Source organism: Dendrobates tinctorius, unplaced genomic scaffold (assembly GCF_039654945.1).
Source record: "Dendrobates tinctorius isolate UK_male_01 unplaced genomic scaffold, ASM3965494v1 ptg000054l, whole genome shotgun sequence".
In the NCBI taxonomy this organism is placed as follows: domain Eukaryota; kingdom Metazoa; phylum Chordata; class Amphibia; order Anura; family Dendrobatidae; genus Dendrobates; species Dendrobates tinctorius.
The window spans coordinates 3046150-3117032 of record NW_027361722.1 but is presented as its reverse complement, the minus strand read 5'-3'; the positions used below and the strand labels follow the sequence as shown (position 1 = coordinate 3117032).

At 51.1% G+C, this 70883-nt stretch overlaps 3 protein-coding genes across 4 annotated transcripts; 2 read left to right on the top strand and 1 right to left on the bottom strand.

Moving 5' to 3' along the window:
* The first annotated feature begins 13438 nt into the window (after positions 1-13438).
* On the top strand, positions 13439-16228 carry LOC141091451 (cystatin-B-like). The gene is made up of 3 exons (XM_073577021.1): positions 13439-13596; positions 14248-14349; positions 15941-16228. The coding sequence occupies exons 1-3, from the start codon at positions 13465-13467 to the stop codon at positions 16070-16072; spliced, it is 366 nt and encodes a 121-aa protein (XP_073433122.1). The 5' UTR covers positions 13439-13464; the 3' UTR covers positions 16073-16228.
* Positions 16229-33364: 17136 nt separating this feature from the next.
* On the bottom strand, positions 33365-42685 carry MIX23 (mitochondrial matrix import factor 23). 2 transcript variants are annotated; one of them, XM_073577015.1, is made up of 5 exons: positions 42369-42685; positions 40042-40167; positions 39490-39636; positions 36446-36505; positions 33365-33642 (listed from the first exon to the last, which is right to left on the bottom strand). In XM_073577015.1, exons 1-5 carry the CDS (start codon positions 42417-42419, stop codon positions 33592-33594), a joined length of 435 nt encoding a protein of 144 aa, XP_073433116.1. In that variant the 5' UTR covers positions 42420-42685; the 3' UTR covers positions 33365-33591. The 2 variants fall into 2 exon arrangements, with proteins under 2 accessions (XP_073433116.1, XP_073433117.1); XM_073577016.1 differs by having other exon boundaries at positions 42399-42685.
* A 119-nt stretch (positions 42686-42804) lies between these two features.
* On the top strand, positions 42805-65047 carry LOC141091448 (protein FAM162A-like). The gene is made up of 5 exons (XM_073577017.1): positions 42805-42958; positions 47005-47091; positions 47607-47712; positions 47794-47902; positions 64518-65047. The coding sequence occupies exons 1-5, from the start codon at positions 42913-42915 to the stop codon at positions 64593-64595; spliced, it is 426 nt and encodes a 141-aa protein (XP_073433118.1). The 5' UTR covers positions 42805-42912; the 3' UTR covers positions 64596-65047.
* Positions 65048-70883: the final 5836 nt, after the last annotated feature.

Genomic DNA, 70883 nt, shown 5'->3' with positions numbered 1-70883 from the left:
TCTGTATACTGGTCCTTGGCTCCCTGTATACTGGTCCTTGGCTCTGTATACTGGTCCTTGGCTCTGTATACTGGTCCTTGGCTCTCTGTATACTGGTCCTTGGCTCTCTGTATACTGGTCCTAGGCTCTCTGTATATTGATCATCGGTTCTGTATACTGGTCCGTGACTCTCTGTATACTGGTCCTTGGCTCCCTGTATACTGCTCCTTGGTTCTGTATACTGGTCCTTGACTCTCTGTATACTGCTCCTTGGCTCCCTGTATACTGGTCCTTGGCTCTCTGTATACTGACCATCGGTTCTGTATACTGGTCCTTGGCTCTGTATACTAGTCCTTGGCTCTCTGTATACTGCTCCTTGGTTCTGTATACTGGTCCTTGGCTCTCTGTATACTGCTCCTTGGCTCGCTGTATACTGCTCCTTGGCTCCCTGTATACTGCTCCTTGGCTCCCTGTATACTGCTCCTTGGCTCCCTGTATACTGCTCCTTGGCTCTCTGTATACTGATCATCGGTTCTGTATACTGCTCCTTGGCTCTCTGTATACTGCTCCTTGGCTCCCTGTATACTGCTCCTTGGCTCTCTGTATACTGCTCCTTGGCTCCCTGTATACTGCTCCTTGGCTCCCTGTATACTGCTCCTTGGCTCCCTGTATACTGCTCCTTGGCTCCCTGTATACTGCTCCTTGGCTCCCTGTATACTGCTCCTTGGCTCCCTGTATACTGCTCCTTGGCTCTCTGTATACTGCTCCTTGGCTCCCTGTATACTGCTCCTTGGCTCTCTGTATACTGCTCCTTGGCTCTCTGTATACTGGTCCTTGGCTCCCTGTATACTGCTCCTTGGTTCTGTATACTGCTCCTTGGCTCCCTGTATACTGCTCCTTGGCTCTCTGTATACTGCTCCTTGGCTCCCTGTATACTGCTCCTTGGCTCCCTGTATACTGCTCCTTGGCTCTCTGTATACTGCTCCTTGGCTCCCTGTATACTGCTCCTTGGCTCCCTGTATACTGCTCCTTGGCTCTCTGTATACTGCTCCTTGGCTCCCTGTATACTGCTCCTTGGCTCTCTGTATACTGCTCCTTGGCTCCCTGTATACTGCTCCTTGGCTCCCTGTATACTGCTCCTTGGCTCCCTGTATACTGCTCCTTGGCTCCCTGTATACTGCTCCTTGGCTCTCTGTATACTGCTCCTTGGCTCCCTGTATACTGCTCCTTGGCTCTCTGTATACTGCTCCTTGGCTCTCTGTATACTGCTCCTTGGCTCCCTGTATACTGCTCCTTGGTTCTGTATACTGCTCCTTGGCTCCCTGTATACTGCTCCTTGGCTCCCTGTATACTGCTCCTTGGCTCCCTGTATACTGCTCCTTGGCTCCCTGTATACTGCTCCTTGGCTCTCTGTATACTGCTCCTTGGCTCCCTGTATACTGCTCCTTGGCTCTCTGTATACTGATCATCGGTTCTGTATACTGCTCCTTGGCTCCCTGTATACTGCTCCTTGGCTCTCTGTATACTGCTCCTTGGCTCCCTGTATACTGCTCCTTGGCTCCCTGTATACTGATCATTGGTTCTGTATACTGCTCCTTGGCTCTCTGTATACTGCTCCTTGGCTCCCTGTATACTGCTCCTTGGCTCTCTGTATACTGCTCCTTGGCTCTCTGTATACTGCTCCTTGGCTCTCTGTATACTGCTCCTTGGCTCCCTGTATACTGCTCCTTGACTCCCTGTATACTGCTCCTTGGCTCCCTGTATACTGCTCCTTGGCTCTCTGTATACTGATCATCGGTTCTGTATACTGCTCCTTGGCTCCCTGTATACTGCTCCTTGGCTCCCTGTATACTGCTCCTTGGCTCTCTGTATACTGATCATCGGTTCTGTATACTGCTCCTTGGCTCCCTGTATACTGCTCCTTGGCTCCCTGTATACTGCTCCTTGGCTCTCTGTATACTGGTCCTTGGCTCCCTGTATACTGCTCCTTGGCTCCCTGTATACTGCTCCTTGGCTCTCTGTATACTGGTCCTTGGCTCCCTGTATACTGGTCCTTGGCTCTCTGTATACTGCTCCTTGGCTCCCTGTATACTGCTCCTTGGCTCTCTGTATACTGCTCCTTGGCTCCCTGTATACTGCTCCTTGGCTCCCTGTATACTGCTCCTTGGCTCCCTGTATACTGCTCCTTGGCTCTTTGTATACTGATCATCGGTTCTGTATACTGCTCCTTGGCTCCCTGTATACTGCTCCTTGGCTCTCTGTATACTGCTCCTTGGCTCTCTGTATACTGCTCCTTGGCTCCCTGTATACTGCTCCTTGGCTCCCTGTATACTGCTCCTTGGCTCTCTGTATACTGCTCCTTGGCTCCCTGTATACTGCTCCTTGGCTCTCTGTATACTGCTCATTGGCTCCCTGTATACTGCTCCTTGGCTCTCTGTATACTGCTCCTTGGCTCTCTGTATACTGCTCCTTGGCTCCCTGTATACTGCTCCTTGGCTCCCTGTATATTGCTCCTTGGCTCCCTGTATACTGCTCCTTGGCTCCCTGTATACTGCTCCTTGGCTCCCTGTATATTGCTCCTTGGCTCCCTGTATACTGCTCCTTGGCTCCCTGTATACTGCTCCTTGGCTCTCTGTATACTGCTCCTTGGCTCTCTGTATACTGCTCCTTGGCTCCCTGTATACTGCTCCTTGGCTCCCTGTATACTGCTCCTTGGCTCTCTGTATACTGCTCCTTGGCTCTCTGTATACTGCTCCTTGGCTCCCTGTATACTGCTCCTTGGCTCCCTGTATACTGCTCCTTGGCTCTCTGTATACTGCTCCTTGGCTCTCTGTATACTGCTCCTTGGCTCCCTGTATACTGCTCCTTGGCTCTCTGTATACTGCTCCTTGGCTCTCTGTATATTGCTCCTTGGCTCTCTGTATACTGCTCCTTGGCTCCCTGTATACTGCTCCTTGGCTCCCTGTATACTGCACCTTGGCTCTCTGTATACTGCTCCTTGGCTCCCTGTATACTGCTCCTTGGCTCTCTGTATACTGCTCCTTGGCTCTCTGTATACTGCTCCTCGGCTCTGTATACTGCTCCTTGGCTCCCTGTATACTGCTCCTTGGCTCTCTGTATACTGCTCCTTGGCTCTCTGTATACTGCTCCTTGGCTCCCTGTATACTCCTCCTTGGCTCCCTGTATACTGCTCCTTGGCTCTCTGTATACTGCTCCTCGGCTCTGTATACTGCTCCTTGGCTCCCTGTATACTGCTCCTTGGCTCTCTGTATACTGCTCCTTGGCTCTCTGTATACTGCTCCTTGGCTCCCTGTACACTGCTCCTTGGCTCTCTGTATACTGCTCCTTGGCTCTCTGTATACTGCTCCTTGGCTCTCTGTATACTGCTCCTTGGCTCCCTGTATATTGCTCCTTGGCTCCCTGTATACTGCTCCTTGGCTCCCTGTATATTGCTCCTTGGCTCTCTGTATACTGCTCCTTGGCTCTCTGTATACTGCTCCTTGGCTCCCTGTATACTGCTCCTTGGCTCTCTGTATACTGCTCCTTGGCTCCCTGTATACTGCTCCTTGGCTCCCTGTATACTGCTCCTTGGCTCTCTGTATACTGCTCCTTGGCTCTCTGTATACTGCTCCTTGGCTCCCTGTATACTCCTCCTTGGCTCCCTGTATACTGCTCCTTGGCTCTCTGTATACTGCTCCTTGGCTCCCTGTATACTGCTCCTTGGCTCTCTGTATACTGCTCCTTGGCTCTCTGTATACTGCTCCTTGGCTCTCTGTATACTGCTCCTTGGCTCTCTGTATACTCCTCCTTGGCTCTCTGTATACTGCTCCTTGGCTCCCTGTATACTGATCCTTGGCTCCCTGTATACTGTTCCTTGGCTCCCTGTATACTGCTCCTTGGCTCCCTGTATACTGCTCCTTGGCTCCCTGTATACTGCTCCTTGGCTCTCTGTATACTGCTCCTTGGCTCCCTGTATACTCCTCCTTGGCTCCCTGTATACTGCTCCTTGGCTCCCTGTATACTGCTCCTTGGCTCTCTGTATACTGCTCCTTGGCTCCCTGTATACTCCTCCTTGGCTCCCTGTATACTGCTCCTTGGCTCCCTGTATACTGCTCCTTGGCTCCCTGTATACTGCTCCTTGGCTCCCTGTATACTCCTCCTTGGCTCCCTGTATACTGCTCCTTGGCTCCCTGTATACTGCTCCTTGGCTCCCTGTATACTCCTCCTTGGCTCCCTGTATACTGCTCCTTGGCTCTCTGTATACTGCTCCTTGGCTCCCTGTATACTCCTCCTTGGCTCCCTGTATACTGCTCCTTGGCTCCCTGTATACTGCTCCTTGGCTCTCTGTATACTGCTCCTTGGCTCCCTGTATACTGCTCCTTGGCTCTCTGTATACTGCTCCTTGGCTCTCTGTATACTGTTCCTTGGCTCCCTGTATACTGCTCCTTGGCTCCCTGTATACTGCTCCTTGGCTCTCTGTATATTTGCCCTGGTCATTATTTGACTTTTTCACAATCCTTTAATATTTTGCAAACAGAAGATAATCCAGATCAGAGGTGGAGAGACATCGGCCGAAGTCCGCACCCTGTAGGATGCTGCTTCTTTTGAGTTTCATTTAATTAACTCCTATGGGAGAGGCGGAGGCAACCTACTGACAAATAGCGCAGAAGCCCCCGGTGAATCGCCGGACCACCGTATAAGTCAGCGCGGACACTGGTTTCTGCCATGTGACAGATCCGGATCTTGCATAAATGTCCTATAAGTCTGGATGTGACCTGAGCGCTCGGAACTTTCATCACTAAGGGGAAAATGGACCAAACTTGGGGGAAAGTAGCAAAATCCCACCTGGCCGCTGCCGAGACGGCGTTGTGACGCACAAGGGCCCGATCTCACAGGCTGCGGAGGAACTCGCAGAAAATCCGCTGCTTTCTGACAGAGATTTAAAGGGGTTTCTGGTTCCAGGAGACCCCCTTCCCGGCTGCAGCGCACTCCCCTCCTCCGGTCCACCGCTCAGTCTCCATTACTCTGGTGTCAATTATTGTCTACAGCGTTGATCTCACATCCAGAGCGCTGCAGCCAATCCGAGAGCTCGGTATCTTGTGCCGTCTGCTGTCACAGAGCCGCCGAGCTCAATGATTGGCTGCAGCGCTATCGACTTAACAGCGCTGCTATTGCTCAATGATTGGCTGCAGCTCTATAGGCAAACAGTGCTGCCGACAATAGCAGAGACTAGGAACAGCGGCAGGACAAAAAAAACCCTGCAGCTGAGGGCACGGGGATCCAAAAACCGTGCGCCAATGTTCAAGCAGCCAGAAACCAAGAAAAAGTGGTGCGCAAAAAACGTCGCGATCAACCACACAATAAAGGCAAAGAAAAAAAAAATAACAAATGTTTATTGACACAAGACACAGAAAAGAGACAAAATGTAAAAACAATTAAAAAAGCCAAAGAACTGACCCCATAGAAACCCCCCCACGGTCCACGTGAGGACGTAAACCTCCAATGTGCCGGGCAATAGGAAAGATGAACTCATCACCGACTTTACTGCTTTGTCGTCTCGTGTCTTCTGATTCTTTGCATTTCGGCACTTTTTCTGCTCATCCTTTGTCCTTTTAGGATCTTTATCACATGAATGTTGTGATCTCATTATTTTGCCGGCCGGAGCCATTCGCTATGTAGCTGTGACTATTTGTCGTCTGGATGCATTTTTGCATTTTTTGGTCGTATTTTTCATCTGGTTTTTTTCTTCATGGGTCGGTATTTTTGTGTGTACATTATAATCCCCATTATATGTAGAGTTCACAGAGCGGAGGTGTTCATTCATGATCCTTTCCTATGGCACATTGGAGCTTCAGCTCCTCACATGGCCCTCGGGGGGTTTTCTCTATGGGGCCAATTCTTTGGCTTTTTTGTTTTTACTTTTTGTCTCTTTTGTGTGTCTTGTATCAATAAAACATTGTTATTTCTCCTCATCGTTGCCTTCATCTTATGGTTGATCGTGGCCTCTTTCGCACACTACTTTTCCTTGGTTTCCAGTTTCTATGCCTCTCTGTGTGGTCTGTGATCCCTCTTAATATTTAGTGGTCGCTGCTAAGTTTCCATTTGTCCAATGTTCCGGCAGTCGTTGCGCTGGTGACCGCGGCGACCAGGAATCTGCCGGATGGCAAATGACGGAAAAACAAAACCCAAAAACCCACAGCAGAGCCGCGAGCGGAGATTTCTACCATTACCTGCACATTATGTGGTGAAATAACCTGTGACAGTCAGTGCCACAGTATACGACCCCCAAACATGGCGCTGGATAACCTGCGAAGTCAGCGGCACAGTATACGACCCCGGACATGGCGCTGGATAACCTGCGAAGTCAGCGCCACAGTATATGACCCCGGACATGGCGCTGGATAACCTGCAAAGTCAGCGCCACAGTATACGACCCCGGACACGGCGGTGGATAACCTGCGAAGTCAGCGCCACAGTATACGACCCCCAGACATGGCGCTGGATAACCTGCGAAGTCAGCGCCACAGTATACGACCCCGGACATGGCGCTGGATAACCTGCGAAGTCAGCGCCACAGTAGACGACCCCGGACATGGAGCTGGATAACCTGCGAAGTCAGCGCCACAGTATACGACCCCGGACATGGCGCTGGATAACCTGCGAAGTCAGCGCCACAGTATACGACCCCGGACATGGCGCTGGATAACCTGCGAAGTCAGCGCCACAGTATACGACCCCGGACACGGTGGTGGATAACCTGCGAAGTCAGCGCCACAGTACACGACCCCTAACACGGTGGTGGATAACCTGCGACAGTCAGCGCCACAGTATACGACCCCGGACACGGCGGTGGATAACCTGCGAAGTCAGCGCCACAGTATACGACCCCGGACATGGCGCTGGATAACCTGCGAACTCAGCGCCACAGTATACGACCCCGGACACGGCGCTGGGTAACCTGCGACAGTCAGCGACACAGTATACGACCCCGGACACGGCGGTGGATAACCTGCGAAGTCAGCGCCACAGTATACGACCCCGGACATGGCGCTGGATAACCTGCGAAGTCAGCGCCACAGTATACGACCCCGGACACGGCGGTGGATAACCTGCGAAGTCAGCGCCACAGTATACGACCCCGGACACGGCGGTGGATAACCTGCGACAGTCAGCGACACAGTATACGACCCCGGACACGGCGGTGGATAACCTGCGACAGTCAGCGACACAGTATACGACCCCGGACACGGCGGTGGATAACCTGCGAAGTCAGCGACACAGTATACGACCCCGGACACGGCGGTGGATAACCTGCGACAGTCAGTGCCACAGTATACGACCCCAGGACACGGCGGTGGATAACCTGCGACAGTCAGTGCCACAGTATACGACCCCGGACACGGCGGTGGATAACCTGCGACAGTCAGCGCCACAGTATACGACCCCGGACACGGCGGTGGATAACCTGCGACAGTCAGTGCCACAATATACGACCCCGGACACGGCGGTGGATAACCTGCGACAGTCAGCGATACAGTATACGACCCCGGACACGGCGGTGGATAACCTGCGACAGTCAGCGCCACAGTATACGACCCCGGACACGGCGGTGGATAACCTGCGACAGTCAGTGCCACAATATACGACCCCGGACACGGCGGTGGATAACCTGCGACAGTCAGCGATACAGTATACGACCCCGGACACGGCGGTGGATAACCTGCGACAGTCAGCGACACAGTATACGACCCCGGACACGGCGGTGGATAACCTGTGACAGTCAGCGACACAGTACACCACCCACGGACACGGCGGTGGATAACCTGCGACAGTCAGTGCCACAGTATACGACCCCGGACACGGCGGTGGATAACCTGCGACAGTCAGTGCCACAGTATACGACCCCCGGACACGGCGGTGGATAACCTGCGACAGTCAGTGCCACAGTATACGACCCCCGGACACGGCGGTGGATAACCTGCGACAGTCAGTGCCACAGTATACGACCCCCGGACACGGCGGTGGATAACCTGCGACAGTCAGCGCCACAGTATACGACCCCGGACACGGCGGTGGATAACCTGCGACAGTCAGCGCCACAGAATACGACCCCGGACACGGCGGTGGATAACCTGCGACAGTCAGTGCCACAATATACGACCCCGGACACGGCGGTGGATAACCTGCGACAGTCAGCGATACAGTATACGACCCCGGACACGGCGGTGGATAACCTGCGACAGTCAGTGCCACAATATACGACCCCGGACACGGCGGTGGATAACCTGTGACAGTCAGCACCACAGTACACGACCCCGGACACGGCGGTGGATAACCTGCGACAGTCAGTGCCACAGTATACGACCCCGGACACGGTGGTGGATAACCTGCGACAGTCAGTGCCACAGTATACGACCCCCGGACACGGCGGTGGATAACCTGCGACAGTCAGCGCCACAGTATACGACCCCCGGACACGGCGGTGGATAACCTGCGACAGTCAGCGACACAGTATACGACCCCCGGACACGGCGGTGGATAACCTGCGACAGTCAGCGCCACAGTATACGACCCCCGGACACGGCGGTGGATAACCTGCGACAGTCAGCGACACAGTATACGACCCCCGGACACGGCGGTGGATAACCTGCGACAGTCAGCGACACAATATACGACCCCGGACACGGCGGTGGATAACCTGCGACAGTCAGCGATACAGTATACGACCCCGGACACGGCGGTGGATAACCTGCGACAGTCAGCGCCACAGTATACGACCCCGGACACGGCGGTGGATAACCTGCGACAGTCAGCGCCACAGTATACGACCCCGGACACGGCGCTGGATAACCTGCGACAGTCAGCGACACAGTATACGACCCCGGACACGGCGGTGGATAACCTGCGACAGTCAGCGCCACAGTATACGACCCCGGACACGGCGGTGGATAACCTGCGACAGTCAGCGCCACAGTATACGACCCCGGACACGGCGGTGGATAACCTGCGACAGTCAGCGCCACAGTATACGACCCCGGACACGGCGGTGGATAACCTGCGACAGTCAGCGACACAGTATACGACTCCGGACACGGCGGTGGATAACCTGCGACAGTCAGCGCCACAGTATACGACCCCGGACACGGCGGTGGATAACCTGCGACAGTCAGCGACACAGTATACGACCCCCGGACACGGCGGTGGATAACCTGCGACAGTCAGCGACACAGTATATGACCCCGGACACGGCGGTGGATAACCTGCGACAGTCAGCGACACAGTATACGACTCCGGACACGGCGGTGGATAACCTGCGACAGTCAGCGCCACAGTATACGACCCCGGACACGGCGGTGGATAACCTGCGACAGTCAGTGCCACAATATACGACCCCGGACACGGCGGTGGATAACCTGCGACAGTCAGCGATACAGTATACGACCCCGGACACGGCGGTGGATAACCTGCGACAGTCAGTGCCACAATATACGACCCCGGACACGGCGGTGGATAACCTGTGACAGTCAGCGCCACAGTACACGACCCCGGACACGGCGGTGGATAACCTGTGACAGTCAGTGCCACAATACAAGACCCCGGACACGGCAGTGGATAACCTGCGACAGTCAGCGACACAGTATACGACCCCCGGACACGGCGGTGGATAACCTGCGACAGTCAGCGATACAGTATACGACCCCGGACACGGCGGTGGATAACCTGCGACAGTCAGTGCCACAATATACGACGCCGGACACGGCGGTGGATAACCTGTGACAGTCAGCGCCACAGTACACGACCCCGGACACGGCGGTGGATAACCTGCGACAGTCAGCGACACAGTATACGACCCCCGGACACGGCGGTGGATAACCTGCGACAGTCAGCGATACAGTATACGACCCCGGACACGGCGGTGGATAACCTGTGACAGTCAGCGCCATAGTACACGACCCCGGACACGGCGGTGGATAACCTGTGACAGTCAGTGCCACAATACACGACCCCGGACACGGCGGTGGATAACCTGCGACAGTCAGCGACACAGTATACGACCCCCGGACACGGCGGTGGATAACCTGCGACAGTCAGCGATACAGTATACGACCCCGGACACGGCGGTGGATAACCTGCGACAGTCAGTGCCACAATATACGACCCCGGACACGGCGGTGGATAACCTGCGACAGTCAGTGCCACAATATACGACCCCGGACACGGCGGTGGATAACCTGCGACAGTCAGCGCCACAGTATACGACCCCCGGACACGGCGGTGGATAACCTGCGACAGTCAGTGCCACAATATACGACCCCGGACACGGCGGTGGATAACCTGCGACAGTCAGCGATACAGTATACGACCCCCGGACACGGCGGTGGATAACCTGCGACAGTCAGTGCCACAGTATACGACCCCCGGACACGGCGGTGGATAACCTGCGACAGTCAGCGATACAGTATACGACCCCGGACACGGCGGTGGATAACCTGCGACAGTCAGTGCCACAATATACGACCCCGGACACGGCGGTGGATAACCTGCGAAGTCAGCGACACAGTATACGACCCCCGGACACGGCGGTGGATAACCTGCGACAGTCAGCGACACAGTATACAACCCCGGACACGGCGGTGGATAACCTGCGACAGTCAGCGACACAGTATACGACCCCGGACACGGCGGTGGATAACCTGCGACAGTCAGCGACACAGTATACGACCCCCGGACACGGCGGTGGATAACCAGCGACAGTCAGCGCCACAGTATACGACCCCGGACACGGCGGTGGATAACCTGCGACAGTCAGCGACACAATATACGACCCCCGGACACGGCGGTGGATAACCTGCGACAGTCAGCGCCACAGTATACGACCCCCGGACACGGCGGTGGATAACCTGCGACAGTCAGCGCCACAGTATACGACCCCCGGACACGGCGGTGGATAACCTGCGACAGTCAGCGACACAGTATACGACCCCCGGACACGGCGGTGGATAACCTGCGACAGTCAGCGCCACAGTATACGACCCCCGGACACGGCGGTGGATAACCTGCGACAGTCAGCGACACAGTATACGACCCCCGGACACGGCGGTGGATAACCTGCGACAGTCAGCGACACAATATACGACCCCGGACACGGCGGTGGATAACCTGCGACAGTCAGCGATACAGTATACGACCCCGGACACGGCGGTGGATAACCTGCGACAGTCAGCGCCACAGTATACGACCCCGGACACGGCGGTGGATAACCTGCGACAGTCAGCGCCACAGTATACGACCCCGGACACGGCGCTGGATAACCTGCGACAGTCAGCGACACAGTATACGACCCCGGACACGGCGGTGGATAACCTGCGACAGTCAGCGCCACAGTATACGACCCCGGACACGGCGGTGGATAACCTGCGACAGTCAGCGCCACAGTATACGACCCCGGACACGGCGGTGGATAACCTGCGACAGTCAGCGCCACAGTATACGACCCCGGACACGGCGGTGGATAACCTGCGACAGTCAGCGACACAGTATACGACTCCGGACACGGCGGTGGATAACCTGCGACAGTCAGCGCCACAGTATACGACCCCGGACACGGCGGTGGATAACCTGCGACAGTCAGCGACACAGTATACGACCCCCGGACACGGCGGTGGATAACCTGCGACAGTCAGCGACACAGTATATGACCCCGGACACGGCGGTGGATAACCTGCGACAGTCAGCGACACAGTATACGACTCCGGACACGGCGGTGGATAACCTGCGACAGTCAGCGCCACAGTATACGACCCCGGACACGGCGGTGGATAACCTGCGACAGTCAGCGACACAGTATACGACCCCCGGACACGGCGGTGGATAACCTGCGACAGTCAGCGCCACAGTATACGACCCCCGGACACGGCGGTGGATAACCTGCGACAGTCAGCGACACAGTATACGACCCCCGGACACGGCGGTGGATAACCTGCGACAGTCAGCGCCACAGTATACGACCCCCGGACACGGCGGTGGATAACCTGCGACAGTCAGCGACACAGTATACGACCCCCGGACACGGCGGTGGATAACCTGCGACAGTCAGCGACACAATATACGACCCCGGACACGGCGGTGGATAACCTGCGACAGTCAGCGACACAGTATACGACCCCCGGACACGGCGGTGGATAACCTGCGACAGTCAGCGACACAGTATATGACCCCGGACACGGCGGTGGATAACCTGCGACAGTCAGCGACACAGTATACGACTCCGGACACGGCGGTGGATAACCTGCGACAGTCAGCGCCACAGTATACGACCCCGGACACGGCGGTGGATAACCTGCGACAGTCAGCGACACAGTATACGACTCCGGACACGGCGGTGGATAACCTGCGACAGTCAGCGCCACAGTATACGACCCCGGACACGGCGGTGGATAACCTGCGACAGTCAGCGACACAGTATACGACCCCCGGACACGGCGGTGGATAACCTGCGACAGTCAGCGACACAGTATATGACCCCGGACACGGCGGTGGATAACCTGCGACAGTCAGCGACACAGTATACGACTCCGGACACGGCGGTGGATAACCTGCGACAGTCAGCGCCACAGTATACGACCCCGGACACGGCGGTGGATAACCTGCGACAGTCAGCGCCACAGTATACGACCCCGGACACGGCGCTGGATAACCTGCGACAGTCAGCGACACAGTATACGACCCCGGACACGGCGGTGGATAACCTGCGACAGTCAGCGACACAGTATACGACCCCGGACACGGCGCTGGATAACCTGCGACAGTCAGCGACACAGTATACGACCCCGGACACGGCGGTGGATAACCTGCGACAGTCAGCGACACAGTATACGACTCCGGACACGGCGGTGGATAACCTGCGACAGTCAGCGCCACAGTATACGACCCCGGACACGGCGGTGGATAACCTGCGACAGTCAGCGCCACAGTATACGACCCCGGACACGGCGCTGGATAACCTGCGACAGTCAGCGACACAGTATACGACCCCGGACACGGCGGTGGATAACCTGCGACAGTCAGCGACACAGTATACGACCCCGGACACGGCGCTGGATAACCTGCGACAGTCAGCGACACAGTATACGACCCCGGACACGGCAAATAAGGCTCAGGGAGGAAGAGAGAGGGGAAAAAAATAAAAAGGATCTCAGTCAACAAGGGGTTAAAAATACACAGGGAAAAAAAATGAATTTCCCGTTGACCTGTGAGCAGGAATCCGCGGATCTACCGGGAGATGTACTGATGAGTGACGTCACTAAAGCGAGGAAGCCAGGGCACGAGGAGTCTGAATCACCACGGATCACGTGACCGCGTCCGACACCACGTGATGAGGCTAGAGCGCCGCATGTTAGGGCGCAGGAGAGAGGGGGAGTGCAGCTGGCTGTCACGTGTGGTCGCTGCAGGCGCTGGGCGTCTCACCCCTCTCTCCACATCCGGATGGTTTCTTCCGCGCTCTATAAATTGCGGCGCCCGCTGCAGTCAGCTGACAGCCGCATCAGGATGGCGCTGTGTGGGGGACTCGGGAGCGCGAAGAAGGCGACGGAGGAGGTGCAGGCGCTGTGCGACCAGGTAACCGCGGCTCTGACCGGCCTGGGGGCTGAGGTCATGTGGCATTAACGCTTGCCTGCACTTACGGCTGCATGGGGTGACGGCCCTGTAGAATGTCCTCCTTAGTGGGGGGGTGTACTTACTTTTCCCGGGACCCCTCTTGTCTGATAGTGTGGGGTCCGGCCGTGCGCTCGCCTGTGGCCGCTCCGCTGTGAATGGAGACCGGCCGGTGTCACTGGCCCTGGTCGCTCTCACAGCTGAGGGTTTGTCACAGTTGTACCCGGCCTGTAGTCTGGGCTCCGGGCTGATACAATGGTGCATAGATGACTGTTACACTGCAGCAAGCCTCCAGCTGTGTGCAGTATTGGGTTAATCTTGTCCCTGCTGGGATTGTGGTGGTGTAGACCCATCACCCTGGGGCTGGGCAGGAACTGGTTAAGTTCACTAGTCTGTAGCTTGTGCCCCCCCGTGACTCACCCCACCCATGATGCTTTGTCTGAGTCATGGCCCCAGGTTCCCCTTCCCCCCCCCCCCCCCCTCCCAGCTTTGTCAGCAGAATCCTGGGGTGTGGGGGTGACGCCTGTAGCTGTGAGGATTGCAGAAATCTGTGCACCCGCTGCAGAAAACGACGTACGGGGGGACGAGCTGACCGCAGCATCTTCTCTCCTCCAGGTGAGGGCCGAGGTGGAAGAAAAACACGGCAAGAAATACCCCAAGTTTGTGGCCGTCGAGTACAAGACACAGATGGTTGCTGGGACTAACTTCTTCGTTAAGGTAAGCTGGTGCATGCTGGGAGTTGTAGTTCGCAGCCACTTGGACACTTTGTCCCTTCATCTACATTTAAGTGACTTTTTTTTCTTAAAATGTGGAAATCCTCACATTCCCTTAAAGTCACTTACAGAACTTGACACCTGTGTGAATTTCTGATGTATGAAAAACCTCTATGGGGAGGGGCAGGGTGTAAATTTGAGCTGAGAATCTTTTTAAAGACTCAGTTGATGGATCAGCTGCAAACATCTGAGACCTAAAACCGCACCCACAATGGTGAACATGAAAGGTAGTCACTGGTCCTCAGAACTAGAAAAATGTGACCAGCTGTATCCACCACCAGCTTCCGGGATAGCTATTCGATCTGGTTGAATGAGATTGTTGGATCATCCACAGCTTCCCTATTTAATACTTATTACTGTGATTTAGCGGAAATCAGTGTTGGTTACCATAGTAACTACTAACACGTTGTAATGAGTCCTTATTGCCTGTTCATAATGGATGTTTTCAGTACCTTTGTGGTTGCATATATAAAGGTAAAAGATCACACATTCCACTACCTGGGTAGTTGGGGGTGAGATTTGACCCCATTGCAGTCCCTCACGAATGATAAAATATGCTAATATAACCTGGTGATGGCTTTCCCTAAAGGATAGGTGCCACATCCTTTGAAGATGGCTTCAAAGGAACTAACAGCCTATACCAGGGGAGGACAATTAATTTTCCCGCAGGGCCACAGGAGAGACCATGACTGTTGTGTAGGTCTGAACCAATAGCTAGAAATTAATTCTGCTCAATATTAATATTGAGCTGAGAGAAGTATGCTGACACCCCCTATATATCTTTGAACCCAAGTACAGCCCCTTCTGTATATCGTATAAACCCTCACACGGCCTCCGCCATGTATGGCGTGAGCATCACACTGCTTCCTTCATGTTCATACACATGGAAAATAAACACCACATACTCGCCACGGTCCCGTTCCCCAGTGCTCTGCTTCTGTTGCGGTCTCTGGTGCACTGACCCTTCACAGTACACAGCTGATGCAATGAAGTGACCTCATCGCCTCAGCTGTCTCACACGCTGATTGGTGGAGGAAATGGCAAAGGCTCCTCCTCCCTCAATGCTGACTGCGCCTAGGGACACAGCGGCCATGGTGCCGACCTGACTTCCAGCCTCACGGCTGTCTCGGTCCACGGGCCAGATGGAGAGAGCCAGAGGATCGGATGTGGCCTGCGGGCTGCACTTTGCCTAGGTCTGCCCTATACAGTTCAGACCAGATATTGAGCTCATGTAGGAACTGCACACCATAAGAGGCTTAATTAGGATTTATTATAAATGTCTCCCTGTTAACAGCAGTTTGGGTAGAAATGCATACTGTAACTGCTCTTCATCAGATGTGAGCAGTGATTGCAGATTGGATGTACAGGGTGGGCTCCCCCAAACCTCACCCCCCCAAAAAAAAGCAAACTAGCAATTTTAAATGTGTGGTAAGGGGTCTAGTCATGTTGTGGGTATATTCCTTATGACTCGGTGCCCATAGATGCATGAGGGTAGATATTCATCTAATGACAACCTGATGTGAATCTGTCTGCAGGTCCTTACCGGAGATGAGGAATACATCCACCTGCGCCTTTACAAGACCCTGCCCCACGCCGGGGAGGAGCTGAGCCTTTCTGCCACCCAGGTCGGGAAGACTAAGGCGGATGAGATTGTCCACTTCCAATAAGCCTGTCCCTCCGCTCACTGCTGCTGTTACCACACTCTGGTCACATTTATCTTGGTTCTTCTTTTTGTTACTTTGTTACTAATGTTCTATAAATGTCTTTATAGTCAATGCCTTCTGCTCCTGAAGTAGGGAACAAAATAAACTTTTTCTACTAAATGTTTTTTTTTTTTTTTCTTGTGATGTCATAGTAAGATGTGTGCACCCCCAAAAAAACACTTAATGCACTGATCTGATGAAGAGTGTGTGGGGGGGGGGGGGGGGTCTCATATTATGGAAGAAAAGCAGGTGCTCTAATCCACTAGGTGAAACCTCATGGATTGGGGCTTGCTCCACTGAACGCCTGCTCTAACTGTTCCTGTGGGCTAAATAGTGTGTGGACAACACAGGGTGAGGATAAACAGTGGGGCAATACTTTATTGAACCAAAAAACATACAAATACCACATTGAGCAGTGTTGGCACAAATACACAAGATGGTGCACATTAGTCTCACCCTTCCACTGACTTGCTGGGACAAGAGCAGGTGTGATGGTCAATAGAGCAGATCTGCTCTATCAGCTGTGGCTGAGGTCCCCTATCCTGAAAATGTCAAATTTGTGTCCCTCATGATGGAGCCATGATGTCTTGGCTGCTGTATTGTAGAGTGTTCTGGACTGTGGTTTTGTAAAGTCTGGTTCTTTGATGTATGATAGAGGTGCATCCCCTTTGTATAGTTCACACCTGTTCTTGCTATTACCAGGGAAGGGGTGATGATATTTACTTGAGTCTGTTTATTTAGTTTATCCTTCAATGTTTGCAAGTTAAACTGCATGGCCTGGTATAATGTGTAATCAACATATCAGCAAATGTCATTGTTCAGTGACCCTGCATTGCTGTTTTGCAAAGATAACTGTAGGAGCTGATATAAGAGGTAAAAAAACATTCATAGTAACATAACCTAGTTAATAAGGCCGAAAAAAGACATTACTCCATCCAGTGCAGCCTATATTCCGTCAGAATAAATCCCCAGATCTACGTCCTTCTAAAGAATCTAACAATGACTGTAAGATACAATATTGTTACGCTCCAGGAAGACATCCAGGCCTCTCCTGAACCCCTCGATTGAGTTTGCCATCACCACCTCCTCAGGCAGGGAATTCCAGATTCTCACTGCCCTAACAGTAAAGAATCCTCATCTATGTTGGTGGAGACACCTTCTCCCCCTCCAGATGCAGAGAATGCCCCCTTGTGACCATCACCTTCCTTGGTATACACAGATCCTCAGAGATATTTGTATTGTCCCCTTATATACTTATACATGGTTATTAGCTCGCCCCTCAGTCGTCTTTTTTCTAGACTAAATAATCCTAATTTTGCTACTCTCTCATTTCCCTCCTTTGTTCTCGCTCTAGTTCCATTATATCCTTCCTGAGCACCGGTGCCCAAAACTGTACACAGTACTCCATGTGTGGTCTAACCAGGGATTTGTACAGAGGCAGTATAATGCTCTCATCATGTGTATCCAGACCTCTTTTAATGCACCCTATGATCCTGTTTGCCTTGGCAGCTGCTGCCTGGCACTGGCTGCTCCAGGTAAGTTTATCATTATCTAGGATCACCAAGTCCTTCTCCATGTCAGATTTACCCAGTGGTTTCCAGTTCAGTGTGTAATGGTGATATTGATTCCTTCTTCCCATGTGTATAATCTTACATTTATCATTGATAAACCCCATCTTCCACCTTTCGGCCCAAGTTCCCAACTTATCCAGATCCATCTGTAGCAGAATACGATCTTCTCTTGTACTGACTGCTTTACATAGTTTTGTATCATCTGCAAATATCGATATTTTACTGTGCAAACCTTCTACCAGATGGTTAATACATATGTTGAAGAGAAGAGATCCCAACACCGACCCCTGCGGTCCCCACTGGTCACAGCGACCCAGTTAGAGAATATCCCATTTATAACCACCCTCTGCTTTCTGTCACTCAGCCAGTTACTTACCCATTTACACACATTTCCCCCAGACCCGGCATTCTCAGTTTGTGTACCAACCTCTTGTGTGGCACGGTATCAAACGCTTTGGAAAAATCAAGATAGACCCGGTCCAATGACTCACCTTCGTCCAGTCTATAGCTTACCTCTTCATAAAAGCTGATTAGATTGGTGTGACAGGAGCGATTCCTCATAAACCCATACTGGTATGGCGTTACACAGTTATTCTCAGTGAGATAATCCAGAATAACGTCCCTCAGAAACCCTTCACATATCTCACCAACAATAGAGGTTAGACTTACTGGCCTATAATTTCCAGGGTCACTTTTAGAGCCCTTTTATGAATATTGGTACCACATTTTCTATGCACCAGTCCTGTGGAACAGACCCCGTTGCTATAGAGTCTCTAAATATAAGAAATAATGGTTTGTCGATTACATTACTTAGTTCTCTTAGTACTCGTGGGTGTATGCCATCCGAACCCGGAGATTTATCTATTTTAACCTTATTTAGCCGGTTTCGCACCTCTTCTTGGGTTAGATTGGTGACCCTTAATATCGGGTTTTCTTTGTCTCTCGGCATTTCATTTTCCACCGTGAATACCGTGGAGGAGAAGGTGTGTAATATATTCACTTTTCCTCGTCATCTACAACCATTCTTTCCTCACAATTTTTTAATGGGCCTACACTGTCACTTATGATTCTCTAACTATTGATATAGGTGAAGAACAGTTTGGGATTAGTGTTACTCTCCTTTGTGCTTCTGTTTCCTTTTTCAGCTTTAATTAGTTTTTTAGATAAAGTATTTTTCTCCCTATAGTTCTTAGATCTTCAGCGGGGCCGTCCTGCTTTAGTAGTGTAAATGCTTTCTTATTAGTGGTAATCGCCCCTCTTACTTCTTTGTTTAGCCACATTGGGTTTTTCCTATTTCTTGTCCTTTTGTTCCCACAAGGTATAAACCACTTACAGCGCCTATTTAGGATGTTCTTACACATTTCCCATTTATTTTCTGTATTCTTATTTCTGAGGACATTGTCCCAGTCACCAGATTAAGGGAATCTGTAAGCTGGTGAAACTTTTCCTTCCTAAAGTTCAGTGTTTTTGTGACTCCCTGACAAGTCCCCCTAGCGAAACAAAAGTGACACTGTACAATATTGTGGTCGCTATTTCCTGCAGATCTGTAATTCTGTCAGGTCTGTTAGACAGTATTAGGTGTAAAGTGCGGCTCCTCTGGTTGGATTCTGCACCAATTGTGAAGGATTTTTCTTGGTTATTAGCAGAAACCTGTGGCCTTTATGGGTTTCGCAGGTCTCTGTTTCCCAGTTAATATCCGGGTAGGTAAAGTCCCCCATAACAAGAACCTCATTATGGGTTGCAGCTTCATCTATCTGCCTTAGTAGTAGACTCTCCATGATTTCCGTTATATTTGGGGGGTGTAACAGACCCCAATGAGAATGTTATTACTATTTTTCCCTCCATGTATTTCGACCCTTATGGACTCGACATCCTCTTTCCCTTCGCTAATATCTTCCCTTAAAGTGGACTTTAGACAAGACTTTACATAAAGACAAACCTCTCCTCCTCCTCTCCGATTTTTACAATCCTTTCTAAACAGACTGTACCCCTGTAAGGTATCTGCCCGGTCACAGCTTCCATCTCACCATGTCTCGGTTATTCCCACCATGTCATAGTTACCTGTAGATATTTCTGCTTCTAGTTCTTCCATCTTGTTTGTCAGGCTTCTGCTGTTTGCGAGCATGCATTTTACAGAATTTTGCTTTGTTCCAATCTCCTCCCTGTTGATTGTTTTAGAAATTTTCTTACCTCCCTTCGGAGTTTGTTGTCTTGGATCTTCTTTGCCGCACCTCATATCATTCATCAGTATAACATCTGGCTTCTTCTTGTCTAACGTTTTTCTTCCGTCCCCTCTTCTAGTTTAATGTCCTCCTGATGAGTGTAGCGAGTCTTCTGGGGAATGTGTGTTTCCCAGGTTTGTTGAGGTGTAGTCCGTCTCTGGCGAGGAGTCCATCGTACAGGTAATTCACACCGTGGTCCAGGAATCCGAATCCTTGTTGTCTGCACCATCGTCTTAGCCAGTTGTTCGCATCAAGGATCCTGTTCCATCTCCTGGTGCCATGCCCGTCTACTGGAAGGATAGAAGAAAAACACAACCTGTGCATCCAGATCCTTTAGGCTGAGTTCACACGTGGCGTTTTTTTGCGTTTCCGCGGAGGTTTTGCCGCGAAAAATAAGCATCCCATGCATTCCTATGGGATTCCGCAATGCTGTGCTAATGCTGCGGTTTTTACCGCGGCGGAATCGCTTCGCGATAAAAACCGCAGCATGCTCATTAATTTGCGGAATCGCGGCGATCCCGCACCCATAGGAATGCAGTGTTCCGCTTACTTCCCGCATGTGGCTGTGCACACCATGCGGAAAGTAAGCAGAACAATTGCGGATGGTACCCACGGTCCGGAGGAGAGGAGACTGTCCTCCGGGCTGTGTGTACCATATCCCTGTAAAAAATAGAATTTAAAATAAAAAATATTGTTATTCTCACCTTCCGGCGTCCCGCGCAGCCTTCCCGCCTCTCTCCAAGCTTCCGTTCCCAGTAATCCTTTGCGAAAATGCCCGCGATGGCGTCCGTTCTCGCGGGATCGCGAAGTCTCGCGGTAATTCGCGCGACGTCATCGCCAATTACCGCGAGACATCGCGATCCCGCGAGAACGGACGTCATCGCGGGCATTTTCGCAAAGGATTACTGGGAACGGCTGCGCGGGACGTCGGAGGGTGAGAATAACACCATTTTTTTTATTTTATTTTTTTTACATTCTATCTTTTACTACTGATGCTGCATAGGCGGCCTCAGTAGTAAAAAGTTGGTCACACTCGTCAAACACTATGTTTGACGTGTGTGACCAACCTGTCAATCAGTTCTCCAAGCGATGCTACAGATCGCTGGGGAAAACGCTAGCATTTTGCAAGCTAAATTCGCTTGCAAAATGCTAGTTTTTCCGCGGGAATTTAAAATGCGATTTTCCCGCGGAATGGAATTCCGGAACTCTCGCGGTAATTTCCGCGAGAGTTCCGGTACGTGTGCACTTAGCCTTACTCTCTTCCCCAACTCTTCCAAGTCCTTGCAGATTGTCGGTAGGTCCTTACATGTTGGCACCAATGACACGGCAAGTATCAGAAGAAATGGGTGGACGTCCTTGGAACTGATGAGCTTATCCTATCGGTCATATCCTTGATCTTCGCACCTGGGAGGCAGCATACTTCTCTTGCGGTTATGTCCGGTCTGCAGATGGCTGCTCCTGTGCCTCTCAGTAGTGAGTCTCCCACCACCACCACTCTTCTTTGCTTCTTGCCTGTACTTTTTGTTGTCACTTCTGGGTGTTGCTGTGTGCCCTTTTCTTCTTTGTTTGCTGGTTGTGCCTCATCCTTAGGTGTACCATCGTCATCCTCCGCAAGGCCTTGGTATCGGTTTGTCAGTTGTGTGGTTGGTGATGTCTCCATGGTCTTCTTGCTTCTTTTGGTCACATGCTTCCACTCGTCTGCTTTTGGAGGTTCTCTGACACTTTCTTCACCTTCTGTGACCAGTAGAGAGGCTTCTGTTCTGTCTAGGAAGTCTTCATTTTCTTTGAGTTTCACAGTGGCAATTCTTTCTTCCAGACCACACACCTTTTCTTCTGAAAGGACCACTAATCTACACTTCTGGCAGGTGAAGTTGGATTCTTCTTCTTCGATCTGTGAACATGTAGCACAGGGGAAGAGTCTTGAGGAGATCATTTGCATATTCCCAGTGCCTTCTGGGATAAGTGAAGAGTCTCCGCGAGCTCAACGATCACTGGGTTTTGGCCGTTGCAGCTGAAAAGAGGAAATCGGAAAACCAGGGGAAGAGTCTTGAGGAGATCATTTGAATATTCCCAGTGCCTTCTGGGATAAGTGAAGAGTCTCCGCGAGCTCAACGATCACTGGGTTTTGGCCGTTGCAGCTGAAAAGAGGAAATCGGAAAACCAGGGGAAGAGTCTTGAGGAGATCATTTGCATATTCCCAGTGCCTTCTGGGATAAGTGAAGAGTCTCCGCGAGCTCAACGATCACTGGGTTTTGGCCGTTGCAGCTGAAAAGAGGAAATCGGAAAAATTTGGGCTCATCTTTCATCGTTTTTAAGAAATCTCAAGATGGAAGAGGCCAGGAGCCATTTGGTGAGCTGCATTTCTTGCTACATGTTCACAGATTTACCAGTGGAAAAGCCAAACTTCACCTGCCCCAAATGCAAGCTTGTGTCCCTGTTGGAGGAAAAGTTGCAAAATCTCGAAGAGAGGTTAGCTACGTTGAAGATCATTAAGGAAGGTGAAGAGTTCTTGGACAGAGCAGAATTATCTCTTCATGTTACAGAAAGAGAAGAAATTCGAAGTGCACCTGAAGAAACAGAGGAATGGAGACATGTGACCCAGAGAAGCAGGAGGATCAGGAGGCAGTCAGCACCCATACTGCTCAGGAACCAGTACCAGGCTCTCACGCAGGAAAACGATGAAGAAATACATCAGGATAAGACTTTGCCAACAAACACCAACCTTGTACGCCTTCAGAGTCCTCCTGGATGGAGAAAGAAAAATGTTGTGAAGAAGAAACGGAGAGTGGTGGTCATGGGGGATTCCCTGTTGAGAGGAACTGAGGCCGCTATCTGCAGACCGGATATAACTTCAAGAGAAATGTGTTGTCTTCCAGGTGCAAAAATTAAAGATGTGTCTGACAGGATATCAGGACTCTTCAGACCTACAGATGACTACCCATTCCTGCTACTACATGTGGGGACAAATGACACCGCAAGAAACGACCTGGAAATCATCTGCAGAGACTTTGAAGACTTAGGTAAGAAAGTGAAAGAACTGGGAGCGCAGGTGGTCTTCTCTTCCATCCTCCCAGTGGATGGCCATGGAACAAGGAGGTGGAATAAGATTCTGCAGGTGAACAACTGGCTACGTCGATGGTGCCGTCAGCAACGATTTGGATTTCTGGATCACGGAGTGAACTACTTATACGATGGACTACTTGCTAGAGATGGGGTGCACCTTACGAAGACTGGAAAGCATGTATTTGGAAGTCGCCTTGCTACACTTGTAAGGAGAGCTTTAAACTAGAACAACATGGGAAGGGAAGCAAAAGACCAGAAAAAGCCATACACCTGACAAATGCTATTGAGAACTCTGCTATTAGAAGTGGAAAGGAAGAACAAAGACGAAAGAATCTAATCAATAAAAATATTGGAGAAAGAGAAACCAATCACAAACTAAAATGTTTCTATACTAATGCACAAAGCATGGGCAACAAACAAGGAGAATTGGAACTACTAACACAGGAAAAGAAATATGATGTCATTGAAATCACTGAAACTTGGTGGGACAATACACATGATTGGAATACAAGACTAGAAGGATACAACTTATTTGCAAGAAACAGACTTGATAAACGAGGAGGGGGTGTCGCATTGTATGTTAGAAACGCGTATATCTGCACAGAGATTGAAGCTTCAGAGACTGGGAGTTCTGTGGAAACTGTTTGGGTAAGAATACAAGGACAGAACAATGGAAAGGACACCATTGTAGGCATTTACTACAGGCCGCCTGTGCAAGCTGAAGCTATGGATGAACTCTTTATGCATCAAATGGCCAAGTTCTCCAAAAAATATGACATAGTTGTCATGGGAGATTTCAACTATCCAGACATTTGTTGGGAATCTCTCTCAGGCAAAACTAACAGGTCAAGGAAATTCTTATCCTCTCTTGCTGACAACTTTATCTTCCAAAAGGTAGGGGAGAAAACAAGGGGAACTGCTACCTTGGATCTAATCCTTATAAACAGGGAGGAAATGGTTGAGGAGGTAAAAGTGGCTGGGACCCTAGGAGGTAGCGACCATGCTATTTTAGAATTTTGGATAACTAGAGGCGGAAGACCTGTGAAGACTCAGACGTCAAGGTTAGATTTCAGAAAGGCAGATTTTAAGGGATTCAGAAAGAGAATTGGAGGGATCCAATGGCTGGATATCCTTAAAGACAAAAATGTCCAGGAAGGATGGGAAATCTTGAAAAATGAAATTCTCAAAGCACAGTTGTTAACAATTCCGAAAAGAGGGAAGAATAGGAAGCAGTTAAGGAAACCAGGATGGATGAACACAGAACTTAAGCACATGCTAAAAAGGAAGAAAAAAATGTTTATAAAATGGAAAGAGGGAGGCATATCTAAAGAAGAATATAATGCTGTCTGCAGAACCTGCAGGGCACAAATCAGATTATCTAAAGCTGAAAATGAATTGAGGCTTGCAAGAGATGTCAAAAGCAATAATAAAGGATTTTGGGGATATGTCAAAAGTAAAAGAAAAGTCAAAGATGCTATAGGATTTTTACAGGATGAAAATGATGAAATGGTAAGACAGGATGTTGAGAAGGCTGAACTTTTAAATTCCTATTTTGCATCTGTTTTCTCTCAGAAACGAAATGTAACATCAACTGTTATTCACTGTCCTATTAAGGGAATAGAAGAATCCAGGATATCTATAAACAGAAAGATAGTGAGGAAACACTTAGCTAGCCTAAATGAATTCAAGTCTCCAGGTCCAGATGAATTACACCCCAGAGTACTGAAGGAGATAGCAGAAGAAATTTTTGAACCCCTCTCTATAATCTTTGAAAATTCTTGGAGAACAGGAGAAGTGCCAGAAGACTGGAGAAGAGCAAATGTTGTTCCTATCTTCAAAAAGGGGAAGAAGGTGGACCCAGGCAACTATAGGCCGGTGAGTCTGACTTCTATACCAGGTAAGATCTTTGAACAAATTATTAAACAACATGTATGTCAATACCTGGATAAGAATGAAGTGATTAAACAGAGTCAGCATGGGTTTGTAACTAATAAGTCATGTCAGACTAATTTAATTTCCTTCTATGACGGTATCGCTGATTGGGTGGATCAAGGAAATGCTGTAGATATAGTATATCTTGACTTCAGCAAAGCATTTGACAAAGTCTCTCATACAATCCTTATTGAAAAAATGATTAAGTATGGAATGGACAAGGCAACTGTTAGGTGGATTCATAACTGGCTTAGTGATCGGACCCAAAGAGTGGTCGTAAATGGCTGCACATCCAGTTGGAAGAATGTCTCAAGTGGGGTACCACAGGGCTCTGTCCTGGGCCCTGTATTGTTCAACATCTTTATCAACGATTTAGATGAAGGAATTGAGGGTAAACTGATTAAATTTGCTGATGACACAAAGCTAGGAGGGATAGCTAATACTAGAGGAGAGAGAGGATTCAAAAAGATTTAAATAAACTGGAGAAGTGGGCAGCAACTAACAGAATGGTTTTTAACAGGGAGAAATGCAAAGTACTACATCTGGGCAATAAAAATGGAAAAAGCATATATAGAATGGGAGGAATAGGGCTAAGTGACAGCACATGTGAAAAAGACTTGGGTATACTAATAGATCACAGACTGAATATGAGTCAACAGTGTGATGCAGCAGCAAAAAAGGCAAATGCAATTCTAGGATGTATTAACAGAAGCATACAGTCTAGATCACGTGAAGTCATTATTTCCCTCTACTCCTCTTTGGTCAGACCTCATCTGGAATATTGTGTCCAGTTTTGGGCACCACATTTTAAAAAAGACATCAACAAACTGGAGCAAGTTCAGAAAAGAGCGACCAGAATGGTGACCGGTCTGCAAACCCTGTCTTATGAGGAAAGGTTGCAGGATTTGGGAATGTTTAGTTTGCAAAAGAGAAGACTGAGAGGAGACTTAATAGCTGTCTACAAATATCTAAAGGGCTGTCACATTGTAGAAGGATCAACTTTATTCTCATTTGCGCAAGGAAAGACTAGAAGCAATGGGATGAAACTGAATGGGAGGAGACACAGATTAGATATTAGAAAAAACTTTTTGACAGTTAGAGTGATCAATGAGTGGAACAGGCTGCCACGAGAAGTGGTGAGTTCTACTTCAATGGAAGTCTTCAAACAGAGGCTGGACAGACATCTGACTGGGATAATTTAGCGAATCCTGCTTTGAGCAGGGGGTTGGACCAGATGGCCCAGGAGGTCCCTTCCAACTCTACGATTCTATGATTCTATGTTGCAGCTCACCATGTAGGTTGTCAGATCTGCCATGTTGCTCCTAGATCCTGCTGACTTGCTGCGTGTCTTCCTTGTGTAATCTACTCAATCAGGCAAGCTTTCTTGCAATAATGTCCTAGGGGAAAAAATTACGGCGTGCGGTTCGGCGATGCTTTCCAAGCAGCTGGTCCCGGCTGTATCCAACGATCCTCTTGCTTAGAGAGACGCTTCGCTTTTCCCAGAAGGCACCTGGAATATGCAAATTATCTTCCTCAAGCTTCAATCCCAAGTAGAGTCAACGTTTCAGACTCTTGACCGACCGAAGAAAGAAACAAAGTCAACATATAGATGACAGTCTTTTCCTCCTGGCTTACTGAAAACAGACGCCTGGATAATTAAGAAAATGCTGTATCGTCATACATTGCATATGGCCCAAAGTGTCTAATCCTCGTTCTGCTCCACAGGCTTTGGGCCTCGTGCGCATGCGATATGATTCTATTGTGGGTCAATGTGAAAGGACTATAAGGCTAGTTTCACATTTGCGCCTTTGTGCGCAAGTAAAAATGCATGAAAAAATGTGCGTTTTTTATGCGCATGCGCTCTCTAGGTGTCACATTTCACAGAAGGAAAATCCTTGAAACAGACTCCACCAATGGGACATCAAACAGTGTTTCTTTGTGTAGGGGGTGGTTTAAACCAGTGTCTAGACATGTTTACTCAAAAACCGCATGCGCATGAAAACGCAGACGAACGCATGTCCATTCGCCCGCCTGCGTTCCCATAGACTGTAATGCATTGTTTTGTCGCATTCCGTGCGCAAGCGTTTTTTGGCGGACCCAAAAATGCAACATGTTGCGTCCGGCGCATCTAGACGCACACCTGGAAAAAACGCACGCGCATGAAAACGCAGACGAACGCATGCAAATGCAAGACCATGCGTACGCCATGTTAAACATAGGGATGCATGCGCACAAAAACGCTGATGTGGAACCAGCCTAACTTGAAAAAGGCTCATCCATTACAAAACCAGAATGTGTAAAGCACCATTAACCCCTTCATGACAAAGCCTATTTTGACCTTAATGACCTGGCCATTTTTTGCAATTCTGACCAGTGTTCCTTCATGTGGTAATAACTCTGGAACGCTTCAACGGATCCTAGCGATTCTGAGATTGTTTTTTTTTCGTGACATATTGGGCTTCATGTTAGTGGTAAATTTAGGTCAATATTTTTTGCGTTTATTTGTGAAAAAATCAGAAAATTTGGTGGAAAATTTCGCAATTTTTAAATTTTGAATTTTTATTCTGTTAAACCAGAGAGTTCTGTGACACAAAATAGTTACTAAATAACATTTCCCACATGTTTACTTTACATCAGCATAATTTTGGAAACAAAATTTTTTTTGTTAGTAAGTTTTAAGGGTTAAAAGTTGACCAACAATTTCTCATTTTTGCAACATAATTTACAAATCTACTTTTTTTAGGGACCACCTCACATTTGAAGTCACTTTGAGGGGTCTATATGGCAGAAAATACCCCATAGTGACACCATTCTAAAAACTGCACCCCTCAAAGTGCTCAAAACTACATTCAAGAAGATTATTAACCCTTCAAAAAATTGGACATTTTAATTTTTCCAACAAAAATTTTCTTTTATCATTAATTTTTTTCATTTTCCCAACAACAGGATAAAATGGATCCTGAAATTTCTTGGGCAATTTCTTCTGAGTACAACGATACCTCATATGTGGTCATAAACCACTGTTTGTGCGCGCGGCAGGGCTCAGAAGGGAAGGAGCGCCATTTGACTTTTTGAATGGAAAATATGCTGGAATATTTAGCGGTTGCCATGTCGCGTTTGGAGAGTCCCTGTGTGCCTAAACATTGAAACTCCCCCACAAGTGACCCCATTTTAGAAACTAGACCCCCCAAGGAACGTATCTAGATGTATAATGATCACTTTGAACTCCCAGGTGCTTCACAAATTGATCCGTAAAAAAAAAGTACTTTTCTTTTCACAAAAATTTTCTTTTAGCCTCAGTTTTTTCATTTTCACATGGACAACAGGATAAAATGGATCCTAAAATTTGTGGGATAATTTCTCCTGAGTACACCGATACCTCATATGTGGTCATAAACCACTGTTTGGGTGCACGGCAGGGCCCGGAAGGGAAGGAGCACCATTTGACTTTTTGAATGGAAAATGAGCTCCAATCGTTATCGGACACCATGTCGCGTTTGGAGAGCCCCTGTGTGCCTAAACAGTGAAAACCCCCCACAAGTGACCCCATTTTGGAAACTAGACCCCTTAAGGAACTTATCTAGATGTGTGGTGAGCACTTTGAACCTCCAAGTGCTTCACAAAAGTTTATAACGCAGAGCAGTGAAAATAAAAAAAATCATTTTTTTTCCTCAAAAATTATTTTTTAGCATGCTATTTTTTATTTTTACATGGTTAACATGAGAAATTGGACCCCAAAAGTTGTCGTGCAATTTGTCCTGAGTATGCTGATACCCCATATGTTGGGGTAAACCACTGTTTGGGCACACATCGGGGCTTGGAAGGGAGGGAGCACCGTGACTGTTTGAATGCAAAATTGACTGGAATCAATGGTAGCACCATGTCGCGTTTGGAGACCCCCTGATGTGCCTAAACAGTGGAAACCCCTCAATTCTAACCCCAACACACCCCTAACCACAACCCTAACTCCAACACACCCCTAACCCTAATACCAACCCTAACCACAAGCCTAACCCTAATCTTAACCCTAATTCCACCCTAACCCTTATTCCAACCCTAACCCTAAGTCCAACCCTAGCCTTAACCCTAATGGAAAAATAAAAATATTTTCTTTATTTTATTATATGTGCCTCCCTATGGGGGTGATAGAGGGGGGGTTTATTTACTTTTCATTTCATTTTGATCACTGATGATGGAGGTGACGGGCGGTCACCAGATACTGATGATGGAGGTGACGGGCGGTCACCAGATACTGATGATGGAGGTGACGGGCGGTCACCAGATTCTGATGATGGAGGTGATGAGCGGTCACCACATACTGATGATGGAGGTGACGGGCGGTCACCAGATACTGATGATGGAGGTGACGGGCGGTCACCAGATACTGATGATGGAGGTGACGGGTGGTCACCAGATACTGATGATGGGCGGTCACCAGATACTGATGATGGAGGTGACGGGCGGTCACCAGTTACTGATGATGGAGGTGATGGGCGGTCACCACATACTGATGATACACTTCACCTGTGAAAGAATCTAAAAATAAAATCCAGAAAATCACATCATATGATTTTTACATAGTTAATTAGCATGAAATAAGTATTTGATACAATAGAAAATCACTACTTAATATTTGGTCCAAATCCTTTGTTTGCAGTTACAGAGGTCAGACGTTTCCTGTAGTTCTTGGCCAGGTTTGCACACACTGCAGCCAGGATTTTTTCCCCCTCCTCCATACAAATCTTCTCCAGATGTTCCAGGGCTGCTCCCTCCAATGATTTTCTATTAGGCCTCATACTCACATGCGAGGAACACGAACAAATCTCGCACATCAGTACCCGGCACTCGGATCGGAGCGTTCAGCTGCATGTCTTTCTATGCAGCTGAACGCTCTGATCTGAGTTCTGGCGGCAGTGCCGGTTATTGAGATGTGAGACCCGTCCGAGTTTCTCGCATGTGAGTATGAGCCCTCGGATTGAGGTCTGGAGACTGGCTAGGCCACTCCAGAACCTTGAAATACTTCTTACACAGCCACTCTTTAGTTGCCCTGGCTGTGTGTTCCAGGTTATTGTCATCCTGGAAGACCCAACCATGATCCATCTTCAATGCTCTTACTGAGGGAAGGAGGTTGTTGGCCAAAATCTCGAGATACATGACCCCATCCATCCTCCCTTCAAAACACTGCAGTTGTCCTGTCCCCTTTTCATAAAAGCACACCCAAACTACGATGTTTCCCCCACCATGCTTCACTGTTGGGACGGTGTTCTTGGGGTTGTACTCATCCCTCTCCCTCCAAACATGACGAGTGGAGTTGATACCAAAAAGTTCTATTTTGGTCTCATCTGACCTCATGACCTTCTCCCATGCCTCCTCTGGATCATGGTCATTGGTGAACTTCAAATGGGCCTGGACACGTGCTGGCGTGAGCAGGGGGCCTTGCGTGCCCTGCAGGATTAAAATCCATGACGGCAGTCTGTTACTAACAGTAATGTTTGAGACCGTGGTCCCAGCTCTCTTAAGGTCATTCACCAGATCCTCCTGTGTAGTTCTGGGCTGATTCAAAACCTTCCTCAAAATCATTCTTACCCCCCCACAGAGGCTAAATCTTGATTAGAGCTCCAGACTGAGGAAGATTCACAGTCAACTTGTGTAATTGTACCAACAGTTGTTGCCATCTCACCAAGCTGCTTGCCTATTGTCCTGTAGCCAATCCCAGCCTTATGCAAGTCTACAATTTTGTTCCTGGTGTCCATAGACAGCTCTTTGGTCTTGGCCATGGTGGAGAGGTTTGAGTCTGAATGAGAGTGTGGACAGGAGTCTTTTATACAGGTAACTAGTTCACACAGGTGCAAATACAGTGCAGAGTAGGATGGTTCTTACTGAAAAAATAACAGGTCTGTGAGTACCAAAATTCTTGCTGGTTGGTAGATAAACAAATAATTAAGTTACATTATGTTTCATGAAATAAGTACCATATGTAAAAATCATACAATGTGATTTTCTGGATTTTATTTTTCGATTCTGTCTCTCACAGGTCAAGTGTATGTACAATAAAAATTACAGATCTCTCCATTCTTTGTAGGTTTAAACCTTGCAAAATCGGCAGAGTATCAAATACTTATTGTCCCCAATGTATAAGCAATACCTCAGAACAGTAGGGAATATCATCATCAGAGATTACATTATGGAGGCATTAGGGATCAAATTTGACCCCATTACGGTTCCCTGTAATTGAATAAAACGTGCAAATATATGTAAAAACGTTCAACGAAAAAACCTATAGGGGGAAAAAAAACCCAGTACTCTGTCACATATGTCCACATGTAAAATTAGTGATGTGGTATAAAGCTCACATGCACATTGTGCAAGTCTGGCAGTGCAATTATTGGAACTGCTCAGTGTACAGGTCTGTGCTGATAGTTGAGCAATGAGATCCTGTAGACAGACTGGTGCAACACCTGACTGTCCAATGTGCAGGTAACAGTGAGATTTATACACCGAGCACAGTAACCTGTGCAGATACAGTGCTGCCAGGACCTAGTAACATAGTTATTAAGGTTGAAGGGAGACTTTAAGTCCATCTAGTTCAACCCATATCCTATCCTAACTTGCCCTAACATGTTGATCCAGAGGAAGGCAAATAAAACCCATGTGGCAAACAGTAAGCTTCACATTCCTTCCCGACTCCACATACGGCAATCAGACTAGCTCCCTGGATCAACGCAATATTAAGGAGACTAGTGTATATACCCTGTAATATTATACTTTTCAAGAAAGGCATCCAGTCCCTTCTTAAATTTTAGTAGGGAATCACTCATTACAACATCATGTGGCAGAGAGTTGCATAGTCTCACTGCTCTTACAGTAAAGAATCCGCATCTGTGAGTATGCTTAAACCTTCTTTCCTCCAGACGTAGAGGATGCCCCCTTGTCCCCGTCACAGGTCTAAGAGTAAAAAGATCATTAGAAAGGTCTCTGTATTGTCCCCGCGTATATTTATACATTGTAATAAGATCACCTCTAAGCCTTCGATTCTCCAAACTAAATAACCCCAAGTGTAATAACCTGTCTTGGTATTGCAGACCCCCTAGTTCCCAAATAACCTTGGTCGCTCTTCTCTGCACCCGCTCCAGTTCAGCTATGTCTTTCTTATACACCGGAGACCAGAACTGTACACAGTTTTCTAAGTGTGGTCGCACTAGTGACTTATATAGAGGTAACATTATGTTCTCCTCATGAGCATCTATGCCTCTATTAATGCATCCCATTATTTTATTTGCCTTTGCAGCAGCTGCCTGACACTGGCCACTAAATGTGAGTTTGTCGTCCACCCATACACCCAGGTCTCTTTCAGTGACAGTTTTGCCCAGTGTTTTACAATTAAGCACATACTGTAATTATACATCTTGTTCGTTCTACCCAAGTGCATGACCTTACATTTATCCCCATTAAAGCTCATTTGCTATTTATCAGCCCAAGCTTCTAGTTTACATAAATCCTCCTGTAATATAAAATTGTCCTCCTCTGTATTGATTACCCTGCAGAGTTTAGTGTCATCTGCAAATATTGAAATTCTACTCTCTATGCCTCCTACAAGGTCATTAATAAATATGTTAAAAAGAAGCGGGCCCAAAACTGACCCCTGTGGTGCCCCACTGCTAACCGTGACCCAGTCCGAGTGTGTGCTAACCGTGACCCAGTCCGAGGGTGCTCCATTAATAACCACCCTTTGTTTCCTATCCCTGCTAGAAAAGACTCTGGAAATCTCATGGGAGGGTGAAGACTCTGCATCTGACAGTAGAATGGGGCACTGTGACTAGCACTATAGTGGGGGAATGCTCCCAGATTCAGGGAGTGCCCTATCCTATTGCTGAATAAAGTGCCCCACTACAATGTCAAAGTCAGGGTGCCCAGTCATACTGCCAGATGCAGAACTCGTTCCCTGCCATGAGCACTGCAGACAGCAGAGGTGCGGAGAGGCAGTCAGGACGCGTTATAGGAGGAGCCTCTGCTCTTTTCCTAAGACGGATGTGGCTAGAACGTCCCGACAGCTCAGCACCGGCCCAGATTACTGAACGCCGTGTCATCTGTAGCCTGGACCATCAGACATTACCACCAGTCAGGATCTGACTGCTCAGTCAGGAGACATCAGCGATCTGTACACCGAGCTGCTCCAATGACCGAGCTGTCAGAATTCAGCACACAAGTAACTTTACATGTGGGCACTTTTCTGTGTGGGAAATATTCCATAGCAACATTTTTCTTGTGCAAATAGATCACAGGTAAAAAAGCCATCATGAAAACCGATCAGATAAAAAAAAACAAAACACAAAAACGAAACAATGGTCAATTTTGACATCTTAAACCACCAAACAAGAAGCTGCACCACGTCTCGGCCTTACATCCGATGATGACGATCTATGGTTATTGTGAGAAGATGAGGAAAATAAAAACCCTGTCACGCTCCGTCTGAAAATGATATTTAATGGTAATAAAACTACAGATTTCATAGAAAACGTCGTCAGCTTGTCCTCGTCTCCGGAGGACGTCCTCCTCGCAGTCGCTCATTTCGGGCTACGTCTGATAATAGACGAGATAAAATATTCTTCATCCTATTGTGCCGGCTCGGGCTCCTCGGAGGAAACGTTCACATCCCGAGACGGGAGCGCGGGGGTCTCCGATCACAGGGCCTGAGTTACTGCTCCTTCGGGGGCTTGTAGTGCAGTCGGCAGCGCTCGCTGAATACCTGTAATCAAAAAAGACGATGAGAATGATGAAGATATCAGATCCAGGGCGGCGCACACATCAACACCGGCCGTCAGCGGACAGACAAGCCTTGTGACACCAGATCCTATGTCAGGCGCAGCGCCTGAGAGCCAACAGCAAAGCAGCAGAGTCACTGGAGGAAGAAGACACAATGGAACTGAAGAGGCTAAGTTCTGCCCTGCCGGATTTAACCCCTTCCCGCTTAGGCCAATTTTCATTTTCCTCCCTTTTTCCCCCCCAAGATCCACAACACTTTTACGTTCCATCTACACAGCCATTAGAGGGCTTTCTTTTTTTGAGGGGAGAGTTGTACATTTTGAAAGTCACCATTTTACCCTATACTGAAAAAAAAAAAACAAAAAACTGCAAATGTGGTAAAATGGGGAAAAAAAAGCACAATTCGGTCATTGTTTTTTGAGTTTCTGCAGTATTCATTGTTCAGCAAGAATGACCCAGGCAAACAGTTCTCCTGGTCACCACTAAACACTAAAATTAAAAAACTGTTCAACTTTATTTGGTTATCTGCCTGGCAATGGAGCAGTGAGGGGGCCGGTATTTTGGTATTTGGCGCTGCGAGCGGTCGGTGAGGTGAGGGGACCGGGAAAGGAATGGCAATTCTGCCATTTTAATAATGATTAAATATAAAAAAAAAAAAAAATTTAAACATTTTCTATTTTTTTAAAACTCTTAGCGCTTCAGGGGGGACATGTAATCATCCAATCTCTAGAATACAGTGAGTACAGGGGATATAAAGTTTACATGCCCCTTTTAAAATACCAGATTTTTGTTGTTGTGTAAATAAATCTTACCAAGAGGAATCATTTCAGGACTTTTTTTTTTTACCCTTTAATGTCCTTTATAATCTGTACAAATCCACTCAGACAAACTGAAATCATTGTGAGGGAGATTATATATATGTATATTGAAAAAATAGCAGGGAAAAGTCAGCTCACCAATCTCTGCAGGAAACCTGGTTGTCAGACCCGCAAGGCGGCACCTGGATCAAGGGCGTAGTCCAAATTGAAGAGAAAAAAAATGGAAAGAACTCCAGCGTGTATACTGAGAAAAGTTAAAATTCCAATTTAATTCAAAACATCTCTAAAAAAAAAAATATGTAAATCCATTACTAGGTAGTTCACATGATGGATGGATCAAAAGCACACAGAATAGTGAAGGATCTGTCACAAAGGAAGAATTAGTTAGGACTAATGGAAAACAGAAAAACAAAATATAAAAGAAAAAAAATAAAATAATACACAATACAAGAAAATAATCATTCAATGATACTGCAGAATCAAATCTTGCCGTTTATTGAAGCCCAGCGGTAGCCGGGTCTGAAGCCTGAAGATCCAGAAGGACTCGCGGGTTCACAACCTTCCCCCTATAATCCCCTCCTCTGGAAGGTCTGAATACCCTCTCGATACCTACAGCAGGAATGGTATGAGTGCTTCCTCCATGAACAAGCCTGCAATGGCTGGAAACCGCTGAAATGTTAGAAGCGGTGGAACTAGCGGCTTCTGACAAGCGTTTGCGAAGCTTCAGACCAGGGCACCGCTGGATCTTTATTGGGTGAAGCACGTTGGTTATACCGGGGATCCCATACATCATGCATACTACCTAGTAATGGATTTACATATCTTTAAAGATATTTTGAATTAAATTGGAATTTTATCTTTTCACAGTATACACGCTGGAGTTATTTCCCTTTTTTTCCCTCTTAACAAAAAAAAAAAACAACTTATGGTTGCATAAATGTGCACACCCTCCTATAATCGGAGCTGGGGTTTTGCTCAGAATCAGCAGATCACATCCCCCCCCCCATATGTTACACAGTAGTCAGCGCTCGGCCGCCGTCATTCACAGCGATTCTGATTAACTCCAGGGAAAGTGTCGCTGTTCTACAAACATTTTCCCGACATTTCCTGGTCTGTAAACAGCTGACAACACAGCAAAGGATCTCATTGTGGAACGTTGTTAGGAGAAGGAACAAGAACATTTCCATGGCATTACATTTACCGTGGACACTGAGAAGACGTCATCCGGAAGAGGCTGAAATTTGGCACAACAATGACATTACCGAGAACTGAACGTCCATCAAAAACTGATCAAAAGAGATGAAAATTGTCCTTGGAGGCTGCAAGTGGGAGACAACGACATTACAGGAGCTGCAGGAATTTCTGACCAGTCCAGATTGTGTCCTGCATGTGACAACAATCTCCCATATTCTTTATATGTCCTGCCCGTGGGGTCGGAGACGGAGCCTTTTCTTACAAAGACATCCAGCCCCGGCGATGTGTTACCAAAACCTCCATCACGTTGGCCAGGAGCAGGAAACGTGATCTGTCTGATGAGACCGAAGAAGAACTTTGTGACAATAATTCCACTAGGTATAAAGCAAACACTGATTTATTCACGTGACAAAAAAAAAAAAAATCTGGTATTTTAACAGGGGGTGTGTAGACTTTTTTTATATCCACTTTAGCGCAAATCATGGTCTTCATAGAGGCAGCAATGTGGCAGTCAGGTGCCTCCTGCGATGGCATTGTGAGGAGAGTCCTGTGTAGAAGGAAGGCTGTGTGCAGACCCCATTATCATCAGCGGGCTCCGTCAGGCGCACATGGCGTCCATCGTGTGCAGTGGGCTTCTATATACCCAGCTGTACAGGACGCGCACATATATCAGGTGTTTCAGACAATTGTTGTGCCTCATCCTCCACTCCACGCGGGGGCAGCGGGCGTTGGGGCTGGCACTGACAAGGGCACACGACAGAGGCCGCATCTTACCTTCCAGCTCCGGTCGTTCACCACTTCCTCCACATTCAGCTCAGATTGCAGAAGCTTCAACTGAGAAAAAAACAAAACAAAAAGGAGAGGGGTCAGAGGTCATCAGAGCCAGATAACAGGGAGCAAGAGCGCGCAGTGCATTGTGGGAGATGTAGTTTAGTAATGAGGGGCAGCTGGACGACGTGCTGAGCATTTTACCCCGCTGCCGTGTAATGGAGCCGACACAGCTGCAATGGTCGGGTGTCACAATCCCACGGCTGACACCTGTATGTCACGGACGGAGGGACGCGACGCACTGCCGACACACGGCTACCACAGGCACAGTGGGGGCTTATCTTAGTTATCCCACCGCTGGCACCATGTGACAAAAAAAAAACAAAAAAACAGCAAGCTAGTCTTGCCCTAACACTTTATCGCAGGGGGGTTATTTTGGATGTCCCACCACTGCTAACAATCTTCCACGAACTGCGGGGATTTATGTATATCCCACTTTTCAGTTCCACTTAGGAACTCGCAGCTCTCTGGCGCCCCCCCCCCTTACCCTCAGGTCAGTCAGGGAACTGCACCCAGGATAGTCGCCGGACGGGCTGCTTGTGGTGCACGGCCGATTAGGCCGCTGCAGTGAGGGAATTATCAGTGCTTTGGCCGCAGCCACCCACTCAGCTTATAAAACCCTTCCGTCACTGCCAGCTAGCCCAACCAACCAAAACACACCACGCCGCCACCAGCTCCAGATTTCTCTGCTTAAGTTATAGACTTAATAGAGGGGTTCAAAGCAAACCCAATCAGTAGCGTAATTATCTTAAAGGCACGTGTTCATTTTTAGAGCATGAAGGCAGACTAATAAGTTTTAGAATTTATTCCCAAAAAAGGTGGGCACAGATAAAAGTTGAGACATTAGATATGTACAATGCAAATATAATTTAAAAGGGATTAACATATATTAACACTTACAGTTGCTTAGATGGTCTGTAGACTACCATGTGGGGGAGGAGGGGCAGTAGCCACACGTTGCCCTGCATCTGGGGACCTCTTGGCATGAGATCTCCTAGCTCGACTGAATGATTTTTGGAAGGGAATGCCTTAAAGCTTTGGGTTGGTGACATCACGAAAGGGGCAGTCTGGAGAGGGTCAGCCCCCTACTCTTGGAGTTACAATCTAACTACAAAACTTATAATAACTATCTCGTTGAGGGTACCTCGTATAGACACGCACCCGATATTCTTTTTAGCCGGTCGAATACAATAATTCAAAACCAAACATGCAGTAGTTATGTTACACGGTTTAGGAGAAATCCAGTTCTCTGTTTCTGCTGAGGTTAGAATTTCGCAAGAGCCACCGTAGTGAAGCCGGGTCAGCGCATATCACAGAAATGTCCGTTTCATTTTTCTGTCGCGAACACAGTCCGCGCTATAGCTTCGCTAATATCTCCCATTCATATGCTTCCCCGCATGGCTCAAACAAAGACATTCTTTCCCATGCCTGTGCAGGAGGGGGAAGAGAGAGAGAGCTGCTGGCGCAGGAAATGTCTGGTGTCCTATTACAAACAGGCACATAGCTGTGGGGAAAAAAGGAGGGGGCTGCAGCTGTGACAGGCTACAGTATGAATCTGTAGTGTAACAATGGTAGCTTCTGGAATGTTCCAGCAAAATCATATCTTACTTATCATTACATCGGGTCAGATTCTTCCTGTTTAACCTGTTAGGTGCTGCAGTCAATGAAGACCAAAGTAGATACTGTGGAGGATAGTGGAGGAGAGGTAATTGGCGCCCAGGGCCGTGCTCGCAGGTTGTCGTGGCCCCCGGTCTGCACTGTGCCCAGAAACAAGGGTCTGTGGGTGAATGTTACAGCTCGTCGGCAGAAAGCAGCGAAAACCTCCCGGAAAAGACGCGATGGAAGAAAAAGTAAAACGACCAATACGGAGAATAAATATCGACAACCCTGGAAAAATGAGCAGCGAGATCATACGGGAAACTGAATCACACGGGGCCGAAGACCGGGCCAATGTCCGGGCCTCCGGAGTGCGAGAGGACGGGTCAGCGAACAACTGAACAGCTACAGGGAAGAGATAAAAATCCCGCGACGCCATGACTGCCTGGTACATGGGCTGCGACTAATCTCTCCAGGACGATCCAACCAGTGAGTCCCAGAAGCCTCCAGGAGGTCTGCAGACGCCTCCTGCCCTGGATCCACCTTAGAGGGGATGTCCGGGTCATATATCGATGACCTTTCCTTAGGACAAATCATTAATGCCAAACCTGTGGGGTCAGACACTCGGCCTCCCAAGAGTCAGCTAATCCTGCAGGGGGGCCAGATGTACAGTGCCCACCCTGCTGCCAGTTTAAGTAATGGGACATGTGCATCATACCTACTGACAGCGCACACGACCCCGTGGTTATCAATAGACAGAAAGTCACCTGGAGAGGCGGCAGCAGCGAGCCGAGCAGAACCTTCTGCATCACAGCAGTGGGGCGGAAATCACCATTATAGGGAGATGACTTCTGCTATAAGGACACTGCACATTCTGCTCCACCTGCGTCATGGCTCCTCTTCCTGCAGATTCTCTACCACTGGGGACACGTGCAGCCGTCATCGCACCACCAGTGTTCTGATCTCCTGCACCAGGCTTCGGCAACGCAGCAAATAATGATGGGAACTGCGACGCTGAAGAGGAAAGTCTCTATGTTCTGACCACAGGCAGCAAGTCCCGGATCACCCGCCCATAGCGATGCCGGACCACAGAGAATCCATGCAACAAAGGTCGGAGGTCACACCGAGGAGAAGCAGCTGCCAGCACAACAGGAGCAGCTGTCAGGGGCGGGTGGTAAGATAATAAGGTCAGTAATGAAGCAGGTGGGAATCTCGTTATATACCCCCGGACAGTGCGATGAAATCACACACACAAATCAATGATGGTGCGAAAAACCACAGAGGATCATAAAAGTAATGCGAGTGCAGCCTGAGAAGGGAGCGAGGGAAGCGACTGGCGCAGGAGCAGACATGTCTGCCACAGACACACAGGGGTATCCAGCGGGCGCTCTCACCTTGGTCTGCTCTTTCCTGAGCTGTCTCATTACCGCCAGGTTGTCCGGGTTCCTCTTTCTCTCTTCCTGGAAACTATTCACAGTAATGGACGTCTGAGATATGCAGCTCTTTATGGTCCTTTCACGGGAGCGGTGCGCGGCGAGGAGCTGAGGAGGAAACACGTAGTGAACGGGGGAGGTGAACGTGATGCGGGGAAGGGGCCACGGGGGGGGGAGGTGAACATGAGGTGGAGAAGGGGCCTCGGGGGGGGGGGAAGGGTGGAGGTGAACGTGACGCGGAGAAGGGGCCACGGGGGGGACGTGATGCGGGGAAGGGGTCGCGGGGGGGGGGGGGGGGAGGTGAACGTGACGCGGAGAGGGGGCCACGGGGGGGGGGCAGGTGAACGTGACGCGGAGAAGGGGCCACGGGGGGGGGGGGGGGGGGGGTGAACGTGACGTGGAGAAGGGGCCATGGGGGGGTGGGGGTTGTGAACATGACGCAGGGAAGGAGCCACGGGGGGATGTGAAAGTGACGTGGGGAAGGGGCCACAGGGAGGCAGCGGTGCCACTTACAGACTCGTACAGCTGCCGGCAGGTCTGACTGGCATCGATCTTTCCAGCGAAGGACACAGTGGGGACGGTCGTGTTCAGCTCATGGACGATCCGGTCGTCTATCGTTCGCATCACCCGGAGGATTTCCTGCAGAGACCGCATAACTAAATCAGTGCTACTCCAGTCACAGCTAAAGCTGCAGGCATAATTCTGCTTTTGCACAACAGTGAACATAGGAAATGCAGCTCTGGCTTTGACTGGAGCATTAAGAAACTCTGAAACTAAAGTGTAACATGTACTCTAGTCACACCAAAAGGTTCATCACCAGCCTGACAGGCAGCCTGATATCTGAGCGCAATGCATCATGGGATCACACCTGGGTGACGGCTGCAGGATCTGGCATAATGTGCCTCAAGTTCCAATAGGGATTTTACTCCATTCACATCCAAAGCTGCGCTCACTGTCCTGCTGCCATCCTGACAGCTCTCCAACGACCAACACCATCTGCTGGATAAGTGCACGCCCTGCAGGGGGCGTATGGGAGCAATCGCTGCCACACAATACCGAGCACTGCTCTGGGTGTGACCGGAGTCTAATACACAACTGTCCCCCGTAGAAATCTAACAGCAGTGCTGAGCTTTGCATCCTCTGAGTCACCACCCCATATTGTGCCGTGCATTGCCATGGGAACAGGGGCCGGCACTGCAGGGGGCTCCCTGGTCACTGGGGGTCCGGGCAACAGCTCTGATCCCCATGTGGTCAGATCAAGGATGCTGAATTTCGGCTCTGATAACTTCCTCAACCCCGACACCGAAGTCGGAAACATCCAAATCCCGGAGCCGCAGAACGGACTCTATATGGCCGTCACCTCTGCACTCAGCCCTGCAAACATGCCCAGGTCAGTGGGGATACCGGGGGAAGGAGACAGAGACCCCAATTATCAGACATGTCGGTTGTCACCAGCTCTCCCAGCATCCTGTTGGCAACCGCCACACAGACCGATCTCAGAGCTGGGACTTGTAGTCCTGCAGCCCCTGGAGATAATGCCGAGCTCCCTACCAGGGCCCCCCCCCAGCACCGCGCCGGCTCCCTACCAGGGGCCCCCCCCAGCACCGCGCCGGCTCCCTACCAGGGGCCCCCCCCAGCACCGCGCCGGCTCCCTACCAGGGGCCCCCCCCAGCACCGCGCCGGCTCCCTACCAGGGGCCCCCCCCAGCACCGCGCCGGCTCCCTACCAGGGGCCCCCCCCAGCACCGCGCCGGCTCCCTACCAGGGCCCCCCCCAGCACCTCGCCGGCTCTCTACCAGGGGCCCCCCCCAGCACCTCGCCGGCTCTCTACCAGGGGCCCCCCCCAGCACCTCGCCGGCTCTCTACCAGGGGCCCCCCCAGCACCGCGCCGGCTCCCTACCAGGGGCCCCCCCCAGCACCGCGCCGGCTCTCTACCAGGGCCCCCCCCCAGCACCTCGCCGGCTCTCTACCAGGGGCCCCCCCCAGCACCGCGCCGGCTCCCTACCAGGGGCCCCCCCCAGCACCGCGCCGGCTCCCTACCAGGGGCCCCCCCCAGCACCGCGCCGGCTCCCTACCAGGGGCCCCCCCCAGCACCGCGCCGGCTCCCTACCAGGGGCCCCCCCCAGCACCGCGCCGGCTCCCTACCAGGGGCCCCCCCCAGCACCGCGCCGGCTCCCTACCAGGGGCCCCCCCAGCACCTCGCCGGCTCTCTACCAGGGGCCCCCCCCAGCACCTCGCCGGCTCTCTACCAGGGGCCCCCCCCAGCACCTCGCCGGCTCTCTACCAGGGGCCCCCCCAGCACCGCGCCGGCGCCCTACCAGGGGCCCCCCCAGCACCTCGCCGGCTCCCTACCAGGGGCCCCCCCAGCACCTCGCCGGCTCTCTACCAGGGGCCCCCCCAGCACCTCGCCGGCTCTCTACCAGGGGCCCCCCCAGCACCTCGCCGGCTCCCTACCAGGGGCCCCCCCCAGCACCTCGCCGGCTCTCTACCAGGGGCCCCCCCCAGCACCTCGCCGGCTCTCTACCAGGGGCCCCCCCCAGCACCTCGCCGGCTCTCTACCAGGGGCCCCCCCCCAGCACCTCGCCGGCTCTCTACCAGGGCCCCCCCCAGCACCTCGCCGGCTCTCTACCAGGGGCCCCCCCCAGCACCTCGCCGGCACCCTATGAGGGGCCCCTGCACTGCAGTGTGGGAGGCCCCGGAGGTCACAGGCTGCGCTGTCCCATTGACCAGCCAGCAGCACAGGACACCCCGCGCCGTCCCCTCTCACGCAGCCCCGGGCAGGGCCTCCCTCTCCGGCTCTCACACCCCCCAGTCCCCGGACACGTCTCACACAATCCTCACCTGAAACTCGGTGAAATCCTCGCAGCTCACCTCTCCACTGGGCGCCGCCATATTGGGACAGCCAGGGGTCCTCCGCGTCCCCGACCTCTGCCCTCCTCATGTGGTGTCCGCGGAGACCGCCTGCCTCGCGTACAGCGCCGCATCGCTGACGTAGCTCATTATGAGCTCTATGGAGCCGCCGGGCAGTGGTGACACGCTGTCTGCGCCTCACGGGAAACAATTCAAACTATGTCTCCGACAAAAATAGCGAGGCCGCCATTTTCTCGGTGATTTTTCATAGGAATTGTTAGGCTTTGGCTACAAGAAAATGGCGACTCACTAAAAGTCTGACATTGACAACGTTCTCGTCGATCTGATTGGCTACAGCGCCTTTCTCTTATTGGCAAATAATTGTTTATTCTGTTATCTCATTGGCCAATCACAAACAATGTGACCATTGGCTCATTCTGCATTCTCTCGTCGACATTCCATTGGCTGTTCTGTGCTGGGCGGGGCCTGGGAGCAGTGACGTCGGACGGCAGTTTATCATTGTGTGAATGTAAAGATGTTGCGAGCAGCGCTCGGGAGGAGCGGGACGCGGCTATTGGCTGGTGAGAGGTCAAGTGACCGCGGAGGGCCCCGGGCTGTCACTCCGCTGCGTTCCTGCGGGGGCGCTGCTGCTTCCCATCCCCCTAATACTGTATAGGCGGAGTATTGTGAGCGGGGGGAGGAGTGTGGCACATATATACACACAGGGGGCACGCAGCGGCGACCTGGAAGGTGCGCGATCCCCAGTAATCACTGGTCCCGGTATATACGGCGGGTCTTGTGGGGGGTTCCCGGTATATACGGTGGGTATTGTGGGGGGTTCCCGGTATATACGGTGGGTCTTGTGGGGGGGGGTTCCCGGTATATACGGTGGGTCTTGTGGGGGGGGGTTCCCGGTATATACGGTGGGTCTTGTGGGGGGTTCCCGGTATATATGGTGGGTCTTGTTGGGGGTTCCCGGTATATATGGTGGGTATTGTGGGGGGTTCCCGGTATATATGGTGGGTATTGTGGGGGGTTCCCGGTATATACGGTGGGTCTTGTGGGGGGTTCCCGGTATATACGGTGGGTCTTGTGGGGGGTTCCCGGTATATACGGTGGGTATTGTGGGGGGTTCCCGGTATATACGGTGGGTCTTGTGGGGGGGGGTTCCCGGTATATACGGTGGGTCTTGTGGGGGGGGGTTCCCGGTATATACGGTGGGTCTTGTGGGGGGTTCCCGGTATATATGGTGGGTCTTGTTGGGGGTTCCCGGTATATATGGTGGGTATTGTGGGGGGTTCCCGGTATATATGGTGGGTATTGTGGGGGGTTCCCGGTATATACGGTGGGTCTTGTTGGGGGTTCCCGGTATATACGGTGGGTCTTGTGGGGGGTTCCCGGTATATACGGTGGGTCTTGTGGGGGGTTCCCGGTATATATGGTGGGTATTGTGGGGGGTTCCCGGTATATACGGTGGGTCTTGTGCGGGGTTCCCGGTATATACGGTGGGTCTTGTGGGGGGTTCCCGGTATATACGGTGGGTCTTGTGGGGGGTTCCCGGTATATACGGTGGGTATTGTGGGGGGTTCCCGGTATATACGGTGGGTCTTGTGCGGGGTTCCCGGTATATATGGTGGGTATTGTGGGGGGTTCCCGGTATATACGGTGGGTCTTGTGCGGGGTTCCCGGTATATACGGTGGGTCTTGTGGGGGGTTCCCGGTATATACGGTGGGTATTGTGGGGGGTTCCCGGTATATATGGTGGGTATTGTGGGGGGTTCCCGGTATATACGGTGGGTCTTGTGCGGGGTTCCCGGTATATACGGTGGGTCTTGTGGGGGGTTCCCGGTATATACGGTGGGTATTGTGGGGGGTTCCCGGTATATATGGTGGGTATTGTGGGGGGTTCCCGGTATATACGGTGGGTCTTGTGCGGGGTTCCCGGTATATACGGTGGGTCTTGTGGGGGGTTCCCGGTATATATGGTGGGTATTGTGGGGGGTTCCCGGTATATACGGTGGGTCTTGTGCGGGGTTCCCGGTATATATGGTGGGTATTGTGGGGGGTTCCCGGTATATACGGTGGGTCTTGTGCGGGGTTCCCGGTATATACGGTGGGTCTTGTGGGGGGTTCCCGGTATATATGGTGGGTATTGTGGGGGGTTCCCGGTATATATGGTGGGTATTGTGGGGGGTTCCCGGTATATACGGTGGGTCTTGTGCGGGGTTCCCGGTATATACGGTGGGTCTTGTGGGGGGTTCCCGGTATATACGGTGGGTATTGTGGGGGGTTCCCGGTATATATGGCGGGTCTTGTGGGGGGTTCCCGGTATATACGGTGGGTATTGTGGGGGGTTCCCGGTATATACGGCGGGTCTTGTGCGGGGTTCCCGGTATATATGGCGGGTCTTGTGCGGGGTTCCCGGTATATACGGTGGGTCTTGTTGGGGGTTCCCGGTATATACGGCGGGTCTTGTGGGGGGTTCCCGGTATATATGGTGGGTATTGTGGGGGGGGGATTCCCGGTATATACGGCGGCTCTTGTGCAGGGTTCCCGGTATATATGGTGGGTATTGTGGGGGGGGTTCCCGGTATATATGGTGGGTATTGTGGGGGGGGTTCCCGGTATATATGGTGGGTCTTGTGGGGGGTTCCCGGTATATATGGTGGGTATTGTGGGGGGGGTTCCCGGTATATACGGCGGCTCTTGTGCAGGGTTCCCGGTATATATGGTGGGTATTGTGGGGGGGGTCCCGGTATATATGGTGGGTATTGTGGGGGGGTCCCGGTATATATGGTGGGTATTGTGGGGGGGGTCCCGGTATATACGGCGGCTCTTGTGCAGGGTTCCCGGTATATATGGTGGGTATTGTGGGGGGGGTTCCCGGTATATACGGCGGCTCTTGTGCAGGGTTCCCGGTATATATGGTGGGTCTTGTGGGGGGGGTTCCCGGTATATATGGTGGGTCTTGTGGGGGGGGTCCCGGTATATATGGTGGGTATTGTGGGGGGGGTCCCGGTATATACGGCGGCTCTTGTGCAGGGTTCCCGGTATATATGGTGGGTATTGTGGGGGGGGATTCCCGGTATATACGGCGGCTCTTGTGCAGGGTTCCCGGTATATATGGTGGGTATTGTGGGGGGGGGTTCCCGGTATATATGGTGGGTATTGTGGGGGGGGTTCCCGGTATATACGGCGGCTCTTGTGCAGGGTTCCCGGTATATATGGTGGGTCTTGTGGGGGGGTTCCCGGTATATATGGTGGGTATTGTGGGGGGGGTTCCCGGTATATACGGCGGCTCTTGTGCAGGGTTCCCGGTATATATGGTGGGTCTTGTGGGGGGGGTCCCGGTATATATGGTGGGTATTGTGGGGGGGGTCCCGGTATATACGGCGGCTCTTGTGCAGGGTTCCCGGTATATATGGTGGGTATTGTGGGGGGGGATTCCCGGTATATACGGCGGCTCTTGTGCAGGGTTCCCGGTATATATGGTGGGTATTGTGGGGGGGGTTCCCGGTATATATGGTGGGTATTGTGGGGGGGGTTCCCGGTATATACGGCGGCTCTTGTGCAGGGTTCCCGGTATATATGGTGGGTCTTGTGGGGGGGTTCCCGGTATATATGGTGGGTATTGTGGGGGGGGTTCCCGGTATATACGGCGGCTCTTGTGCAGGGTTCCCGGTATATATGGTGGGTCTTGTGGGGGGGGTCCCGGTATATATGGTGGGTATTGTGGGGGGGGTCCCGGTATATACGGCGGCTCTTGTGCAGGGTTCCCGGTATATATGGTGGGTCTTGTGGGGGGGTTCCCGGTATATATGGTGGGTATTGTGGGGGGGGTTCCCGGTATATACGGCGGCTCTTGTGCAGGGTTCCCGGTATATATGGTGGGTCTTGTGGGGGGGGTCCCGGTATATATGGTGGGTCTTGTGGGGGGGGTTCCCGGTATATATGGTGGGTATTGTGGGGGGGGATTCCCGGTATATACGGCGGCTCTTGTGCAGGGTTCCCGGTATATATGGTGGGTCTTGTGGGGGGGTTCCCGGTATATATGGTGGGTATTGTGGGGGGGGTTCCCGGTATATACGGCGGCTCTTGTGCAGGGTTCCCGGTATATATGGTGGGTCTTGTGGGGGGGGTCCCGGTATATATGGTGGGTATTGTGGGGGGGGTCCCGGTATATACGGCGGCTCTTGTGCAGGGTTCCCGGTATATATGGTGGGTATTGTGGGGGGGGATTCCCGGTATATACGGCGGCTCTTGTGCAGGGTTCCCGGTATATATGGTGGGTATTGTGGGGGGGGTTCCCGGTATATATGGTGGGTATTGTGGGGGGGGTTCCCGGTATATACGGCGGCTCTTGTGCAGGGTTCCCGGTATATATGGTGGGTATTGTGGGGGGGGTTCCCGGTTTATACGGCGGCTCTTGTGCAGGGTTCCTGGTATATACTGCAGGTCTTGTGGGGGGTTCCCGGTGTACGGCGGGTATTGGGGGTGTTTCGGGATTAGTGCTCCCCTATCATCCCGCTTTATTTTCTCCCGCACTCCACGTGCCCTGAGCTGTAGCTGGGAGTTGTAGTCCTCCTGTATACACAGTGTAGATAACCAGTTTATTGTCTTCTTCCAGGGAGGTCTGCGCTTCCCGTCACTCAGTGTCTGGTGGGCAGGAGATGGCAGTGCAGCAAACCCGAGGGGGACAAGACCAAAGCAGAAGGTGAGCCCAGCGTCCCTGCCGGGGGGGGCCGCGCTCCTGGATCGCCACCATCCCTGCCTGATTAACCCCTTGTGTGACTTTAGTAAGAAGTGATATCCAAAGAGAATCCCCTGTAATAACGAGGCCGTCCAGGTGGGGTTTACTCCTGGAGATAAGCGGCATCAAATATCACCGGCACCGACTCGTTTCCTTCCATAACCGATGTCTTATGTGGCTGTCCCCAAATAAAATCCTGTGCCTCCCTCAGCCACCAAACTGCCCCCACAACCCACAGCAAGGGGCTGCGTCTCTGCGGACTGCGCACACCACTTCTTGATCTAAGAAATCTCCAGATAGCCCTTGTGTGATGTCAGTGTCCTCCTGGATGGAAGTCACTTTATCTCAGACACATGTCGCAACGCCCCCTGTGGTCAGAGGGGGTATTACTGCTTTCAGTCCTGGTAATAGCCTCGGTTTTATTGCCCCCAATGACCAGTCCCCCCCCCCCATCATCCAGCTCCTTCTTATTCCTCCAGGTCAGTCCTTCAAAATCCCCGGACATAAACCCACCAACTTTGAGAAGAAGATTTTGGTGTGGGGAGGACGATTCAAGAACGAATCCGACATTCCTGAAATTGTCTCGTAAGTTAATGATCCGTGGGGAGGCTGGGGGTTGTGGTGCTGCTCATCCCTCACGGCCGGGGCCTCTGTCTTCTCTCCCAGATATGAGATGGTGGATGCAGCCAAGAGCAAAGTGCGAGTCAAGTTCTCCGTCCTGATGATGCTTTTGACCATCGCAGGCTGCATCGTAATGGTCATATCTGGGAAGCAGGTGAGTGGCATCTGTACTGGGGGCACTGGTTACTATGGGGCAAATCTGTAAAAAGAGCCGCCAGACCCTGATCATCCCATTACTGGGTTTGTATACGATCACGTTGTGTATAATAATATTATATGTATTGTTATTATTACTAATAGTGACAGACAGGTACAGAGCGGAGAGGACCCGACCCCCGCGGCGTATACTCTACAGGATAATGGGGAGCCGGAGAGTAGGATCAGGGGCTGCGGCAGCTCTGGTGGTTGGAGAGGCAGGAGCTCTGGTGGTGGTGGGGCGGCAGCTCTGGTGTTGGGGAGGCGGCAGCTCTGGTGGTGGCGGGGAGGCGGCAGCTGTGGTGGTGGTTGGTGAGGCGGCAGCTCCGGTGTTGGTTTATGGGGTGGCAGCTCTGGTGGTGGCGGGGAGGCGGCAGCTGTGGTGGTGGTTGGGGAGGCGGCAGCTCTGGTGTTGGTTTATGGGGCGGCAGCTCTGGTGGTGGCGGGGAGGCGGCAGCTGTGGTGGTGGTTGGTGGGGCGGCAGCTCTGGTGTTGGTTTATGGGGTGGCAGCTCTGGTGGTGGCGGGGAGGCGGCAGCTGTGGTGGTGGCGGGGAGGCGGCAGCTCTGGTGGTGGTGGCGGGGAGGCGGCAGCTGTGGTGGTGGTTGGTGGGGCGGCAGCTCTGGTGTTGGTTTATGGGGTGGCAGCTCTGGTGGTGGTGGGGAGGCGGCAGCTGTGGTGGTGGTTGGGGAGGCGGCAGCTCTGGTGTTGGTTTATGGGGCGGCAGCTCTGGTGTTGGTTTATGGGGCGGCAGCTCTGGTGGCGGGGAGGCGGCAGCTGTGGTGGTGGTTGGTGGGGCGGCAGCTCTGGTGTTGGTTTATGGGGCGGCAGCTCTGGTGTTGGTTTATGGGATGGCAGCTCTGGTGGCGGGGAGGCGGCAGCTCTGGTGGTGGTGGCGGGGAGGCGGCAGCTCTGGTGGTGGTGGCGGGGAGGCGGCAGCTCTGGTGGTGGTGCAGGGGAGTAGCGAGGACAGAGGTGGATTAGTCGGGCAGCAGACTTAAGGATGGACTGGAGAGGTGCGAGAGTGTTAACAGGGAGGCCACCGAGGAGTATATTGCAGTAGTCGAGGTGGGACATGATGCGGGCACTATTATTTTAGTAGATAGGACGAATTCTGGAAATGTTTTTGAGTTGGAGGTGGCAAGAGCGTGGATGTGTGGTGTGAAGGACAGGGCAAAGTCGAGGGTTACTCCGAGGCAGTGGACATCCGATACAGGGGAAAGTGTGATATCGTTTATTGTGCTAGTTAGTTCGGGTAGGGGAGTTAGGTGAGATGGAGGAAAGATGATGAGTTCAGATTTGTCTACGTTGAACATTAGGAAGCGAGAGGAGAAGGAGGATATGGCTGATAGATACTGCAGGATTCTGGCCTGCAGAGAGGTGACGTCTGGGCCAGAGAGGTAGATCTGAGTGTCATCAGTGTATAGGTGGTACTTGAAGCCATGGGACTTTATCCGTTGTCCCAGGCCTAAGGTATAGATTGAGAAGAGTAAAGGACCCAAGACAGAGCCTTGAGGAAGTTCGACAGAGAGAGGGTGGGATGAGGTGGTAGTGTGGGACTGGGAGACGCCAAATGTGTGGTTAGAAAGGTATGAGGAGATCCAGGACAGGGCGAAGTCTATGATACAAGGGAAGAGAGGATCTGTGGTAGGAGTTAGAGGACAGGTCTAGAAGGAGTATAGAGATGTCTCTAGCTTATGCTGTAAGTAAGTAGCTAGTCATTTTGGCAGGACAGTTTCGGTGGAGAGGTGAAGACAGAAGCCGTATTGAAGGTTGTTGGAGTAGACTACATAAGAGGTGAGAAGTACAATGTGGACGTGCTTTTCGGGAAGTTTGGAGGCGATCCGGAGCCACGATATGGGGCGATACCTGGACGTAGAGGTCGGGTTGAGGGATGGCTTCAGAATAGGTGTGATTGTGGCATGTTTGAAAGGAGAAGATACGTTACCAGTATTTAATGATAAGTTGAAGAGATTGGTTAGGGCTAGGATAAGCTTGGTGCTGAGGTTGGGGAGGAGATGGGATGGGGTCCAGTGCACAAGTGGTGAGATGTGATGGTGGGGAGGAAGGTTAGTGGGGGAGGGCAGGGGTCTGGTACACATAGGGGTTGTGGTGGATGAGTAGTAAAGACTTGCATGATTTGGTTGATTTTGTTGAAGTGTACGGCAAACTCTTTTGCAGAGATGAGAGAGGTCGGAGGGGGCAGTGATGGGCGGGGAGCGGAGTTAAAAGTGTTCAATAACTGTTTGGGGTTATGGGATAAAGCTGATACAAGGGTGGTGAAGTAGGTACTGAGATCTCCATCTGTGCGTGAGCCGCCTCCGGATGCCATTTTCCCAAAGTCCACTGCATTGAAAACTATGGAAAGTGCGGGGGGCTGCGCGTACATTTCGTGAAAGCCAGGGGCCCTCAGCATCGCCCACCTCTCCTAAAGCTTCCAGCAGCAGCGACCCTGGAACCCCGCTCCACTGCGTTCACCACACACGGTAACCTACTGTAAGAGCCGACTATGAGACGCCACCATTTTCTTATTTTCCTACTCAGAATTTGGGGGCATCTTACGATCTGCTGCGTCTTTTATAATCGTCAACATACGGTAATGGTGTGGAGAGTGATGGGGTTTGGGATAGCGAGGCCGGGTCAGGAGAAGAGGAGCAATAACTGTTAGGGCAAAAGTAACCATGGTGGAAGAGATCGTGGTGGAGACAGCGGCCAGCCGGGGCTCTTACCTTTGGGTCACTGCTGGGACTTCTGGTACATTGCTGCACTCAATTGCTGCACTTGTGAGTTCTGCACACAGACGTCTAAATCTAAATTTCTACAGTTTGAAATGCACATGGAGGATACGAGGTGCGACCAGAAGGGAGGCAGGACGACCAAAACAAGGGCAGAAAGTAACAGGAGATGAGACAGGAATAAAGAAACCAGCAAAGAGCGATCGATACAATGTGATAATGCAGACAGGAAGCGACATGTGCACACCGACACCGACCAGACACCGTGAGCCAGTGACCTCAATTACTGGAGTCTGACATCTGCTAAAGTGCAATAACAATCACCCATTACATTGTGCAAATGTCTCACCTTCCCTTCAAGTTGGCAAATCTGATCCATTATCTTGAATACTCACAAAAGAATGAGCAAAGGCAAACAGGAAAATACAGAGACGCCCTATAGATATTAACTACCAGCACAAGGACAAACGAGGTGCAACTGAGTCTATTATCCTGTATTATACTCCAGAGCTGCACTCACTATTCTGCTGGTGCAGTCACTGTGTACATACATTACATTACTGATCCTGAGTTACATCCTGTATTATGCTCCAGAGCTGCGCTCACTATTCTGCTGGTGCAGTCACTGTGTACATACATTACATTACTGATCCTGAGTTACATCCTGTATTATGCTCCAGAGCTGCACTCACTATTCTGCTGGTGCAGTCACTGTGTACATACATTACTGATCCTGAGTTACCTCCTGTATTATACCCCAGAGCTGCACTCACTATTCTGCTGGTGCAGTCACTGTGTACATACATTACATTACTGATCCTGAGTTACATCCTGTATTATACTCCAGAGCTGCACTCACTATTCTGCTGGTGCAGTCACTGTGTACATACATTACATTACTGATCCTGAGTTACATCCTGTATTATACCCCAGAGCTGCACTCACTATTCTGCTGGTGCAGTCACTGTGTACCTACATTACATTACTGATCCTGAGTTACATCCTGTATTATACTCCAGAGCTGCACTCACTATTCTGCTGGTGCAGTCACTGTGTACATACATTACATTACTGATCCTGAGTTACATCCTGTATTATACTCCAGAGCTGCACTCACTATTCTGCTGGTGCAGTCACTGTGTACATACATTACATTACTGATCCTGAGTTACATCCTGTATTATACTCCAGAGCTGCACTCACTATTCTGCTGGTGCAGTCACTGTGAACATACATTACATTACTGATCCTGAGTTACATCCTGTATTATACTCCAGAGCTGCACTCACTATTCTGCTGGTGCAGTCACTGTGTATATACAGTCATGCACAGTGACACCATCTGCAGCAAGATGATGCTGCCGGTCTTTGGAGGTGGTCTGTGGATTGTCCTTGACTGTTCTCACCATTCTTCTTCTCTGCCTTTCTGATATTTTTCTTGGCCTGCCACTTCTGGGCTTAACAAGAACTGTACCTGTGTTCTTCCATTTCCTTACTATGTTCCTCACAGTGGAAACTGACAGGTTAAATCTCTGAGACAACTTTTTGTATCCTTCCCCTGAAAAGCTATGTTGAATAATCTTTGTTTTCAGATCATTTGAGAGTTGTTTTGAGGAGCCCATGATGCCACTCTTCATAGGAGAATCAAATAGGAGAACTACTTGCAAGTGGCCACCTTAAATACCTTTTCTCATGATTTGATACACCTGGCTATGAAGTTCAAAGCTCAATGAGGTTACAAAACCAATTTAGTGCTTCAGGAAGTCAGTAAAAAGTAGTTAGGAGTGTTCAAATCAAGAAAATGATAAGGGGGCCCATACTTTTGCACTGGTCAAATTTTGTTTAAATGCAGATTGCACATTTTCTGTTAGTACAATAAACCTCATTTGAATCCAGAAATATAACTGAGTCCATCAGTTATTAGATATATGAAACTGAAATACCTGTTGCAAAAACCAAAATTGTTATAAAGAAAAAAGGTTAACATTAATAGGGGTGCCCAAACTTTTACATATGACTGTACATTACTGTTGTGAGCTCATTTTCGGGTTTGCCTCTGGCTTCTGGTGGGGGTTATGGAGCTGGCTGTACTGACAGAGGAGTAGTGAGTTCTCTATCTGGAGTCCCTCTGTTGGTGAAGGGAGGTAATGAAGCTGATCTAAATGGCGGAGGACTGCGATTGGACATCAGGAGTTTGTGATTGGATTTAAGGCAGCCGACTCCCTAGTTTCCTGCTGGTGATTTTTCCTGACTGTGGCTTCTGGTTTCCAGTTTGGTTCCTGCCTTCCTCAAGCTAAGTTTTCTCTGCTATTGTTAATATGAGTTTTTGTCTGGTTTACTTAGTTTTTGTGTTCAGCCAGCCCTGGCTGGGTCTGGGCTGAATCCCCATTTTGTCTCTGATCAGTTTATCGCTTTGCTCTGTTTTCAGAATATACCTGAGTGCTGATATAGTGATTTGAAGTCTAGCGACTTCAGGGCCTTTTTCTATCAGACGTGTTGGACATTCTTTTTGGCAGGGTTTTTTGCGTGATTGCAGACAGCAGCTTTTCTTTCCTGTCCTATCTAGTTAGTGAGGGCCCCATCGTTTGCTCAGCCTATCTTTCTACCTGTGTCTGTGTTTTCATCTTGTTTCACCGACAATACATGTTGGGGGGGGGCTGTCTATTGCTTTGGGGTCTGCTCTGGGGCAGTTTAGATTTTCCCTTTCTCTCTTTAGGCTTATTTAGTTCTCCGGCCGTGACGAGGCGTCTAGGACCACCGTAGGAACCCCCCACGGCTACTGCTAGTTGTTGTGGATAGGATCAGTAGTCTGCAATCCGCTAGTTACCAACCTCTCCGGTTTTCTGGGCTTATCTTGCTTTTTGTTTTTTCCTCCTCGGTGACTCATTCATAACACATTATATTACTGATCCTGAGTTACATCCTGTTTTATACTGCAGAGCTGCACTCACTATTCTGCTGGTGCAGTCACTGTTTACATATATTACTGATCCTGAGTTACATCCTGTATTATACTCCAGAGCTGCACTCACTATTCTGCTGGTGCAGTCACTGTGCACATACATTACATTACTGCTCCTGAGTTACATCCTGTATTATACTCCAGAGCTGCACTCACTAGTCGGCTGGTGCGGTCACTGTGGGTGTCCTCGTCCTCCTCCTCTGTCGTCCTCCTCCTTCTCGTCCTCATCCTCATCCTCCTCATTATCATCCTCCTCATCCTCATTATCATCCTCCTCATTCTCCTCCTCCGTCGTCGTCGTCCTTCTCCTCCTCCGTCGTCCTTCTCCTCCTCCTCCTCCTCCGTTGTCCTCGTCCTCCTCCTCCTCCGTCGTCCTTCTCCTCCTCCTCCTCCTCCGTCGTCCTTCTCCTCCTCCTCCTCCGTCGTCGTCCTCCTCCTCCTCCGTCGTCCTTCCCCTCCTCCTCCTCCTCCTCCTCCGTCGTCCTCCTCCTCCTCCTCCGTCGTCCTTCTCCTCCTCCTCCTCCTCCACCGTCGTCCTTCTCCTCCTCCTCCTCCTCCTCCTCCTCCTCCTCCTCCGTCGTCCTTCTCCTCCTCCGTCGTCCTCCTCCTCCTCCGTCGTCCTTCTCCTCCTCCTCCTCCGTCGTCCTTCTCCTCCTCCTCCTCCTCCTCCGTCGTCCTTCTCCTCCTCCGTCGTCCTTCTCCTCCTCCGTCGTCCTTCTCCTCCTCCGTCGTCCTTCTCCTCCTCCGTCGTCCTTCTCCTCCTCCTCCGTCGTCCTTCTCCTCCTCCTCCTCCTCCTCCGTCGTCCTTCTCCTCCTCCTCCGTCGTCCTTCTCCTCCTCCTCCTCCGTCGTCCTTCTCCTCCTCCTCCTCCGTCGTCCTTCTCCTCCTCCTCCTCCTCCTCCTCCTCCGTCGTCCTTCTCCTCCTCCTCCTCCTCCTCCTCCTCCGTCGTCGTCCTCCTCCTCCTCCGTCGTCCTTCTCCTCCTCCTCCGTCGTCCTTCTCCTCCTCCTCCGTCGTCCTTCTCCTCCTCCTCCTCCTCCTCCGTCGTCCTTCTCCTCCTCCTCCTCCTCCGTCGTCCTTCTCCTCCTCCTCCTCCTTCTCCTCCGTCGTCCTTCTCCTCCTCCTCCTTCTCCTCCGTCGTCCTTCTCCTCGTCGTCCTTCTCCTCCGTCGTCGTCGTCCTTCTCCTCCTCCTCCTCCGTCGTCCTTCTCCTCCTCCTCCGTCGTCCTTCTCCTCCTCCTCCTCCGTCGTCCTTCTCCTCCTCCTCCTCCGTCGTCCTTCTCCTCCTCCTCCTCCGTCGTCCTTCTCCTCCTCCTCCTCCGTCGTCCTCCTCCTCCTCCTCCTCCGTCGTCCTCCTCCTCCTCCTCCTCCGTCGTCCTCCTCCTCCTCCTCCTCCGTCGTCCTTCTCCTCCTCCTCCGTCTTCCTTCTCCTCCTCCGTCGTCCTTCTCCTCCTCCTCCTCCTCCTCCTCCTCCGTCGTCCTTCTCCTCCTCCTCCTTCTCCTCCTCCTCCGTCGTCCTTCTCCTCCTCCTCCTCCTTCTCCTCCTCCTCCTCCTCCTCCTCCTCCGTCGTCCTTCTCCTCCTCCTCCTCCTCCTCCTCCTCCTCCTCCTCCTCCTCCGTCGTCGTCCTTCTCCTCCTCCTCCTCCTCCTTCTCCTCCTCCTCCTCCTCCTTCTCCTCCTCCTCCTCCTCCTTCTCCTCCTCCTCCTCCCTCCTCCTTCTCCTCCTCCTCCTCCGTCCTCCTTCTCCTCCTCCTCCTCCGTCCTCCTTCTCCTCCTCCTCCTCCGTCGTCCTTCTCCTCCTCCTCCTCCGTCGTCCTTCTCCTCCTCCTCCTCCGTCGTCCTTCTCCTCCTCCTCCTCCGTCGTCCTTCTCCTCCTCCTCCTCCGTCGTCCTTCTCCTCCTCCTCCTCCGTCGTCCTTCTCCTCCTCCTCCTCCGTCGTCCTTCTCCTCCTCCTCCTCCGTCGTCCTTCTCCTCCTCCTCCTCCGTCGTCCTTCTCCTCCTCCTCCTCCGTCGTCCTTCTCCTCCTCCTCCTCCGTCGTCCTTCTCCTCCTCCTCCTCCGTCGTCCTTCTCCTCCTCCTCCTCCGTCGTCCTTCTCCTCCTCCTCCTCCGTCGTCCTTCTCCTCCTCCTCCTCCTCCGTCGTCCTTGTCCTTCTCCTCCTCCTCCGTCGTCCTTGTCCTTCTCCTCCTCCTCCGTCGTCCTTGTCCTTCTCCTCCTCCTCCGTCGTCCTTGTCCTTCTCCTCCTCCTCCGTCGTCCTTGTCCTTCTCCTCCTCCTCCGTCGTCCTTCTCCGTCGTCCTCCTCCTCCTTCTCCTCCTCCGTCTTCCTTCTCCTCCTCCGTCGTCCTTCTCCTCCTCCTCCTCCTCCTCCTCCTCCTCCTCCTCCTCCTCCGTCGTCCTTCTCCTCCTCCTCCTCCTCCTCCTCCGTCGTCCTCCTCCTCCGTCCTCCTCCTCCTCCTCCGTCGTCCTTCTCCTCCTCCTCCTCCTCCGTCCTCGTCCTTCTCCTCCTCCTCCTCCGTCGTCCTTCTCCTCCTCCTCCTCCGTCGTCCTTCTCCTCCTCCTCCTCCTCCGTCGTCCTCCTCCTCCTCCTCCTCCGTCGTCCTTCTCCTCCTCCTCCTCCTCCTCCTCCGTCGTCCTTCTCCTCCTCCTCCTCCGTCGTCCTTCTCCTCCTCCTCCTCCGTCGTCCTTCTCCTCCTCCTCCTCCTCCTCCGTCGTCCTTCTCCTCCTCCTCCTCCGTCGTCCTTCTCCTCCTCCTCCTCCGTCGTCCTTCTCCTCCTCCTCCTCCTCCTCCGTCGTCCTTCTCCTCCTCCTCCTCCTCCTCCGTCGTCCTTCTCCTCCTCCTCCTCCTCCTCCGTCGTCCTCCTCCTCCTCCTCCGTCGTCCTCCTCCTCCTCCTCCGTCGTCCTCCTCCTCCTCCTCCGTCGTCCTCCTCCTCCTCCGTCGTCCTTCTCCTCCTCCTCCGTCGTCCTTCTCCTCCTCCTCCTCCGTCGTCCTTCTCCTCCTCCTCCTCCTCCTCCGTCGTCCTTCTTCTCCTCCTCCTCCTCCGTCGTCCTTCTCCTCCTCCTCCTCCGTCGTCCTTCTCCTCCTCCTCCTCCGTCGTCCTTCTCCTCCTCCTCCTCCGTCGTCCTTCTCCTCCTCCTCCTCCTCCGTCGTCCTCCTCCTCCTCCTCCTCCTCCTCCTCCTCCGTCGTCCTTCTCCTCCTCCTCCTCCTCCTCCGTCGTCCTTCTCCTCCTCCTCCTCCGTCGTCCTTCTCCTCCTCCTCCTCCGTCGTCCTTCTCCTCCTCCTCCTCCGTCGTCCTTCTCCTCCTCCTCCTCCTCCGTCGTCCTTCTCCTCCTCCTCCTCCTCCGTCGTCCTTCTCCTTCTCCTCCTCCTCCTCCTCCGTCGTCCTTCTCCTTCTCCTCCTCCTCCTCCTCCGTCGTCCTTCTCCTCCTCCTCCTCCTCCGTCGTCCTTCTCCTCCTCCTCCTCCTCCGTCGTCCTTCTCCTCCTCCTCCGTCGTCCTTCTCCTCCTCCTCCTCCTCCTCCGTCGTCCTCCTCCGTCGTCCTTCTCCTCCTCCGTCGTCCTCCTCCTCCTCCTCCGTCGTCCTTCTCCTCCTCCGTCGTCCTTCTCCTCCTCCGTCGTCCTTCTCCTCCTCCGTCGTCCTTCTCCTCCTCCTCCTCCGTCGTCCTTCTCCTCCTCCTCCTCCTCCTCCGTCGTCCTCCTCCTCCTCCTCCTCCTCCTCCTCCTCCTCCTCCGTCGTCCTTCTCCTCCTCCTCCTCCTCCTCCGTCGTCCTTCTCCTCCTCCTCCTCCTCCTCCTCCTCCTCCGTCGTCCTTCTCCTCCTCCTCCTCCTCCTCCGTCGTCCTCCTCCTCCTCCTCCGTCGTCCTCCTCCTCCTCCTCCGTCGTCCTTCTCCTCCTCCTCCGTCGTCCTTCTCCTCCTCCTCCGTCGTCCTTCTTCTCCTCCTCCTCCTCCTCCGTCGTCCTTCTCCTCCTCCTCCGTCGTCCTTCTCCTCCTCCTCCGTCGTCCTCCTCCTCCTCCTCCTCCTCCTCCGTCGTCCTTCTCCTCCTCCTCCTCCTCCTCCGTCGTCCTCCTCCTCCTCCTCCGTCGTCCTCCTCCTCCTCCTCCGTCGTCCTCCTCCTCCTCCGTCGTCCTCCTCCTCCTCCTCCGTCGTCCTCCTCCTCCTCCTCCGTCGTCCTTCTCCTCCTCCTCCGTCGTCCTTCTCCTCCTCCTCCGTCGTCCTTCTTCTCCTCCTCCTCCTCCTCCGTCGTCCTTCTTCTCCTCCTCCTCCTCCGTCGTCCTTCTCCTCCTCCTCCTCCGTCGTCCTCCTCCTCCTCCTCCGTCGTCCTTCTCCTCCTCCTCCGTCGTCCTTCTCCTCCTCCTCCGTCGTCCTTCTTCTCCTCCTCCTCCTCCTCCGTCGTCCTTCTTCTCCTCCTCCTCCTCCGTCGTCCTTCTCCTCCTCCTCCTCCTCCGTCGTCCTCCTCCTCCTCCTCCTCCTCCTCCGTCGTCCTCCTCCTCCTCCTCCTCCTCCTCCGTCGTCCTTCTCCTCCTCCTCCTCCTCCTCCGTCGTCCTTCTCCTCCTCCTCCTCCTCCTCCGTCGTCCTTCTCCTCCTCCTCCTCCTCCGTCGTCCTTCTCCTCCTCCTCCTCCTCCGTCGTCCTTCTCCTCCTCCTCCTCCTCCGTCGTCCTTCTCCTCCTCCTCCTCCTCCGTCGTCCTTCTCCTCCTCCTCCTCCTCCGTCGTCCTTCTCCTCCTCCTCCTCCTCCTCCTCCTCCGTCGTCCTTCTCCTCCTCCTCCTCCTCCGTCGTCCTTCTCCTCCTCCTCCTCCTCCGTCGTCCTTCTCCTCCTCCTCCTCCTCCGTCGTCCTCCTCCGTCGTCCTTCTCCTCCTCCGTCGTCCTCCTCCTCCTCCTCCGTCGTCCTTCTCCTCCTCCGTCGTCCTTCTCCTCCTCCGTCGTCCTTCTCCTCCTCCGTCGTCCTTCTCCTCCTCCTCCTCCGTCGTCCTTCTCCTCCTCCTCCTCCGTCGTCCTCCTCCTCCTCCTCCTCCGTCGTCCTTCTCCTCCTCCGTCGTCCTTCTCCTCCTCCGTCGTCCTTCTCCTCCTCCGTCGTCCTTCTCCTCCTCCGTCGTCCTTCTTCTCCTCCTCCTCCTCCGTCGTCCTTCTTCTCCTCCTCCTCCTCCGTCGTCCTTCTTCTCCTCCTCCTCCTCCGTCGTCCTTCTCCTCCTCCTCCTCCGTCGTCCTTCTCCTCCTCCGTCGTCCTTCTCCTCCTCCGTCGTCCTTCTCCTCCTCCGTCGTCCTTCTCCTCCTCCGTCGTCCTTCTCCTCCTCCGTCGTCCTTCTCCTCCTCCGTCGTCCTTCTCCTCCTCCGTCGTCCTTCTCCTCCTCCGTCGTCCTTCTCCTCCTCCGTCGTCCTTCTCCTCCTCCGTCGTCCTTCTCCTCCTCCGTCGTCCTTCTCCTCCTCCGTCGTCCTTCTCCTCCTCCGTCGTCCTTCTCCTCCTCCTCCTCCGTCGTCCTTCTCCTCCTCCTCCTCCGTCGTCCTTCTCCTCCTCCTCCTCCGTCGTCCTTCTCCTCCTCCTCCTCCGTCGTCCTTCTCCTCCTCCTCCTCCGTCGTCCTTCTCCTCCTCCTCCTCCGTCGTCCTTCTCCTCCTCCTCCTCCGTCGTCCTTCTCCTCCTCCGTCGTCCTTCTCCTTCTCCTCCTCCGTCGTCCTTCTCCTCCTCCTCCTCCGTCGTCCTTCTCCTCCTCCTCCTCCGTCGTCCTTCTCCTCCTCCTCCTCCTCCGTCGTCCTTCTCCTCCTCCTCCTCCGTCGTCCTTCTCCTCCTCCGTCGTCCTTCTCCTCCTCCGTCGTCCTTCTCCTCCTCCTCCTCCGTCGTCCTTCTCCTCCTCCTCCTCCGTCGTCCTTCTCCTCCTCCTCCTCCGTCGTCCTTCTCCTCCCGTGCTCAGGTCGCTCGCTGTGCCTCCTCTCTGTAGTCAGATCGTGGTGGCACCAGGAGATTCTGCAGATTCTGGTGTCTGTCAGTCCTGGGGGGTCTCTGCTTTGTGTAACCCCCGTTTGGTAAAGACCCCCTGATTATAATCTGAGACCCCAGTGATCATTGATTATCTGTGCAGGAACCTGGTAGTAAGAGGTGAATTCTCTGAGTAGATTCCTTGGCATGTCATGTAATTTGGGGTCCTCCTGGACGGGAGTGCGCCCCCTCCCTGTAGAGGGGCGGCACATGATGGGGCCCCGCGCTGAGAGCAGGAGCCCCCCATGGGAGGTAGTCCTAGTGATGTGCTGTATGTAGGGGCCCTGCTGGGCTTTGTAGTCCTCCCACTCCTGTGTCCTTCTCCTGCCTGGTGTAGATATGCCGGAGAGCGGCGTCCTCACATGACCCCGGCCGCTCATCACATGGTTCCCTGCGCCTGGCTATGAGAAAGTCCTGACACCCCCGGAGCACTGAACCCCGTACTCACCAGATTGTTTCTTGTTATTATTTTATGTCGCACAACGTTACGGGAGCGATCGCAGAGTGATTCGCTCGTATTCATGGCTTGTGGGGCTGGAAAGGAAAAGATGCGGCAGCGATGAATAACGCCATAAGGCTGTGTGCACACGCGGCATATTCGCATTTTTATTTTTTTTACTGCAAATTTAACATCTGCTTTTTTCAGCAAACCCTGCGAGATGTCAGAAAGCGGCACAGAATTCTTCGTCTTTTCTTCTGACTGAATTGAGAATCTGCAGTGTCGCTTCTTTTCTTTAACCTTTTTTTTTTTTTTTTTTACCCATAGAAAACAATGAGACGGTGAAAATAGAAAAAATAAAAATCTCCGGGAAACCAGGGCGTGACTTTGGTGAATAAAACTAAGTTTATTAAAACTCACCAAAAAAATAAAAAGCTTCCATTTATAAGGCGCTTTTTTTACTGCAAAAAACGCACCGTGTGAACACGGCCTGACCCCTTATAGGCTGCGGTAATTGAGAGGAGGATAAATGTGTTTTTTTTTTTTGTTTTTTTTTGCTTTATTTTGTGGTTTTCATCAGTATATTAAGACTCCTCTGTGCAGAATGAACGGCATTTGCTGCGACTGGATTTTATATTTTCCCTTAGTAGGAATATTAATAAAAAACTGCAATTTTTTTTTGTAAATGCAATCTGTGACTCATTACAATTACTGCAGTGTCAAAAATATATATATATATATATATATATATATATATATATATATATATATATATATATATATATATTTTTTTTTTTTATTTTATTTATTTATTTGACCCCTTCCTGACCTGGGACATTGTATGTGGTGTGCAGAGCGCTGACAGCGGGGCAGAAGTCGCTGCTGTTAACCATTTAGTTGCCTCTGTCTGCAGCATTTAAAAGTCTCTGATCGGCCCAGGCTTCTGTTCTGACGCCATCTCGCGCTCCCGCCGTACCGCCACAGTCTAAGGGTGGGGTGCAGATGGATAATATGGTAGCCAGGCTCCCCCTGAATCCCCGTCGCCATCACCTCTGTACTCCACAGCCTGATCTCTAATGCAATAAATTGGGATATTATGGAAGCGCGTGCTATCAGCCGTCTGCAGGTCACAGCCAACACAGGGTTAAGGGATAGGATTAAAAAATTTTACTCCAGTCTGTTGAAATTTACCCGTAAAAAAAAAAAAAAATCCGTGCTCCAGAATTGTATTTTTTTTTATCCCATTTAAAAAAGAATTGAAATAAAAAAAAAAAAAAAAAAAAAAAAATGATTGTCTCCCCAAAATCCAACAACTAAGAAATAGTGACAGATCTCTGAAAATAAGAGACCGTTATATATTTTTTTTTACTAAATTCAGAATTTTTTAACCCCTTAACGACCAGAGCTGTGTTTGTTTTTATCTCCCCTTCTTTCCAGAGCCATAACTTATTTATTTTTTTTCCGTCAATATGGCCGTGTGAGGGCTTTTTTTTTTTCCGGGATGAGTTGTACGTTTAAACGACACCATTTGTTTGACTATGTCGTGTGCTGCAAAAAAATTCCAAGTGCAGTGAAATTGGGAAAAAAAAAGTGCAATCCCACAGTTGTTGTTGTTGTTGTTGTTGTTGTGTTTTTTTTTTTTTTTTTCTTTTCTTTTTCCCACCATAATAATAATAAATTTTATTTTTATAGCGCCGACATATTCCGCAGCACTTTACATTTCAGAGGGGACTTGTACAGACAATAGACATTACAGCATAAACAATAATCACATAGATCATAACAGATACCAAGAGGAGTGAGGGCCCTGCTCGCAAGCTTACAATCTATGAGGAAAGAGGGAGAAAGGTGGGTGGTAACAGTTGCTCTGATTGTATGGACCAGTCATAATGTTAAGTGTGTATCAGTACAGACACAGAGGGCTAATGGATGCATAAAGCATGTGGGAACATGATGCGGGGAACCTGGTTATGGTAAAACTTTTGGCTGTGCCACACAGGGATAGATTAGGTTAATGTGTTGGGGTGGTAGGCCAGTCTGAATAAATGCGTTTTCAGGGCACGCTTAAAATTGTGGGGATTGGGGACTAATCGTAATGACCTGGGAAGTGCATTCCAAAGAATTGGTGCAACACGTGTAAAGTCTTGGAGACAGGAGTGGGAGGTTCTGACTATTGAGGATACTAACCTCAGGTGATCAGCAGAACGGAGGGCGCGGGTAGGGTGGTATACTGAAACAAGGGAGATGTAGGGTGGTGCTGAGCCATGGAGGGCTTTGTGGGTGAGGGTAATAAGTTTATACTGAATTCTGGAGTGGATGGGTAGCCAGTGTAATGACTGGCACAAGGTAGAGGCATCGGTGTAACGATTGGTGAGGAATATGATCCTGGCTGCAGCATTCAGGACAGATTGGAGGGGGGAGAGTTTGGTAAGAGGGAGACCGATTAGAAGAGAGTTACAATAGTCCAGACGAGAATGAATAAGAGAAACAGTAAGAGTTTTTGCAGAGTCAAAAGTAAGAAAAGGTCGAATTCTAGAAATGTTTTTGAGGTGCAGATGACAAGAGCGAGCCAGTGATCGAATGTGGGGGGCAAAGGAAAGCTCGGAATCAAGTATGACCCCAAGACAGCGGGCATGTTGCTGGGGAGTAATAGTGGAGCCACACACAGAAATGGCAATGTCGGGTATAGGTACATTAGTAGCGGGAGGAAACACCAGGAGTTCAGTCTTTGACAGGTTCAGTTTCAGATATTGTGAGGACATGATGTTAGACACAGCGTTTAGACAATCGCCGGTGTTTTCTAGAAAGGCTGGCGTGATGTCAGGAGAAGAAGCGTATAATTGGGTGTCATCAGCATAGAGATGGTACTGGAAACCAAATCTACTGATTGTTTGACCAATAGGGGCAGTGTACAAGGAGAAGAGGAGGGGACCTAGAACCGATCCTTGAGGAACCCCAACAGTAAGGGGAAGGTGAGAGAGGAGGAACCGGCAAAAGATACAGTAAAGGAGCGGTCGGAGAGATAGGAGGAGAACCAGGAGAGAACGGTATCCTTGAGGTCGATGGAGCGGAGCATAGTGAGGAGGAGCTGATGATCCACAGTGTCGAATGCTGCAGAGAGATCCAAGAGAATTAGCATGGAGTAATGACCATGAGATTTAGCTGTTAGTAGATCATTAGAGACTTTAGTGAGGGCAGTTTCAGTGGAGTGTAAAGAGCGGAAACCGGATTGGAGAGGGTCGAGAAGAGAGTTATCAGAGAGATAGCGGGTAAGACGGGAGTGGACCAGGCGTTCCAGGAGTTTAGAGATGAAGGGAAAATTAGAGACAGGTCTATAGTTAGCGGCACAGTTTTGGTCGAGGGATGGTCTTTTAAGTAGTGGATGTATGACGGCATGCTTAAATGAGGAGGGAAAAATACCAGAAGAGAGAGAGGTTAAATATTTTAGTTAGGTGAGGGGTCACAGCAGGGGAAAGGGACTGGAGGAGATGTGACGGAAATGGGTCACCGGTGCAAGTGGTTGGGCGAGAAGATGCAAGAGAGTGAGTTAGATGCAGTGGGGGAGGGAGGACAGTGCATGGTATGAGGTGATTGGGAGATAATTTCCTGTCGGATCTGGTCAATTTTTTCTTTGAAGTAATTGGCCAGATCGTCAGCTCGGTGCTCCGTGGTTGGGGCCTGTACTCTTGGGTTGAGTAGAGAATGAAAAGTGTCAGAGACGTTTTGGGATATTGGACAGTGAGGTGATGAGGGTGGTGAAATAGGTTTGTTTGGAGAGGTGAAGGGTAGTGTTGTATGTTCGAAGCATAAACTTATAATGGATGATGTTCACTAAATGCTAAAGCTGCCCCGCCATTATGATTCTCCGGGTCATTACGAGCTCATAGACACCAAACATGTCTAGGTTATTTTAAACTTGTGGTTTAAAAATATTTTTCTAAAATTTGGTTAAAAGAAAAAATAAAGTTTGTGCCATTTTTTGATACCCATAGTGCCTCCATGGGCCGGGAAAGGTGCGGGCTCAGCGCCGGAGCCCGCATCAAAGGGAGGGAGTCTGACATCGGCGTACAATTACGCCCAATGTCGAAAAGGGGTTAAACTAGTAAATATGTATAAAAAGACCACAACTATGGAGTCAGCGGATTCGTGTAGACTGAGACAGTCCTGCGCTCGGGTCATTGTTATTACACACTGAGCATTTAGAGCATAAACCAAATTTAAGAAAAATGGCAGGACGCGGTTTTCTTACTTTTTTTTTTCTGCATTTTTTCTTTTTTTGTCCGTTTTACGGTAAAGTGAAGGACGTTCTTGCAAACTACAACTCGTCCCACAATAAGCCGGGGTCATCCAGATCTAGGGAAGGAAAAATAATGGAGTTGTGGATTTTGGATGAAGCACCCACCGCCCCTCCTCTAGACCCCAGACGTGAACACTGCTGACTGCTCCGGGGTTTCTTCTTCTTTTCTCAGGCCGCCCGGGAGCAGGAGACGTTGGCCAAGCTGAACCTGGAGAAGAAGGCGCGACTCCGGAGCGAGGCGGAGAAGTAGCCGCAGCACAGAGTGTTATGAGGACGCCGCGCCGGATCTCACCCGCCATTGATTGTAGCTGTAGTGACGTCTCTTCCCCACGTGTGATAGTGATTCTTCAGTGCTGGGGTCTAGGTTCCTGGTCTAAAAGAAAGGGGGTCCGGCCCACTACGGGGGGATGGGAGGGGGTCCGCAAAGCATCAAGCAGCGTACAAGCTGCATCTGATATCGTACAGTGGTTCCGGAAGCTGAGATATCGGCTGCTGTAGGGACGGCTCTCGGAGGCTCTGCAGACAGCAGCCTACACCTCGGCTCCCCGGATGCCATCCCTCTCACGGGGGGTGGGAGAGGAACGCGTGCGTAATCTAATGTTACATTGGTCCCCATTTCATTTCGCCGGTCCCCAGTGTTATTTCAGCAGTCGTTAGTTTAATTTCACAGCTGTTGGTGCACAATAAACTAATTTATCACCAGTCCGGTAGCAGGATCATTTATGTGTGTGGGGCGAGGGAACGCGCTCAGTGTATGCAGGACAATCCCTCCAATACCAGACCGCCCTTTTAAAGGAAATTAATTTCAAGTGAATGTCCATCCTTCTGCTTTCCGTAACCTAAATTGATGCTTTTATCTCTTAAATGGGATTTATTGAGCTTCAGCTTTATGGCACATACATGATATAAAAGGGGAAGTAAAGGGCTCTGCGGCTGCTCAGTAACTTGCATAGACTTAAATATGTAGGGGAATGTGTAGTCACCTCTCCATTCACTTCTATAGAGAAACAACCAGCGTAGTCGACCATCTTTCTGCTACTGAGCTCCAAATCTTGAATGTTAAATGAAGAGATTCTGGTAGTCACCACTAGAGGGAGCTCCCTGTATACAGAAATACATGATAAGATCCTGCCTGCAGTCACCACTAGGGGGAGATCTGTATACAGAAATACATAAGATCCTGCCTGCAATCACCACTAGGGGGAGCTCCCTGTATACAGAGATACATAAGATCCTGTCTGCAGCCACCACTGGGGGTAGCTCCCTGTATATAGAGCTACATGATAAGATCCTGTCTGCAGCCACCACTAGGGGGAGCTCCCTGTATATAGAGCTACATGATAAGATCATGCCTGCAGTCACCACTAGGGGGAGCTCCCTGCATACAGAAATACATGATAAGATCCTGTCTGCAGCCACCACTAGGGGTGAGCTCCCTGTATACAGAGATACATGACAAGATCCTGTCTGCAGTCACCACTAGGGGTGAGCTCCCTGTATACAGAGATACATGACAAGATCCTGTCTGCAGTCACCACTAGGGGTGAGCTCCCTGTATACAGAGATACATGACAAGATCCTGTCTGCAGTCACCACTAGGGGGAGCTCCCTGTATACAGGGATACATGATAAGATACTGTCTGCAGCCACCACTAGGGGGACCTCCCTGTATACAAAGATACATGATAAGATCCTGTCTGCAGCCACCACTAGGGGGAGCTCCCTGTTTACAGAGATATATGATAAGATGCTCTCTGTAGTCACCACTAGGGGGAGCTCCCTGTATACAGATACTTGATAAGGTCCTGTCTGTAGTCACCACTAGGGGGAGCTCCCTGTATATAGAGATACATGATAAGATCCTGTCTGCAGCGACCACTAGGGGGAACTCCCTGTATACAGAGATACATGATAAGATCCTGTCTGCAACCACCACTAGGGGGAGCTCCCTGTTTACAGAGATACATGATAAGATCCTGTCTGCAGCCACCACTAGGGGGATCTCCCTGTATACAGAGATACATGATAAGATCCTGTCTGCAGCCACCACTAGGGGGAGCTCCCTGTATATAGAGCTACATGATAAGATCATGCCTGCAGCCACCACTAGGAGGAGCTCCCTGTATACAGGGATACATGATAAGATCCTGTCTGCAGTCACCACTAGGGGGAGCTCCCTGTATACAGAGATACATGATAAGATGCTCTCTGTAGTCACCACTAGGGGGAGCTCCCTGTATACAGAGATACATGATAAGATCCTGTCTGCAGCCACCACTAGGGGGAGCACCCTGTTTACAGAGATACATGATAAGATTCTGTCTGCAGCCACCACTAGGGGGAGCTCCCTATATACAGACATACATAAGATCCTGTCTGCAGCCACCACTAGGGGGAGCTCCCTGTATACAGAGATACATGATAAGGTCCTGTCTGCAGCCACCACTAGGGGGAGCTCCCTGTATACAGGGATACATGATAAGATACTGTCTGCAGCCACCACTAGGGGGAGCTCCCTGTATACAAAGATACATGATAAGATCCTGTCTGCAGCCACCACTAGGGGGAGCTCCCTGTATACAGAGATACATGATAAGATGCTCTCTGTAGTCACCACTAGGGGGAGCTCCCTGTATACAGATACTTGATAAGGTCCTGTCTGTAGTCACCACTAGGGGGAGCTCCCTGTATATAGAGATACATGATAAGATCCTGTCTGCAACGACCACTAGGGGGAACTCCCTGTATACAGAGATACATGATAAGATCCTGTCTGCAACCACCACTAGGGGGAGCTCCCTGTTTACAGAGATACATGATAAGATCCTGTCTGCAGCCACCACTAGGGGGATCTCCCTGTATACAGAGATACATGATAAGATCCTGTCTGCAGCCACCACTAGGGGGAGCTCCCTGTATATAGAGCTACATGATAAGATCATGCCTGCAGCCACCACTAGGAGGAGCTCCCTGTATACAGGGATACATGATAAGATCCTGTCTGCAGTCACCACTAGGGGGAGCTACCTGTATACAGAGATACATGATAAGATGCTCTCTGTAGTCACCACTAGGGGGAGCTCCCTGTATACAGAGATACATGATAAGATCCTGTGCAGCCACCACTAGGGGGAGCGCCCTGTTTACAGAGATACATGATAAGATTCTGTCTGCAGCCACCACTAGGGGGAGCTCCCTATATACAGACATACATGATAAGATCCTGTCTGCAGCCACCACTAGGGGGAGCTCCCTGTATACAGAGATACATGATAAGATTCTGTCGGCAGCCACCACTAGGGGGAGCTCCCTGTTTACAGAGATACATGATAAGATCCTGTCTGCAGCCACCACTAGGGGGAGCTCCCTGTTTACAGAGATACATGATAAGATTCTGTCGGCAGCCACCACTAGGGGGAGCTCCCTGTTTACAGAGATACATGATAAGATCCTGTCTGCAGCCACCACTAGGGGGAGCTCCCTGGTTACAGAGATACATGATAAGATCCTGTCTGCAGCCACCACTAGGGGGAGCTCCCTATATACAGACATACATGATAAGATCCTGTCTGCAGCCACCACTAGGGGGAGCTCCCTGTATACAGAGATACATGATAAGATCCTGTCTGCAGCCACCACTAGGGGGAGCTCCCTGTTTACAGATACATGATAAGATCCTGTCTGCAGCCACCACTAGGGGGAGCGCCCTATATACAGACATACATGATAAGATCCTGTCTGCAGCCACCACTAGGGGGAGCTCCCTGTTTAGAGAGATACATTATAAGTCACTGTGTACATAAATTACATTACTGATCTTGTACAGAACTATCAGAATAGTGAGTGCAGCTCTGGAGTATAATGCAGGATGTAACTCAGGATCAGTAATGTAATGTATGTACACAGTTACTGCACCAGCAGAATAGTGAGTGCAGCTCTGGAGTATAATACAGGAGGTAACTCAGGATCAGTGATGTATGTACACAGTGACTGCACCAGCAGAATAGTGAGTGCAGCTCTGGAGTATAATACAGGAGGTAACTCAGGATCAGTAATGTAATGTATGTACACAGTGACTGCACCAGCAGAATAGTGAGCGCAGCTCTGGGGTATAATACAGGAGGTAACTCAGGATCAGCAATGTAATGTATGTACACAGTGACTGCACCAGCAGAATAGTGAGTGCAGCTCTGGGGTGCTCAGGAACAGTAATGTATGTACCCAGAGACTGCACCAGTAGAATAGTGAGTGCAGCTCTGGGGTATAATACAGGATGTAACTCAGGATCAGTAATGTATGTACACAGTGACTGCATCAGCAGAATAGTGAGAGCAGCTCTGGAGTATAATACAGGATGTAACTCAGGGTCAGTAATGTAATGTATGTACACAGTGACTGCACCAGCAGAATAGTGAGTGCAGCTCTGGGGTATAATACAGGATGTAACTGAGGATCAGTAATGTAATGTATGTGCACTGCTCAAAAAATAAAGGGAACACTTAAACAACAGAATATAACTCCAAGTGAATCAAACTTCTGTGAAATCAAACTGTCCACTTAGGAAGCAGCACTGATTCACAATCAATTTCACATGCTGTTGTGCAAATGGAATAGACAACAGATGGAAATTATTGGCAATTATCAAGACACCCTCAATAAAGGAGTGGTTCTGCAGGTGGGGACCACAGACCACATCTCAGTACCAATGCTTTCTGGCTGATGTTTTGGTCACTTTTGAATGTTGGTTGTGCTTTCACACTCGTGGTAGCATGAGACGGACTCTACTACCCACACAAGTGGCTCAGGTAGTGCAGCTCATCCAGGATGGCACATCAATGCGAGCTGTGGCAAGGTTTGCTGTGTCTGTCAGCGTAGTGTCCAGAGGCTGGAGGCGCTACCAGGAGACATGCCAGTACACCAGGAGATGGGGAGGGGGCCGTAGGAGGGCAACAACCCAGCAGCAGAACCACTACCTCAGCCTTTGTGCAAGGAGGAACAGGAGGAGTACTGCCAGAGCCCTGAAAAATGACCTCCAGCAGGCCACAAATGTGCATGTGTCTGCACAAAAGGTTAGAAACCGACTCCATGAGGATGGTCTGAGTGCCCGACGTCCACAGATGGGGGTTGTGCTCACAGCCCAACACATGCAAGACGCTTGGCATTTGCCACAGAACACCAGGATTGGCAAATTCACCACTGGCGCCGTGTGCTCTTCACAGATGAAAGCAGGTTCACACTGAGCACATGTGACAGACGTGACAGAGTCTGGAGACGCCGTGGAGAGCGATCTGCTGCCTGCAACATCCTTCTGCAGGACCGGTTTGGCAGTGGTCAGTAATGGTGTGGGGTGGCATTTCTTTGGAGGGCCGCACAGCTCTCCATGTGCTCATCAGAGGTAGCCTGACTGCCATTAGGTACCGAGATGAGATCCTCAGACCCCTTGTGGGACCATATGCTGGTGCGGTTGGCCCTGGGTTCCTCCTAGTGCAGGACAATGCCAGACCTCATGTGGCTGGAGTGTCAGCAGTTCCTGCAAGATGAAGACATTGAAGCTATGGACTGGCCCACCTGTTCCCCAGACCTGAATCCGACTGAGCACATCTGGGACATCATGTCTCGCTCCATCCACCAACGTCACATTGCCCCACAGACTGTCCAGGAGTTGGCGGAAGCTTTAGTCCAGGTCTGGGAGAAGATCCCTCAGGAGACCATCTGCCGCCTCATCAGGAGCATGCCCAGGCGTTGTAGGGAGTTCATATAGGCACGTGGAGGCCACACACACTACTGAGCATCATTTCCTTGTCTTGAGGCATTTCCACTGAAGTTGGATCAGCCTGTAATTTAATTTTCCACTTTGATTTTGAGTATCATTCCAAAACCAGACCTCCACGGGATATTCATTCTGATTTACATTGATCATTGTTATGCTTTATTGTTCTGAACACATTCCACGATGTAATGAATAAAGATCTGCAACTGGAATATTTCATTCAGAGATATCTACGATGTGGTATTTTAGTGTTCCCTTTAATTTTTTGGGCAGTGTACGTAAGGAGAAGCAGCCAGGCTCGTCTCATCCATAACGGGCCTAGAACCGTCGGGTTTATCACCTCAGTTACAGAGGGGAGCGCTCAGAGTAACAGGATGTTCCCTGTGGTCGAGAAAAGGGGGCGTGACTAAGCAGACAGAAAATGCGCGAGCAGAAATACAAACTGTGGAGGCGGGAACGCTAACCGCGCATGAGTGCAGTGAGGTCATTTCAGCTGTGAGGCGAGGGGGCGGAGCTAAGGGGAGCTGGAGACGAGAGGACGCGCTGACCAGAGCTGACCGACGGGGTACCGCTGACATGTCGAATGTACCGCTGTCCCCGCATGCATCAAGGTCCTTGACAAGACTGCGAACTCGGCCGACGGTACTGACTGGGGAAGGCAAGGTCTGGGTGAGGGATACTGGTACTCAACGGTACAACTCAGCAGACCACCGTCAACTGTTTCGGGACCGTGTCCCAGGCCCTGATAGTACAAGGATTCTCGCCGCT

Coding starts and splice junctions, on each gene's coding strand:
- MIX23 (XM_073577015.1), bottom strand. CDS start 42,419: ATGGCGGCGCCCAGTGGAGAGGTGAGCTGCGAGGATTTCACCGAGTTT. Junction 40,168..42,368: donor AGGATTTCACCGAGTTTCAG/GTGAGGATTGTG, acceptor CGGTCTCTGCAG/GAAATCCTCCGGGTGATGCG. Junction 39,637..40,041: donor GCCGGCAGCTGTACGAGTCT/GTAAGTGGCACC, acceptor TTTCCTCCTCAG/CTCCTCGCCGCGCACCGCTC.
- LOC141091448 (XM_073577017.1), top strand. CDS start 42,913: ATGTTGCGAGCAGCGCTCGGGAGGAGCGGGACGCGGCTATTGGCTG. Junction 42,959..47,004: donor CGGGACGCGGCTATTGGCTG/GTGAGAGGTCAA, acceptor GTCTTCTTCCAG/GGAGGTCTGCGCTTCCCGTC. Junction 47,092..47,606: donor GGACAAGACCAAAGCAGAAG/GTGAGCCCAGCG, acceptor TTATTCCTCCAG/GTCAGTCCTTCAAAATCCCC.
- LOC141091451 (XM_073577021.1), top strand. CDS start 13,465: ATGGTTTCTTCCGCGCTCTATAAATTGCGGCGCCCGCTGCAGTCAGCT. Junction 13,597..14,247: donor TGCAGGCGCTGTGCGACCAG/GTAACCGCGGCT, acceptor TCTCTCCTCCAG/GTGAGGGCCGAGGTGGAAGA. Junction 14,350..15,940: donor GGACTAACTTCTTCGTTAAG/GTAAGCTGGTGC, acceptor ATCTGTCTGCAG/GTCCTTACCGGAGATGAGGA.